Genomic DNA, 52236 nt, shown 5'->3' on the forward strand with positions numbered 1-52236 from the left:
CCAGATGTTTGACCCAATTATCTTCTACCTGAAGCCCCACCCTTTCTGTTGAAGGTGTTTGCTAATTGGCTGGCCTTACCTTTAAATCAGCAGACTCTCGTTTTCACACACCAATCTGCTATTCCTGGATGGTGCTGTATAAAGGTGTCATCACTGTCAAACACGTCTGGCCAAATTGGCTTGATCAGATCTTTGTCAAAAAAATGTCAGGTACACAATAAATGCTAGAATCGGCAAATGTCTAACTAAGCAGTTGTTTCCTCTCAGGGAAGTGAGGCGCTCAAACTCTCATATATCATATGTAAAGCAATGCTTCTTCGGCAAAAGCGACAACAAATACTGTACCCTATATGTTGTTGAAAGAGAGGAACAGGCACTGCACTGTAGATGGAGACTGTACTGTGTTGAATTTTATATTTTCGTAAATGGGATAACCTGTATTGGTGTCAGTCTAAGTAATTAGCTGGTTTTATTTCAGTGAAAAACCGAGCGTGTAATGGCTGAAAGCAAGGGAAATCGTGAAGAAGTTCTCACATGCCCGATATGTGTGCAAACATTCCGGAAACCAGTAACGTTACCTTGTCAGCACAGTTTTTGCAGGGAGTGTATTGGAGTGTATGCTGACAAGTCTAAACCTGGACAGACAGATGAGGTCACCTGTAGCACGGGGAGTGAGGGTGTTCACCAGCTGATCTCATGCCCTGTATGTCGGACACCAACTAGTCTGGGGAGAGAAGGTGTGGCTGGTTTGCCTCCCAACTTTCACCTGGCAGAAATAGTGGAGAGGTTCTCTTCTGCTGTGAATGTTGAGGAAGACATCCCATATTGTTCTCTGTGTGATGATGATAATCACCTGGCAGAAATAGTGGAGAGGTTCTCTTCTGCTGTGAAGGTTGAAGATGACATCCCATATTGTTCTCTGTGTGGTGAGGATAATCAGGCTAAAGCTGTCAAGTTTTGTACCGACTGTTGTTTACTGTATTGTAAAGACTGTCTGGCTTCTTGTCATCCCATGATGGGGGCTATGAAGTGTCACCGGCTGATTTCGTCTCTGGAGTACCTCTCACAGGAAACCTCACAGCGACAGACCAGTGGCAGGGATGAACAATCAACTCAGCAAGCGTCATGTCCAAGACATGGTGAGCCATTCTGCTTGTACTGTGTACGGTGCCGGCTGGTGATCTGTATGGGGTGTGTGGTTGACCATCCGGAACATGCTGTGCGGGATATCCCATCTGCAGCGCAGAATGCCAAGGTAATGCGAAAAAGACATTCGTATATTAGTCAACAACCACAGTGAATATTCTGAGTCATTAATCGTGAAGTCAATTCTAAACATAACGATTCATACGACATACGAAAAACTAAGAAATTGTGTAAGTTCAAAATTACTTTGAGATCATGTAAAGAGAAGTAGTAAACAGTTTTCAGTGATGTTAGAAAGACACAAGGATGTTCTAAGCGAATGACTTAAATCACAATTTAAATCGTGCACCGCGCTAGGATATAGGTCGATAATCAATATAAATGTCAAGATTTGGAACGGTATAATGACCTATAGTTTGTAATCTATAGTGAAGAATGGGGCTTTTTGTCCTGTACTGTAGTGAGTCGTTTTTAAAGACGAACTTTTTAATGTAGCATTTTTTCCATTACAGCCAGCAGTCTTGAACAAGACCAGTGAACTGGAGAAAGTGCAACAAGAAACTAAAGAATCACTGTCAGGAGTTACGAGGCTGTACAATAAGATACAGGCTGGTAGTTTTGATGACACTTGGTCAACTTGTGATTTATTGCATACTTGGTGACTTATTTTTCTTATGAAAATTATAGCTACTCTCAGTGACACAGACGCGATATGCCCACCTCAGGCAACTCCAGTAGATACATCATCGTCGATTATACGCTGTCATAATATCTATATTGTATATACGCACTCCACATATGTGAAGGGGACCGGCCCCGATAGCACAGTTGGTCGAACGTCCACTTCTTGAGCGGTAGGCCCTGGGTCAACTCACACCTAAGACTTTAAAAGAGGAAGTTGTAACTTCCTTTCTTGGGGTTCAGCATGAAGGTGATAGAGTAAGGACTGTTTGACCCGTATCAGTATAATGGCTCGGGCAGGGCAGTTTAATTGTCTTCGGAAAGGCGTCTCAGTGAAGCAGCATTAGATAAAAGAGCGGTGAAAATCCGTCCTGCAATAAGAAGGCACATTTCATGCACCCTAAGGACTCCTTGCTCATCATATGAATGAAAAATTGTTGAGTACGACGTTAAACCCCAAGCACTCACTCACTGATATGTGACGGGGCGACACCTGGGATTAATAGACGTCTCTTAATCCCAGGGTGACACTCTTGGTGTTTGAACCAACGCAGCATGAAGGCTGCACCAGCTCGCCCTGCTCAGAGCACCAATTGTGATATTGAACCAAGAACGTCTCTGAGTCGAAACATGTACACCGCTAGACTAAAGTGAAATCCCCTCCAGCCAGGAAGTGCATTGTAGATACAGTTGTGTGGTGCTTATATTCCACTCTGTTACACAGGCATGTATAATTTCTTGTACAGGCCTGTAATGGTGTGGATGAGATAATAAACGTTCTTTGTCTTTGTCAGGAAACCCAGGAACTTCACACTCAAGAGGTTGAAAGGGTTTATTGTGCAGCCTTGGAAGCCTTACAAGCCTGGAAACAACAGTCCTTAGATGGCATAAAAACCCGCTATTCACAGTGGAGTGTGGAGTGTAGCGCTATACTCAAACATTTCCAGCTACAGGCCCAGGAAATGGAGAGGATGGTACAGGCTTCCAAAGATTTATTAGCCTCAAAGGACGTCGAGTTTTTACAGGTAAGTCAAACATGTACAATCTCTACCATTGGTTCAGCTGCCTCAGCTCCAGTTAAATACTTCAACTCACCACACAGGACAACCTGACAATAATTTGTCACCTTCAGAGAATGTACAAAGTTTTCTTACATGTATGGGCTGTGGATGTCTTGGTTCTGACCGCTCATTTGTAAACAAATGTGATCTGTATGCTGTGTAAGTACTCAGAGGCGTCTTATTTACCATTGTGACATTTTGAACCTGTGACCGCCCTTTTACAATGACCATAATGAACAGTGATCAGGTGTTCAAATCCATCTCATGGTGCCAGATCTATTAAAGTTTAGGCCCAGAGTTCAACTGCTTCACTTTGTTCAGTGGTGGTCGCTGTCTGTTTTTCTACTCATAAGCGATAAGACTAATAAACAACTCCAGAATTCTATCTATGTAATATTCTATTACCCTTCGATTCCTTTTTATTACATACAACGCACTGCTTGGCAAGTGCACATTATCTTGATCGTTAGATACCCCCATCACGAGACAGAAGCGTTTGACGTCTGGACGGTTCTATTGTAGTTCTATGGGTGGATAGAGGTTGTTGTTTACATTGAATAAAGCAGACGACGAATATAAACAAAAAAAAACAATATGGCTATTTTTTCTGTCGGAGCGAACGTTTATTTTAAAGAAGAAAAGTATCAGGTTACAGATAATTTAAAGCCCATTGGGACGTTTGAATGCTACACAATAAGAGATAATAATGGTTTCACGAAATTTTTTTTTTTTTACATACGGACCTGATAATTCTTCTTGCGATTTTTCTTTCACCGGCCTCTCCCAAACGTCCCAGTTGACCACAAACCATGGTATGGCAATCAACCAATGGATCTAAAAAAGGTCAGATCCATGCTGTCTGATATATTTCCCGCGATGCAAAACTTAGCCGCCGGTACACGAATCACTGCGTCCGGGCTACGACAGCCACAGTTCTTGCTGATGCCGGGGTTTCTGTGATGGACGTTATGTCTCTGACAGGCCACCGCAATGAATGCAGTGTACGGAGTTATGTCACCAAACCGTACGTTTCAAAACGCCGTGAAATCAGCATTATCCAGCATGCTTCAAGTGTGTTATCAGAAAATGCTGAAAGTGAAAATGCCGTTGAGTGAAAATACTCCCATGTCAGTCACGCCACTTCCAGTGCAAATGCCCAACGCTGTCGACTATAATGTTACACGTAACAGTAGCAATACCATCCAAATGGCAAAATCCCAGTATTCAGTCACGTCTCAAAGTTTTGGAGGGCTGTTCAACAATGCAACAATAAATAACAACAGAGTTCACATCAACTTCACATCCTCTGGATAGCGGACTGGCTGCAGATCCCCCTTTTCAACTCCCAATCCTTGTTTGATGTTTATCCGAGTTAAACTATTGGTTTTTTTCCCCCACAATGTTCAGTCCGTTTACTCATGTTTTCTCTCCGCAAACGCTATTGTCTGACTGCCGCCAAAATATTGCCGTTGACCCAGATCTTCAAATGTGGTACATCATGTGACTTTTATGCATGAGTGTGACGTGTATATTTTATGTAACTGGTACGGCGCACTGAGTGAAACGTGCACAGGGCTGGTTTAATGTACTATAACTTTGTACAGATTGCGTCATTACAAATTTAAATTGTGATCCATCCATTGTATTTCACAATACAATAAAGGCAAATCATATTTATCTTCATGATACCTTCAACATATAAATTATAATATATTTATTTGCTTACTTATAATAAGCATAAACACGTACCTATGATGTTGTTATTGTTTTGTTATTTATCAACATATTTTGAGAAATTAATATTGAATTGAAAATGTGAACTGAAGTGTTCCATTATTTCAACATTCGTTACCCAGTGTTTATGAATTTGATACAGAACACAACACGACCGCAAAGCATTTAGCCTACACAGGTAAACCAAATAAAATTCAGTATCAAACTATTGTCAACCTAATTTTGTGTTTCAATTATTTTTTTTTTCGTACTTAATTCAAACTTTAATTACGTTTAAACAGTTGAGCTCCCCACTTTTGTTGTCGTTTTGCTGATGCCTTAGGTTTCCAGCTCCTTTAGCTCGTCAGACAGAGTTTGGGAAAACTTTTGGTCTCCCCGAACTCTCGCTTCCAGCAACGAGCGACCTTCCCGGCTCACTGTCAGTGTGGTCGCTGTTTGACACCGTGTCTTTCTCATCGAAGCCTACCCTGATAACATCGTCTTAGCTGAAATATGAAAGCAGCCCTGCAGATGTGTTATTCTATAGTGCTATATTTTATAGTCGGAATTGTTTTCGAGAAATAAACGTATTGTTTTTATTATTCTATCCTAGGCGTGAAGCACGTCCCTAATATTTAGCATCGCATTTTAACTCCCCCTGTAAAACACATTATGGTTTCGTCGAGAATTAGGTCACGCCCCTTTAGAACGTTCGTTTGGACGAAAACAACGTGACAGGGAAAGTGGGGGCGTTTTTTGCTGTTAATCTATACCACAATGGCGATTTTGTTATAATTACGAAAACATTTTGCTGCTACCAAGGTAATAGAATAGAAATAATGTTCGCGTCAGGGTAGTCTAACGGTAGTTTTACATCAAATCGATGTGGAAGAGTTTACAAATTTTAGGTCTCAGGCTTCGCCTCCGGCCTAAAATATAAACTCTTCCACATCGATTTGATGTAAAACTACCGTTAGACTACCCTGACGCGAACATTATTTTTTAATTAAGAAAGAGTACGTTGTCTGATGTTTTTCGAAATACGAATACGAGCAGTAATAAAGTCCTTATCAGTGTTTGAAAACATAAATTAGCCAATGTACAAAAGGTATATAGACAACCATGTCTCAGTTGATGTCCCTCGGGCTCTACCCAGTTTCCTCCAACCCCAATGCTGAACGCCATCATATAAGAGAAATATTTTGAACACCACGTAAAACACCAATCAAGCAAACCATCATGTTGTGGCTGTATATACTGTCCAGATTTTCAATCATCCAGATGCGTTTTTCAGCCCAAAACAGTTGATTTTAGGAAGTTCAGACCCATCGGCAATAAGCCATTAACACAATGGCTACTTTCACAAGCTTGTAACACACAAAATTTCACAGCGTTTACTGTGTTTGAGATATTTGTTTGCGATTTTAATCATCATCCTTGTTTTATGCACAAGTATACTTCATTGAAGGATAAATTTTACTATAGGCTATCATTTTCATAAACATTTTGTGAAAGGAACTACTAAGAGAAAGACCAGAATTAAGCCATTTCTTCATTTTCCTGATATCATTGGTTTATATCCCTCTCTTTAGAAGACTTTTACCCTGGTCTTCTGATTTATAGTCCACTATGTATCTTCTCCCTATAGCCGTTACGGTAAGGGGAGATAACTCTAGTGTATTTCACTATCATAAAACTTTTTGCCATTATACTTGTGAAATTGACAAAGGATTGCTTCTCTTACAGAAGTACCAAATTAAATCATTATCACAACTGAGTATTTATACAACAACTAACTTCAAGTTGGTTACTGTTTTACTTGTACTCGGTGGAACAAATCGTTTCATTTTCAACTAAGATTGGGTGATCGGGAAATCTTTGGAGGAAAAATTGCACTGTAACAAGCTCCATAGAATTTATTACACCGGAATTTAGAGCTGATTTTGACAATGTTATTGACTAGGGAGTGGTCTAATTGTTTAAGGGAAGAGCCAAGGGCCCCTGTGTACTATAGGGGAGCTAAGATATTTCATTTATACCTGCGTTTTTGTGACATGTTGTGGTGAAAGTATACCCCAATTCTTCCAAAATTTGGGACAGATATCAGTAGTGTTGAAAGTAGAATATTACATTTCTTTACCAGCGCTTTGGAAAAGTAAAGATATAAGTATGTTATTGATGAGATGGTCATGTAAGAAAAAAGAAACTCAATAATTCTGCCAGGATTACATATATATTGGCTAAAATGAGCAGACCAGGTGACCCAGATTTTAGAAGAAATAGTGTAGGTAAAGAATCTTTGTTTCTGTTATCATCTTTACATGAATTTATATGTGTTTTCAATTCTGTTTGTTGACAGGGTTCCACGGACTTCACCAAAACGTATGTATAAATGTGTTATACCTCTCTAGGTTTGTTATACATGTGCAAGTGACTATTGTCAGCAGATGTGTTTCTGTAACACTGAGTACCAACGCTGTACTTGTCCAAAACATGACCCAGGTGTATATCTAGTGTTCAAACAAACATTTGCTCAGACAAATGAGACCTACATCTGAGTACATCATGACATTTTCATAACTGTGTGATACACAGGTTTACCACACAACTGTGTCTCTTTGTTTCCTCTCCTCCTCTCACAGAATTGATGACCAGCTGAATGAGATAAGAGCAGATCTGGAGAAACATGAAGTTAGCAGACAGAAGCTTCTAGATTCTGTACAGCATGACCACGTTGTCCCTAGACAGGTGACTGTGAAAGAGACAGTGGAAGAACATCAGGTCTTAGAAGCAGCGGTCGGCGGGCAACCCATATGTGTTACAAGTAGGTTGTTACATGTATAAAAGGTATACATTAAGGTGTGCTCAGAGGACAAAAACGACTGTAGGGTTTACATTAGTATGTGCATCAAAGATACAGACATAAAGTGGAGAAGGTGCACAGCTGTGTGCGTTCAAAACACGTGGTGGAGTGTGAAGAAAACAAACCGACATGAGCTGTAATGCAGCAGGGCGCACCCAGAAAATGAACAGTATTCCAAGAGTAACAAAAGTGAGAAGAGTTTACAAAAAGCACAGATAGTGTGAGGTGTACATTAGGGTGTGAACAAAACACAAACTTAGGTCCGGCATTAATTACTGTGTCCACGTAAGACACAAACTAATCTGAGGTATGCATTAGGGTGAGCAAAAAAGATGCAAACTAATGTGAGGTATGCAATAGGGTGGGCAAAACAGATACAAACTAATGTGAGGTATGCATTAGTGTGGGCAAAAGAAAAATACAAACTAATGCGAGGTATACAGTAAGGTGTGCAGATAGGATATAAACTAATGCGAGTTATACAGTAGGGTGTGCACGGAAGACACAAACTAATATAGAGACATGAAATAAGGTATGGTACTTGTAAAGTGTACACTGGGCTCAGAAGTCGAAAGGAAATCAGTAGGCTGTCCTGAGAAATTAAAAGCCAATGCAAGCTACTTATAGCATGGTTTGCTCAGAAAGAAGAAAAAAAATAAAATAAATGTATTCAACAATATGTTGAACAGAGTGTACAGTTAGAACAGGACAGATGGTAGTGTATCCCTCGGTGTCTGGGTGATATTTACCTCGTGTTCAAATAAACAAGTGCACTGTTATAACAGGACACGTGGCAAGGCACGGCATGTTTGCAAATCAGTAGGTGTACTGTTAATACAGAGCAGATTACATATTGTACAACTGAGTGTCTGAGTGATGTTTACCTCATGATTGTGTACAAATCAGCCGGTGTACTGTTAATACAGAACAGATTACATATTATACAACTGAGTGTCTGAGTGATATTTACCTCATGATTGTGTACAAATAAGTAGGTGTACTGTTAATACAGAACAGATAACATATTGTACAACTGAGTGTCTGAGTGATATTTACCTCATGATTGTGTACAAATCAGCAGGTGTACTGTTAATACAGAACAGATTACATATTATACAACTGAGTGTCTGAGTGATATTTACCTCATGATTGTGTACAAATAAGTAGGTGTACTGTTAATACAGAACAGATAACATATTGTACAACTGAGTGTCTGAGTGATATTTACCTCATGATTGTGTACAAATCAGCAGGTGTACTGTTAATACAGAACAGATTACATATTGTACAACTGAGTGTCTGAGTGATGTTTACCTCATGACTGTGTACAAATCAGCAGGTGTACTGTTAATACAGAACAGATTACATATTGTACAACTGAGTGTCTGAATGATGTTTACCTCATGATTGTGTACAAATCAGTAGGTGTACTGTTAATACAGAACAGATAACATATTGTACAACTGAGTGTATGAGTGATATTTACCTCATGATTGTGTACAAATAAGTAGGTGTACTGTTAATACAGAACAGATAACATATTGTACAACTGAGTGTCTGAGTGATATTTACCTCATGATTGTGTACAAATCAGCAGGTGTACTGTTAATACAGAACAGATTACATATTATACAACTGAGTGTCTAAGTGATATTTACCTCATGATTGTGTACAAATAAGTAGGTGTACTGTTAATACAGAACAGATAACATATTGTACAACTGAGTGTCTGAGTGATATTTACCTCATGATTGTGTACAAATCAGTAGGTGTACTGTTAATACAGAACAGATAACATTGTGTACCCCTGATGTCTGAGTGATATTTACCTCATGATTGTGTACAAATCAGCCGGTGTACTGTTAATACAGAACAGATTACATATTGTACAACTGAGTGTCTGAATGATGTTTACCTCATGATTGTGTACAAATCAGCAGGTGTACTGTTAATACAGCACAGATTACATATTGTACAACTGAGTGTCTGAGTGATGTTTACCTCATGATTATGTACAAATCAGTAGGTGTACTGTTAGAAAAGGACAGATAACATAATGTAGCCCTCAGTGAAATAAAAAGAAAGTAACTCGGAATATTGAAGTCATAATATTAGTCTGTATTTCTGTAACCATGTTTGTGGCATCATCAGGAAATATATATAGTAAATAATACATAGGTTTGTATACATGCGGGTGCGAAGGTGTACAATGCATGCACGTATAAAGACAAAACACTGTATGGTAAGTTAGCAGAAAGACAGGAATGGTTGAGTGTGAGTGAGTGAGTGCTTGGGGTTTAACGTCGTACTCAGTGGTTGAGCGTGAATGACATAACATGAAGCTGGTATTGCATGAGAAAGTACTGAGGAAAAGGGAATAGAATGTACAGCTGAAGCCAGAGCTAAAAGATATATATATATATATATATATATATATATATATATATATGCAATGTCTCTTATACCAGCTTAATATTATGCAGTTCCTCGTATCTGTTTTTGTTTTTTATTATTATTATTATTATTATTATTATTATTAATATGAAAGGGTAGAGATTCCATGTATGTAAGCCCATATATTTATAATTGTTGATCTACATTTATTTCATCACTTAATATACGTTTTTCTTTCTTAGTCTTGAAATATTTAACTGCAGAAAATATTTACTGTGAATCCAGCAATTGATTACTACTAATAATTCTGATAGATTAAATAGTCTTTGCGGTTTTGTGGCAATGAAAGTCACTGGATAAGTTATTTGTGATGAGTTACCTCCCTTACTACACAAACGGCTTCGGTACTCCACGAACGACAACAGGCCTACTACAGCTTCAGAGTGAATTGTGTGTTCAAATGTGCCATAACTGACAACTAAAACCAATGACTGGATAGAGGAAGGTATTATTCTCGTTGTAGGTGATAAGTTTCGAACAAATTAGATCACTAAAAGTCTGTATTTTAACCCAGTATTTAGCCTATGTCTTAGGGCTACCCGTCATTTAGTGACGGATCCTTGTCGAAGCTCAACTCTTTCATACTGGCTGAAAATGACAGAGATCTGTGTATAAATTAAATTCGTGTCAGCAATATATGTCATTTTATTCCAAGAGATTGTGTTGAGAATTAAAAATACAGTATGTGTACAGGTATTTAAACCTCAGTCTTACAGCGTGTGTTTATGGTTTGCTGTTGTTTATGCTGCTTCTGTTGTGTTTTTGCAGAGCCGACGCTGAGATTCACAGAGACAGACGGCAGTGAGCTGAGAATCACTGACAGCGGCTGTGTGGTGAAGGCTGAGGGCTTGTTCTGGAGGAGGTGGTGGTGGAGAGCTGTGACAGACGGGCGTTACCAGACGGGCAGGTACTACTGGGAGATACACATCACCTGTTCACCTGGCTGTTCCTGTCGTGTAGGAGTCACACAGGAGAGCTGTGGTGTGAGTGAGGAGACAAAACCTGGCCGTAACTCCTGGTACATTAGGATGGCGTACCGTGGTGATGTGGTCAGCTGTTATAGTGACTGTGCTGGTGAGGTCAAACCTGACTTTCTACAGTACAGACGTTACACACGCCCTCATCACCTGGGTGTGTACCTGGACTGTGATGACCAAACACTGACAGTCCTGGACTGTGACAACAACCAGGTAATGTACACTGACAGTGATGTTATTGTCTCAGAGCCTCTCGTGTCATCGGTTGGGTTTTTCGGGTCTGGATCTGTGTCTGCTCGTCTGGTAACGGGTGACTCTGCAACTCTGCCTCCAGCTCTCTGTGATATGATAAGCACTTCCTGACCATCGGGAAATTATTCATTACATCGTTTCCATCATATTATAATTTGTTGAAATACACTGTTTTGTTAAGTCTTTTTTTAAAAAAATAAATGACCAGTTTGTAGATGTTTTAGTTTATGTGAGCAGTGTGGCTAATTCAGTATGTATAGCTTCTTCTGCAAAGTGATCAGTGATCTGTGACAAGCTTACAGCTTGGTGTAGTTATACACAGTCTGTCTGACTTGTCCTGAACATCAATGTCAGGTTTCTTTCAGACAAAATACATGTAGATAATGACTGGGTAGTTTTATTTTTAGTGATGGTGACTTGTAAATCAGCATAATCAGGAGTGTCACTGAGCAAAACAGGTCAGAGTTTGTACTTGACAATACATATTGTAAACATGTTACATGTAGTAGGATGTACATTTGTGACAAAAAACCTTGTAGAAATAAATAACCAATAGTCTGTATATATAGAATAGTGCACTTACCACGTAACTAACCACAAAATTGGGTTACACTTTGTCAAAACTGCTCTTTTTTGGTGCACTGGTCTCTTGTACCTAACTTCGTGGAAACTTGCCGCAGTATTTCGCCCCACTGAAAAAAAAATGTTTTGCCTCTCACAGAACGCGAGTACCTCAATATGGGATCTAACTACCAAAAACAGCCATTTTCCAAATAACTTTCTCAGAAAGTGGCTAAGGGTATAGAAAATTATTTTTCTTACCATGATGGGGCCAGTACGTCATAACCCATGAGTGGTTTCAGATTAAATCGTAAAAACGGACCAGATCAGATTGACGTTGTTGTTGCAGCGCTTTACACAAGATAATTCTGTTTTGAATTCCGGTCGACCCTATGTTGTCTGCATGATGAGGTTAATCCTATGCTGAACAAGAACTGTTTTAGGATGCCATTATCTTGAAAACATTGTCAGCTGTAAGTTTCTCCTTTCCTAAATGTTTCTCTATTTGTCAACTTTGCTTATTCAAACTTTGGCGTTCACAACAGTTTGTCATGATCTGGGCATAGTTTGAGTATGTGACATGTTTACAAGAGTAAATATTTGAAGCTGTTTATCAGATTTTTATCTTCAGTATAAACACATTGACATTTACTGGACTATCTGTGTTTATTGAATACCTCTACCATATTACTATGTAGACATCTAACATATTTTCTATAATAAACACTTATGTCTTAGTTACTAAACATTTTTTTATGAATAAATACCCGTTGGCATTAATCCAAACTGCAATGAAAATGTGTTTAGAAAACACTTTTTTTTGTGTGTGTACTGTACATCTTTAACCTTTTCAGCCGCTGAAATCTTTACCGGAATCTGTGCATACATTTATTAGGAAAATGATGCTAAAATGATTTGTTTGTGTCACTCAGTATGTAAACCTCATAAAAATGTTCCAATTATTTCTCTACACTCCGTAGTTCTCTAACAATATTTCAGATATATGTATTGTGGATGTAACCTTTTTTACTTTTTTACTGTAAATTGACATATATATTCTACACCCTGACATATCTACTTGCAAGTTTTTCACAGCTGGCTTGTACTGTGTGTGCTGTACAGAATGGATTGATAGTTTCATTTTAGGTTTAACCTCCAAGACCACCTTTCATCTCCAACTTGATGTGCAGATCAAATCATGTATCCAAAGTGCTTCTGTTGTCATTTGTGACTTTGTCTGGGTGTTTTTGAGTTCCCATACATGTATTTTCAGTAAAACACACAACAGTGTGTCAATGTAAAATCAGCTGGCAAATCATCTTTGATCTCTGAACTTTGCAAATGTGAAAGTCTGGCTTGTACCTGATTTACTTTAGGATGCAGCTTCATCCCCAGTACTGTTGCTATGACAACCTGTGGTCAAGATTATGAGGTCACTGCACCATTTCATCAGTTTTCTGTTGTTTTGATGTCAGATGTTGTTGCATTCGTGTATGATTCAGTGGCATTTTGCCATTCTCTGTCTTTTGTCTTTCAACTTCTGAAACATATGATAATAAAAAATAAGTGATTGTGTAAATTGTAATCGTCGTTTGAATGCTTAATTACGGTGTCAATGAAATGTAGTAATACACACTTAAATCATGCACAATATGTAGCATTTTTACACAGTTTTACGTACACCAATTTCACAATCAACATGCTCAAGTTACCTGATGTGTATCTTCTCAGTAGTGCTCGGTGGTTTCCTCTCTGTGATACCTTGTTCCTATGTTACCTGATGTGTATCTTTTGAGCTGTGATAGGTTTCCTGTCTCTCTGATACGTTGTACGAATATTATTTGATGTGTGTATCTTCTGCTGTGATGGGTTTCCTGTCTCTATGATACCTTGTGCGAATATTACCCGATGTGTGTCTTCTCAGGTGGGGTGGGCTTCCTGACACTTGGTCCACATATGACCTGATGAGTAACATCTCAGGAGAGTTGGTTTTCCCCTGTCAAGTAATACCGGGTCCATACATTATACATGATGTGTAACTTCTCAGGAGAGCTGGTTTTCCCCTCTCCCTAATACCGGGTCCACACATTACCTGATGTGTGACTTCTCAGGAGGATTGGTTTTCCTCTCTCTCTAATAACGGGTGGAAACATTATTTGATGTGTAACATCTCAGGAGAGATGGTTTTCACCTCTCAGGCTTTCAGCATATTGGAGGCTGAGTTTTATAGTCGCTAATATAAATAAGGCCAAGTCCAGCTCATGCTGGCTTCCTCTCCGTCGCACATGTACTGAGAACGGTCTAACAGCAACCTGCGGATGGTCGTATCAATGAAACATTATCGAGTGCAGTGTAAAACGGCAACCAAATAAATGTGTATAAAGAAGGCTCCTTATTACCTCTCTACCGGTGAGGTTCTAAAAGCACCAAGGCTGGGCTTCAAACTCTTGTGATTGGCAGGATCCAGCATTTTAACTCACACCGTGACTGATAGTGCATGTACTACCTCACTTTTGCGGGGAAGCGATGACGTAGTTAATCAACGACTCTTTCCTTGTGTAGGATGATATGATTTCTTGATGGAATGAAAACACAACGACGTGTGACGAGGTCTTGAGGTAAACAGCTACAAATCAGGGAAAACGATGTTCGCTAAGTATTAATGTTACATAGAAGCTGTGAATCAAGATATTAAGAGTTAAAGCGTGGGGAATGAAATGCATACAGCGCCCCTGGCGGTGGGTGTATGTATAACACAACACCGCAGCTCGTAAAAATCATTACTTTCAAAATTTTATCAATTAGCGCAGGGTGGGGCATAACGGACTAGCTATCTCTGGAGGATCAGGTGCGAGTCTCGGTAGTTCCATGGGTAGTGTACAAACCATCATGTTTTAATAACCTACGTAAAGTCTCATTATTAACATAGCCAGGAACTTCACAAGTCGACGATTGCGGCAGTAGGGGTAAAATGCTCCCCAGAGAAAGTCCGTTTTGCTCCAGACTTTCGTTTTGGTCCCATGAGATATTTTACACGTAACTATGCAACGGCATTACGCTTTTTACTGTTTTAGTTTAAATGAGGTAAACAAACGATTTGTAACACACATCGTGTAATATTTAGAGCCAAGAATGATATAAATAACTGCACAACAGCCATGGTAGACTTACACATACATACGGAAAAGGCACAAGTATCATTTTTTCACTTCTATATACAGTCTTTTCCATAATCTTTTTCAAATTTAATTAGCCGATGAATTTTAGCTAAAAAGCATACTTGATATTAACGTGTAAGACAAAGGTTGTTAGAGAGAATTAGAAAAAACTTCAACCGACAGTAAATTCAAATTGTTGGTTTACAAGAGTTGCCTTCATTTACATGTACGAAATCGTACAAGTGTGAGGAAGGACACCTGAACTCCACCCCAGGCTGGAGTGAAAAGCGTTTACTTGGTACTTAACACAGACATTAACTCAGAAGTGTAACTTTGATTTTAACCTTCTAATATGTAGGCCCAATATATAGTTTTAATTTTAATAATAAGCGCTTATATGAATTCCAATTGTGCCATGACATTCATATATGGTTCATTATCAATATGATGCATTCTGCTGAAAAGGTATATTTTCAACACTCATACATATATTAAATAAAAATAAAAAGTCGGGGCAAGATAATTTAAACATATCTGTAGATACTTAAAATATGTATATCTGTCTAAATAGCAATATGCAACTGTAAATGAATTATACAAGGACCACGTGATCAGCAAGGTCAGAGGTTGCAGTACCCTAGGTGGTTATGAACACCTTTGTTAACTGTGACAAATGCAGATATTTCAGAAACTTACCTTTTCTTTCTTTTCTTTTATCTGTACTCGTTTTTGTTAAATAAAATGTTTCTATACTGTGGTTAAGCAGCTTGCCATGCACTAATATAAAATAGAAGCGATAAATGAGGACTGTTCCATAGTTTATTAGGGTTCCAATGGTTGAATACATTACACTTGTTAAGTCTTTGTTGTTCGTTTTATTACATGCAGTGAATGTGGAAGAGTTTACATTTTAGAACCAGAGGTCAAATTAGAATATCTGCGTCCCACGTTTATAATATTCATGAAATGTTGTGTTCTCTTGTGGTCTTCTCGGTATCTTGGCGTATAGTTTATGACATGTTTTCAGCTTGGATAATTTTACAATTTTAACGAGGAAAATAATATATAAAGGGCTGGAAGTTTAATTTGTTATCGTAATCTACCATTTCAGGCTCCTGGAAAGTGTACATGATACACGCTTTATAACGTTTGAACCATCATACATATATACGTTTATATAAATAATGGGTTTTCTCCATGTTTCTTCTGATTTGCTATGATTGTTGTTTTAAAATTGGTATTTAGTCTTTAATAGGCCAGAGAGTGTTTACCTAAATTACGGCATTTAATTGATCATTTGAGGTAACGGGGCCAAATGGACGGTGACTGTGGTCCGTTTTGCCCCAGGTGGTTAATTTTCTTGTGCAACTTTGCAAGGAAAGACACCCACAAAATCTATGAGAACTAGGATAAAACCAGGCTTACCATAGATCACAGGTCATCAAAATTTTGCCCGGCCTCTTGGGAAACTATTTGTCGACATTTATCGTCCATTGTAACGTTTATGTGCTGCAAATAGCTATATCTATCATTAGAAATGACTATAAAAACGGTACGACAGAGGGCATTAAATTTGACATAAAAGTCGGTTTTGTCCCGTGGGTCCGTTATGTCCGAAACACATGCTTATAGAACTCACGTCACTTTTCCAAAACTGACGCTATCACAAACGATATATCATGATTAGATATTTACAGATTACAATTACAGATATATCAGAACGTTATTTAAATACACTGGTGCATAATAACGGAGAAAGCTATTGGACTCATTACAAATTTGACGAGAATACATTCACATTCGATTTCAACAACAACAACATCTACAGTTCTCATCAATAAATATCTCTCAAATAAATGTACACAGTTCCGTGTTATGAAGACGACGGAAGTTAGTTTCATTTATGTTTAAAGGGACCTCACATTGAAGGGGGAATCTGTCGAGATTCGAGCCTGTGACACGAGTCCTGTGTCGTCCGTCTTAAAGGATAAACGATTTTGCTGTCAACAAACTGCCTGCAGTGATAATGTTCACGTCAAGAATATGGTTCTATCTTCAATGCATTATAGCCATCTAATTGTTACAGCTGGGTGCCTTAACTCCTTGACTAGGGCATGCATGTTTGCTGTGTTCACATGAATGGGTTGGCAGCTGGTTAATGGGGATCTGCGGAGTTGCATGTTTTTGTAATGCTTGTTCAATTCCTGGCACAGGCTACTGTTCCTCGGTGTGAAGAATGTAGATATATATAAAGAGATTTGGTTGTTTTTCTGTCATGCTTTGAAACTATTTTGACCTTACATTTCATAGATTTGCACAGTGGGAGAGATCATAATGGAGACTTGCAACATGTGTGCACGCTCAATTTTTGAGTCGAGTCTTTTGCGTCTATACACACTTATTTCAGTGGAGTTCCTACTATGCCTATGTTGTTAGGATTGGTAGCTCCCAGTCTTGAGGTTATTGAACTGAAGTTACTACTTTGAGGATTGAAACGTTTCCCTTCGCCTTTTTCTCACGGTCAGAAAATCTAATTTGTTACCGGTTAGTTTGGTTAAGTTTGACCCTAGCAGGACACAGACACCCATTACAACTTCCGTTTTTCGGTAGGGATTGTAGTTCTGTGAATTTTAGGGTATAAAGTCTTTTTTTTGCTCCCAGGCGTCCATTTTTGGTGCACAGGTGCATGCTTGGTATTAAAATGCTGGAAACTGTCTAAACTTTGAGGAGGTATGAGCTTTATTGATGAAAGTTTGAAATTCTGGGCGAGAGGACACAAGGTGTGAGGTAGTGATGAGGCTGCGAGTGACGTCCCCTTGGCGTTGCTAGGCACGCCTCCCAGCTGCCGGCATGGAAAGGTCCAGATTTTGACGGTCAACCTATGTGAAGATTTTTATGGCTTCTTTCTCACAGGCTGGGCCAGGTATGCACCAAAGCTTATTGGCCACGGAATGTTTGGGACTGAGCTACAGCGCTAGACGTTAACATTGTCGCTTATGGAAAATTAATGGGGGTCCGAGGCCAGCAAAGAGTTAGCCTTGCAGAACGTGCATATGGGCCACGATTATGTAGTGTTTTTTTATGAAGAGGTCTAAAACTGTTCAGTTTTGTTAGCAGGAGTTAAAGTTTCCCCTGATTGCTTTATGTCTGGTAACTGCCTTCAAGACTATGACGTCTATGTGCAGTTGTGGCGATCTTGATACGACTCTATTTTCTCTGCCTCATAAGAATACAATTCGTCCTGTTACGCATATGTCGTGTCTGTGTGTTCTACGTCGGTGTTTGTCTGCAACTGGGTATAATGCTAGCCTATTTTCTGGGCGTAGTTTTCAGAAGAGTGGTGCGTCGTACGCATTTCGGGCTCAGGTTTCAGGTGAAGTCATACAGATGTCAGGAGACAGGGCTAGGAGACAGGGATAATAGGGGGTGGTTGGTGGAAGGCACTTTATCTGTCCTGAAAAGAGCATTGAAAGGGATGGAAGTCGCTTTGTTTGATCTGAGAAGAGCATTGATTGGTATGGAAGCCACTTTGTCTGACCTGGAAAGAGCATTGGGGGAATGGAAGCCGCTTTGTCTACCCTGGAAAAACCATTGGTATGCGTATTTGTATGTTTGTATTTACTGGCTTCTCTAACGTTTCCTTTCCAGTGTCAACTTTAGACATAAGGGTTCATATATGTGAAGAGATATCCGAGCCGTACCTATGTGTATGTGTGAGACGTCAACCGAGCGAGACAAGTATATTGACTTTAATGAATACATGTACTTCTTTTAAGTCCACCTAACAGAGCCTTGCGTTATGAAGTTTATTTTCGCTGTATTGTGAGTTACAATGGATGCCCACTATGAAAGAAAAATGTATATACATGTATATAATGGCAGTTTATTTGAAGAGTCTTCTAGGATGTCATGGCTTTCACGTTGTCCAGTCTGACCGCTTGTTATAAAGCTAGCAGGGTAAACAAAGCAAGAAATATTTTTTCTTTGGTTTGCCCAAAGGTGCCTATTTATCACAAAGATAGACTAATTTCCAACAGCTTTTCTCAAAGAGCTTGTACATTAGTTCGATGTTTCCATGGTAGTAACAATCAACATGACCGACACGTAGGCACATGTGGAATATTACCTTGGACTGCTGTTTTGTAACGATGGTTAAAAACGCGTCTCTGGATGACCGCTTATCTGGGTGAGTATCGCAACTTCAGCATTTTGTGTCATGATCATGGAGGGTTCTATTATTCCAGCTCCCTTGCTGGCTGATTTCTTCAATTCAATTCACTTCATTCATTCATTTTATTAGCTTACAAGGAATAAAATAGAAAAAGAAAGAAAAACAATGATACATCTGGATAATCAACAAGAAAAGGGACATTCCATCTACAACAAAATTTGCTAAATTACTCAGTTCTCCCTTAACGGTGGGTTGGAGACGGTATCTTACTTTATATACACCTGGCTAAAGACAAATATGTTTCCATGATTGGACGTAACTTTAATTGTTTTGAATTTGGGCATTCCATTATGAAATGTTACTCATTACCAACACTGCTAGTATCACACTTCGTAAATCAACGACCATTTCTGTTGTATTGTACCAACGACCTGCCTCTATGGGGAGTCTATTGTTACTTGTGGTAAATGAAGCAAGACCTTTCCAAGTCTTTGGATTTAACGCTGACATATATAGTTCATATGTAATATCCATACTTCTGATTCCATATGTAACCTAGTCCAGATTCATACAAGACATTTTCGACCAATGATAACGATATAAAATGACACACACTGGGTAAGGAGTACCTCACTTGATAGCTAAAGGTGGAGAAAATATAAACCCCACATAAAGTTCTCATGAAAGTGTGCCAAAAGTTAGTCGTAAATTCATATACTGGCAACATAAGTTCTTCACTAGTTCTAATGTACTGAGTTATTACAATCAAAAAATAATCTGTTCAATTTAACAAGAAGTCTGAGTGATGCTAGATTGCATTCTCTTATTATAGCACAGCATTGTGTAATATTTAACATAGTACTCGGTTTGTCTTATACAATCGTTATGTTGAATTAATAGACAATTTGTGTTATATTTAAAGGCAGAGAAAATAAAGAAAGTTCAGATGAAAGCGTGCCAAAACTTAGTCGTAAATGTGGTCTTCAATATTTTTTCGATCCTTTTTTTGAAGAGAAAGACACGTGAAAATGATTCTTGTATGGTGAGTATTTGGGGCCACTTTTTGGTAGATATAGTGTTTGTGTAATAATGCTATAAACCAGGAAGTAAGACATGTTTAATGATATATTTGCCCTAAAATTTGGTCTTTTCGGCGAATAAACGTGGTCAGAATGGATTTTGATCATATTTGTAAGTTAAATTTATTCATAAATATTATCATAATTCAAATTAAATACCTATGTTTGAATATGAACAACAAAATTTTAAAATTCCAAATCCTTCTTTATAATATCATTATGCAACAATGAATTAGGTATCATTTTTACATTTCGTTCTCCTTTGAAGGAAAATACCTCTATAAATCTAAGTAGTTTTCACTAAATAGACCACTTAAAAGAATGTAAAAATATATTTTCATTTCTTTTATATATTTTTGTGTAAAGAGTTAAAGGCGTTCAAACATTCGAATTCTGAGGGAAGCTTTTTGGACCATACTATCAGAGTTTAGGAACTCTTACGTCACAGGAAGTGAAAAAATCTGAAAGAATAAATGAAAGAATTTTTACGCATAATTTTCATTTGTCTTTGTGATGAACCATACTTCATATTTTAGTTTCTTTAAGTATGACATCTTACTTCCTCGTCCTTCCGCAGTTCGTAATTAAACAAGCAACCTTGCGCTCGTAAAGTCGGATATACGATGGAAAGACACCAAGTTTCCTATAAATACAGTAGTATAGTTTGCAGTTCAAGATTTTAAATTGATAATTTATTCAGAAAAACCTTCGATTAAGATTAAAGATTTCAATCCACAAACTTTACAGCCTTGAAAAAGATTAGTTAGATAGTCTTATTAAAGAGGTAATTTGTAGATCAATAAAAATCGATAAAGAAGTTTTCATGTAAGAGCGTTTGACACCTGGATAATTAGCTGTTTCCCGGTATTAATGTATCATCCAGTATTCTTAAATACAGCACCGGGATCCACAACATCTTTCCATATCTACATACATTCTTATGCCGAGCGTGACAAAATAAAATCTTCCAGATCTTCAGATATACAGAAAACAATATCGGTGACAATTTGTCACCTTGTCCGACGCCGACTTGGCAAATAAAATAATTGCTTCTGTTTTTTTTTTCATCTGATATGCAGCGTTTACTTGAGCAATACATGTTTGTGATCAGTCAAACATTTCGTATTTGCATAGTTTATCTCATAATCCATCTCTCTAAATTTCATCAAATGCTTCCGGAAAATCAATAAATGTACATGTAACTTTTCTTGTAACTAAGAAAAAAATTATCATAATGTTTAAAACAAAATATTGTCCAAAGTAGAGTATTTTTTTCTGAAGCTACACCGTGCCCCTGAAAATATTGTGAACCTTTTATAAAATAGACGGAGTATTTTAATAATAATTGCAGTAGACATATAACCTATACAGCTTAAAACTATCACAGGATGATAATTATGTGGATCAGCTAGGTCGCCCTTGTTTTTATAAATCGGTCTGACAATCCCAATTATCCAACTTTCAGATATAACACCGGTATCAAACATTTAATTAAATGACATAATTTCTTGACTAGTTCTAATGCAATGAGTTATTACAGTCAAAAAATAATGTGTTAATCTGAGTGATGCTAGAATGTATTCTATTATTATCGCACAGTATTCTGTGATATTTAACATAACATTTTGTTTGTCTGATAGAATCGTTATGTTGTGTTAATAGACCATTTATGTTATATTTAAAGCCGGGGAAAACAAAAAAGTTCGGATGAAAGCGTGCCAAAGGTTAGTCGAAAATGTCTTCTTCAATATATTTTTCTATTTCTTTTTCAAGAGAGACTGACATTTAAAAATATTTTTGTATGGTGGGTATTTGGGATCAACATTCGGTATATATAGTGTCAGTGTGATAATGTTATAAATGGGAATGTAACACATGTTTAGTAAAAATATATTTGCACCAGAATTTGGTATTTTGGTCTACCAAATGTGTTCAACCCGGATTTGATCATATTCATATGTTCAAAATATTCACAAATATTACCATAATTCAGATTTAATGCATATGTTTGTATAGAAAGAAAAGACATGCATCACATCATTATTCAGAACATTATTATACAACAACAATAAATACCAAAAGGTGGTACTAAATACCCACTAGATAATAAACATATTTGTATTGCAGAGTAAGTTTACAAATTTATAACCTCAGTTATTCCCTCTACCGAGCTGTAATTGAAAACATCAGCCTTTCGACACCTATACTGTTTAGGAACTGCGGCGCTAACACAAAAGATGCATTATTACTATCTAACTCAGTATTATCAGTCAACAAGTCCTCTGTCACTTATCATAGCAAATATATAGCGAAAGTTGGAATCTCCCATCAACCACATTCGTTTAAAGCTGGGTCCGGTGCGTGTGATGTCATCTTGTAGTTCTTTAAAACAATGTTCGGCATTGTCTGATCTCATAAGAACTCCAATGGCAGATTATCCACTTTTTTGGCATGATGGTTTTGGTAACATAACATAATCTGAGATAGATATTTTATCAGTGTCTCTTAATCGTGTTCCTAACATGGCGAAATGACCCCAGAACTTCTCAGCTATGCGGTCGCTGTGAGATCAATTCCAGCTCACGCTGGCTTCCTCTCTGATCGTACGTGGAAAGGTCTGGCAACAACATGCGAATCGCCCAGAGTTCTGCCTGGTTTCCTCCCACCATTATGCTGGCCGCCGTCGTATAAGTAAAAATTCATCAGTATGGCGTAAACATCACTGACGTGTCACTGACTGAAGGCAAATTTCGTACCGAGTATGACTGATTTTACAGACAGTGGATTGTAGGGACTCTCTAAAAGAAGTAAAATATAGTACTAGGCCAATCGTCGCAAAACTTTGAAAACTTAAAAGCCGTAAAATTTTGCGACAAAAGTTTGATCGAGGAATGTTGGTTGGATAACTATTTCAGCATTAATAAGCACTATCCGATGGAAATAATAAACTAACACCTCGACCCGATCATGAGACAGATCAAACAGCAAGGCCACTTAGCCTGCCTTTTATTGGATAGGCTTTATATTAACAACCATTCGCACGATGACGATCTCCTTCCACCAGGCCGCCCGGCACAGTTCCTCTTTCGCCGAGCAGTCCTTGTTCAGCAGAAACTCTTCAAAAATGCCTGTTCAGAAGTACCTCGGTGATATTTTCCCCAATTGCTAGTCCTTTGTGTTTGAACTTCTGAAACACAGGCTCATTAAATGATTGTGTAGTATTTCCTTATAGTGTCTTAAAACAATGCACCCTATATAGCAGTTTTACGTATACCAGTTTCACATTTAACTAGTTCACGTTACCTGATGGGTATCTTCTTAGTAGTGCTGGCTTTCCTCTCTGTCTGATACCTGATAATAATATTCCCTAGTGTATCTTCTCAAGTGTGGTGAGTTTCCTCTTTGTGTGATACTTGGTCCACATATTACCTAATGTGCCTTCTCAGGTGTGCCGTGTTTCTTCTTTGTCTGATGCTCGGTCGACAAATTACCTGATGTGTATCTTCTCAGGTGTGCGGTGTTTCATCTCTGTCATATAACTGGTGCACATATTAACTGATGTGTAACTTTTCAGGTGCGGTGGGTTTCCTCTGTCTGATTCCTCGTCCACACATTACCTCATGCGTGTCTTCTCAGTTCTAAAGGGTTTCCACTCTATCTGAAGCTTGGTCTACATATTCCCTTAAAGCAGTTTTACGTATACCAGTTTCACATTTAACTAGTTCACGTTACCTGATGGGTATCTTCTTAGTAGTGCTGGCTTTCCTCTCTGTCTGATACCTGATAATAATATTCCCTAGTGTATCTTCTCAAGTGTGGTGAGTTTCCTCTTTGTGTGATACTTGGTCCACATATTACCTAATGTGCCTTCTCAGGTGTGCCGTGTTTCTTCTTTGTCTGATGCTCGGTCGACAAATTACCTGATGTGTATCTTCTCAGGTGTGCGGTGTTTCATCTCTGTCATATAACTGGTGCACATATTAACTGATGTGTAACTTTTCAGGTGCGGTGGGTTTCCTCTGTCTGATTCCTCGTCCACACATTACCTCATGCGTGTCTTCTCAGTTCTAAAGGGTTTCCACTCTATCTGAAGCTTGGTCTACATATTCCCTTAAAGCAGTTTTACTTATACCAATTTCAGATTTAACTAGTTCAAGTTAGCTGGTGGGTATATACACGTATATTCACGGTATATTCCAGTGTGCTGTGTTTCCGCCTTGCCTGATACTTGGTCCACATATTCCCTTATGTGTAACTTTTAAGGTGTAGTTTATTTCTTCTCTGTGTTTGATACCTTGTCAATGTATAACCTGATGTGTATCTTCTCAGTTGTTATGGATTTCCTCCCTGCCTAATGCTCCGTCCACATATTACCTGATGTGTATCTTAGGTGTGCCGTGTTTTCTGATTGTCTGATACCTGTTTAAATATTCTATAATGCGTTTTTTCTCAGCTGTGGTGGGTTTCCTCTGTCTGATACTTGATCCACATATTCCGTAATATGTAACTTCTCAGCTGTGGTGGTTTCCTCTGTCTGATATTTGGTCCACCTATTCCGTAATATGTAACTTCTCAGCTGTGCTGTGTTTCCTCTGTGTCTAATACCTTGTCCATCCATTTCCTGATGTGTATCTTCTCACCTATGTGTGTTTTCTCTCTGGCACCTGGCATGCATATTCTCTAATGTGTATCTTCTCAGGTATAAAGTGTGTTTCCTACCTATCAGATAACTTGTCCATCTATTACCTGATGTGTACCTTCTCAGTTGTAGTGGGTCTCCTCTCTGTCTGATGCCTTGTCCATATATTCCCTGATGTTCTTGTTCTCACCTGTGGTGGGTTTCCTCTCTGTCTGACACTTGGTCCTCACAGTACATAATGTGCAACTTTTTTCCTGAAAACTGGTTTGGTCTCTCTCTAATACACGGCCCAGACATTACATGATGTGTGACATCTAACGAGAGCTGGTTTTCCTGTCTGTCTCTGATGCCTGGTTCTCACATTACCTAATGTTTAACCTATCAGGAGAGATGGTTTTCCTCTCAGAGGAGATCCACACATTACATGATGTGTAACTTCTCAGGAGAGTTTTTTTCCTCTATCTAATACGGGGTCCTCACATTACATTTTCTTCTTGTTATCTTCCAACGTGGGCTGTGTTTCCTCTCTGGCTGTCACCTATTACATCCACATATTACAGGGTATTCATCTTCTCTGGTGTGGTGCGTTTCCTCTCTGTCTGATACCTGGACTACATGTAACCTGATTTGTATCTTCTCAGGTGAGGACAGTTTCTGTTCTGTCTCTTTTCCGGCCCACATATTATACGATGTGTATCTTTTCGGGCGTGCTTTATTTCCACTTCGTCTCATTCCTCACATATTACTTTGTACATTTTCTCAAGTGTCTTGGTTTCCTCTCTGCCCATTGCGTGGTCCACATATTACCTGATGTGTACCGTCTGACGTGTGTTGGGTTTCCTCTGTGCCCGGGGCCTGATCTACAAACTACCATGTGTAATTTCTCAGGTGTGGTGGATATCCCCTGTGTATAATATTTATTTACTTATTTGATTGGTGTTTTACGCCGTACTCAAGAATATTTCACTTATTCGACGGCGACCAGCATTATGGTGGGTGGAAACCGGGCACAGCCCGGGGGAAACCCACGACCATCCGCAGATTGCTGACAGACCTTCCCACTTAAGGCCGGAGAGGAAGCCAGCATGCGCTGGACTTGAACTCACAGCGACCACATTGGTGAGAGACTTCTGGGTCATTACGCTGCACTAGCGCGCTAACCAAATGAGCCACGAGGGCCCCTCTGTGTTTAATACGTGGTACATGTCAACAATTCGTTGCATTATTCCGTATGTTAAACGTGAGGCAAGGAAGATATCACTTCCCCTTTTAATGTTCTGGGCGTGACCAGAACCAGGACTGACACTGTATCTATCGTCCCAAAAGGGAAGAAATCTGGCAACTGTCATCATTTTAGCACGAACACATATTGTAGTCTGAATTAAACACTACGGTAATGTGTAAATTGTTGGTCATCAACAACAAAATGATCTCCATAAAAAAGTAAAGACGTTTTCAGCTAATCAACCTAAACGCTGTCATCCATGTATTTGTGGTATGACTTACTGCCTTATGACTGCCAGCTTCCAAATGTCATTTAAACATGTTAATGTTTAGGTAAATGGTAAATTGCCTGAGATTTTCTTGGTGGCAGAAATCAAACAGACAATAACTGTGGGCCAATATGCGCCATGGGTCACAAAGAAGGAATAACAAATCTCATCAACTGTCAGAATCGTTCATTAACACACAATGTTCAGACACATAAAATATTTGGGGATTGTGCAGACTAGCCATTTTAACTGTCAAGTTAATGCCAAGTTTTGGGAGATTACTCACTTTCAAAAACCGGCACAGCCTTTATAATGGATTGATAAAGAATGTATGTCGTTTGTAGAAGATACGTAAGTTGGAAAATGTTACAAAGTAACTGAATATGATTGATTTTTATTATTTAGACCCCTCGGTCTACAAACTTTTATAACCTGTTTGTTAAAGAAAAAAACTACTGTAACACCGCAATACTGTATCATCATTAGAAAGGCGGTTTTATGACAGAAGATAAAAAAGCATCTATATGGGTGAAGAGAAACAAATTAATCTAAATCTAAGAGTAAACTTAAATATTAAAAAGGTTTAAAATCGAATATATCTTTCCTGCTTTGTCAGTGATTGATACTTCATATTTAAAGGCTTTATGTGATTAGTTCATAACAATAAGTACAAAATTATGTTTATTGGCGGAAGCCTATACTAGAGGAAACTGAGTAACTGCACACGTTAGACTGTTACAGATACGTGTATAACATCATGACTCCAACACCAATGACTATGTGTAAGTTGGATGTGTTTTGTGTTCACTGTGGGTTTCTTGAGCACAGGGTAACTGTCTCCCTGAAACAACAAATACACCACATTACCACTGACATCATATAAGACAAGGTCTGTCTATAGATCAATATACAGATCAGGTGAAGTAGATCTTACACCGACAGTAAATAATCTGCAGAAATCTCTGATATTACTAAATGAAATCCAACGTTCCCAATAACGTATAGCCTCTATCGTTATCACTGATGGTAAATAGCGATTTGTTATATTGTTTATCACCGTAGCCGTCTGACTTACAGGTATCGTTAAACTAGACTGGTAAATAAGTTACACAAGTATAAAATGATGTTATTACGGGAAACATTACACAGTCGGCTTACCAAAGCAATCTAAACGACATCACAACCATGTGTCTTATCCGACATGCTATTTCTCCAGTAAACACCTGCAGACACCCAGGTGAGAACTTCACACAGGTAAGTAACCAGCCTTCCGCATGACTGTAAATGATGTACAAAGTTCTGTGTATACCAGTCTTGTTTTTGTAATAACTCTAAAACCGTATATAACAAAACAATTATGAATAAGGTGAATTAAGCGACCAATAATTTTTTGTGTTTACTATGGGTTTCTGGTACATTCATGTAATATATTTTGAGCTTTTTGTGGGGATTTTGTGCGGCAGATTCATTTTACATTCTCTTTGTATCCGTTTTTCTTTTACATTTGATGCATCTTGGGTCGTCTATTTATATGGATTTGTTTTACATGTGATGTATTTTTCGTCCTCTTTGTATACAACTTTCTGTTACATATGGCGTATTTTGCGTCCTCTATAAGTTTGTTGTACATCTGGTGTGTTCTGCATGAGTGTGTTGTTCTGTATTAGATTGCTCTGCATGTAATGCATTTTGTGTTTGCAGCGGGTTTGTTCTTTCTCTGGTGTATTTTGTGTCAGCAGGTTTGGTGTTCGTCCGATGTATTTTGTGTTAGCAGGGGGTTTGTTGTTCGTCCGATGTATTTTGTGTTAGCAGCGGGTTTGTTGTTCCTTTGATGTATTTTGTGTATGTGGGCTTGATATTCGTCCGATGTATTTTGTGTTAGCAGCGGGTTTGTTGTTTTTCTAGTGTATTTTGTGTCGCGCGTCAATGGCACAGGTCTCGTGCCTGGTATCATTCGCGCGCAAAAGGGACCGTCCTCGTCCCCTCATTTCCTGCCAGCAGGCTGCGCTCCAGATAACTACTACTGATCTATAGCGTGTAGGTCTGCTTAATATGGTCGCGAACGGTGACCTGATCCCTTCACCCCGCTCCCGGCGGGACGAGGACGCAGATAATCTCGCGCGAATCGTACCATTTTCGTGCCTCGACCTATGGCTTATGTCCCGCTGGAAGAGACGACGACGGTCACCGTTCGAGACCACGTCCAGATCGTACTTATCAAGAGCGCAGCCCTATGACCGAAATTGACGTGTTTCCCTGGGTCATTCTTAAACTTATACATTAAACTTATGAAACGGACAAACTTGTGTAGGGTGCCAAAAAAATATAGATGAACAAGGTTCTTAAATATTGTCTGAACAGAAAATGCTCGGAAACTATGTATAAATGTCACCTAACACCACCAGTGGAATGTGTAGATATAGCTTGTGACAAAGAAAATAAATAAACTACAATAACCAACATATCAGCTTAACCCGCACAAAATCAGAACAACACACCATTAGAAAGTTTCCAAAAACAACAACTGTCACCGACTTTAGTAATTCTTTCTTTTCCACAAATTGTGCTGTGGAAGAGCCATAGAGTAATCAGGAATTTACCAACAATATAAAATAATTCTACAAAAATGTTTAATCCACCAGTGCCACCAGTATGGTGTAATTTAGGTAAGGAAAGTTCAAATATAATCTTCTGAAGAGTAAGAAATTGATGTAGTTTGGTAAACAACAATTTATTTAATATTTAGAATTATTTGCTCTCCCAAATGTATCAGTTTGGTTAGAGGGCTCCATTCATAATAGCTATACCAAAGATTCTAGCTCATGACCTTTTCCTTTAAATTTTCCATCCTCTTGCAGATTTTATCTTCATGATATATTACCACAGTTCTCGATGAGACAAGCCGAGTAATCAGCGTGTCAGCGCGGCACAATGACCCATGTAAGCGGGGATATAGTTCATGTAATGTGAAAGCCCGCTTCTCAGCGTTAATTTAATTCAAAATGATAGGACTGATACCGTGAACACGAGTCTATCCGTTGACCTGAAAATCGTGTTCTAAAGCGTGATTTCGAATTACATGAAGAACATGACTGATACGCCCTCAGGCTGATGGGATCGCGCCATATTTTCTAATTCCACAGGGTTGCACTAGTTTAAAGCAAGTCTTCGAGCCACATCATGCCAATAAGTCGTGCAGCCAGGGGTTTCCTGTGTCTCCATTACGTTAGATGATAGTTGTGCGCAGTGTTTGTGAACCAGCCTAAAACTAGACTTGATCATTTCTCGTATAGCTCGGAAGTGGGCCTGTGATGTGCATTGTAGGCTTACATTCTTACACAATGAAGTGATCATATTTCATTCCACACTGGAGAATAGCGAGAGAAAAACACCTTACCATTTGTTTGCAAACATTATGATGATGTGTTTGTCTCGTTATTAACATACATTGCAGCTGCTGGTGGAAAGATATCACATAGAACCATGGACAAGGATGGATAGATATTACACAGACACAGGAGGATATAGAAAGATGCAGGAAAACACTATATCAAGAGGGGAATCAGTGCGGAGAAGGGGGGGGGGGGGCATTCGATCAAAGTACGCGAAGACCTCAGATGAAAACTACTGACCACGAACCTCATGTGAACAATGCACACAAATACACACAAAGATTTATCACAGCTGTAGCTCAGTTGCCATCCGACGTTTTCTCATCAATATGTTTTATGTTTATTTATTCTATTGGTGTCTTACGCCGAACTCAAGAATATTTGACTTATACGACGGTGGTGATCATTATGTTGTGAGAAAACAGGACAGAGCCCGGGGGAAACCCACAACCATCCGCTGGTTGATGGCATATCTGCCCACGTGTATACAACGGGAGAGGAAGTTTGTCCATTTATGAGTGTAACGCGAATGTTACCGTCCTCGTGCGACCCGCGGGGAGAGATATCCTCATCCGGCTTCCATATCAATTCTTTACTCGTCTTGTGTACTTTCTTTTTCCGTATCAATTTGCTGTTCATTTAATGCCGCTTGAATTCTGTGTGTAACTGTTGTAGCTATAGCCTATTCTCATTATACCAGTGTTTTGAAGGTATTCTGTTTGAAAGTAAATGTGATAACAAATATAAATGACACTCTCGTTTGCCACTCAGCACTGGAAGGTTAGAGCAAGGAAACAGGGGGTGGTTGGCCCCGTGGCAGTATAATGTGTCTGGGTGGCGTATAACGTGACGTGTCATGTTTGGTGTCTTTAGCAGGATACTTCAATGGCTGCAGCCTTTGGTGGTATGAACACGCCCTGCCACAAAAACACCATGTATGTACACATAGCTAATGACTCTTCGTCGTCATATGGATGAAAAATTGTTCAGTTCGGCGTAAAACTCCAAGCATGAAACTCCAAGAAACTAATATAAATAATTTGCACCCAACTGCTGAAGTAATTTTAGGGAAACTGATAAATTTCTTAAAATAAGGCATTCGCATATATAGCCTAGAGTTAAAAGGTAACCCTGCTAATCATTGTAGAGTATAAATGTGTAAAAGCATATCGAGGGATTTACCTCCCCTCCTGAGATCACGTGCATTTCTCTGAACTAAGTGTTTTCTGTTTCAGACTGCGTAGTTTTGTGGGTGTTGTAAAGCACGGTGTATTTTTTGTGTTGACAGGTAAGTCATGTAAGATTGAGTACGTCTATTTTGATGGCTGGATGTTTCTATCAGGTGAGGATGTGATATCGACAGTATTTAATTGGTCGAGTTTTGCTCAGATGGATACAAAGTAGACATGCGACTGGGGCGTGTCTTTACATAGACTCTACCCTCAGCCTGTGGGTAAACCTCTAACACTGTCGATACGCAGTCAGAATATTTCCATCTCCCGGAAAACGACTAATTTTGGTTTATGTTGTTAATTGTGTCGATCTTGTCACTATAAATACAGGGCGATGGTACGTAAATTATTCATGTGAGTTTTTGAAGCTTTGACCTTAAAAGGCATTATGCAGAGTTATGTTTAAGGTCGATTACTGGCGGTGACGTGTCGCCCGTGGCACACAAAGCCAGGACAGCCCAACCAGGGATCGCTGTTTGTTTACTTGCTTTCTTGTTTTTTTTTTTTGTTTTTTGTTTTTCTTTACACGGCTTGCCTGCCTGAACCAAATATCAAAACTTGTATTTTATAAACACCCAGATGTATATATAAGCATGAAGTGACCACGTGTATTATGAACGCCACACACAGCACACATTACAGGCTCACTTAGTGATGTCGGACAATGGAGGGTGTAACTTGACACAGCTTAGCCCATCAGGACAGCCATATACCCACATATGCAGGACTGCTGATACATTAGCCAGTGCTGTCTGTGTGATGCTTTAGCAAACACTAACCTACTTCTACAGCCTACAGCTTACACGAGGGGCTTACACCAGGCTGATAGGTGTATGTGTCTAGACATGTATGTCACATTTCTGGTGTGCAGCGTCAACTTACGTCTTAAACATTGTATCTTTTATCATGGCCCGAGACCTCGATCTAAGGGTGGCTTACTGATACGCAGGGACCGCTAGCCACCCTTAGCCCAAGAGCTATGTGGACCAGATTCCGATATAATGCTTACGAAGAGCTACCCCCTCGTCCAATTCAGATGCATTCCGTCAGCGAGGCGCACATGTGCAGCAGCGGGTGACCTTTCCGTGATATCATATCCCTCCCCCCACCCCCTTACATGGTAATAAAAAATAATATGAAAGTTCCCGCATGTAGGGCTCTTCGCTGGCGTCGACAACATATTGGTTGTCTTTCTTTTTAATTCGACGTATCCCCTACATTCCATCCTTTCCAGAAATTAACATTCTGACGACTTACCATGCAAATGTTGCTTTCAACAGCAAATGGTAAAAGTCATGGCACCACATCGTCCTGCATGGTGTCGTTTCTGGACTTCTGGTGTACATGGCAATATTCTTCAGCAAAAAAAAACTATCGAGGCCTTCACGTACCGTAATGCCTGTGGTGCCCAATTTTAAATGGAGCGGATGTCGAAGGTAACCCCCCTTTTCCACTGCAAATTTAATCTGACAGTTTGCACAAACTGTGGGGTCGGTCATTTTGCGCCATGGCCTTCTGTCAAATTCGCGTCTCCTCGTCTCCTGTCAGAACTAACAGCCAGCTCATCAAAACATAATGACGTAATGAAAGGTTAACGACGGATGCGCATAGGCGGGCAGCAATAACACGGTTTAGTAGGTCAGAGTGTCGACACGGCATGTGACGTAAGTCACAACTGTGAATTATCTTGGATTTACTGGTCGTAAAGGCTACACAATGCGGAAAAACTTGGCAGAGATAGAGAGGATGACACGGTGAACATAGTTCCCAGGAGTTTTTCCCTGTTAATGTATGTATTGGTTCATTTTGCGCGGATTTTTGTTGCGCGTAGTTTCTCCGCGATAGGGTGTTTTTCCATGCCACTATTTTATCCTGGATGACTCCTCGGCTATGATCTACACCTAACCCCATATTAAAAGATTACAGCCAAGATCCTAGGCTAGTTTAATCAGCCTTGATTGCACGATATAGCAGCACTGTGGTAGTCTTTACTTCTGTGGTTCCTCACAATAACACAATAAAACACTGAAAGCTGGAAGAGTTGGACCTGTTACAATTTTAATTCATATCAATGTAGACATTCGCCCCGATTATCATATAACGTTCAGTTCTCTTTACGACCACTATAGTCCAGACGTTTGACCCCATTATCATGTAGGGTTAAGTTTCTTTCTGTGCCACTGTAGTTCAGACATTTGACTCCATTATCATATAGGGTCATGCCTCCTTCACTACCACCATAGTCCAGATGTTTGACCCAAATACATGTATCTTATGCCCCACCCTTTCTGTTGAAGGTGTTTGCGAATTGGCAGGTCTTACCTTTAAATCAACATACTCTTGTTTTCACACACCAATCTGCTATTTATGGATGGAGCTGTATAAAGGTGTCATCACCGTCAAACTCGTCTGGCCAAATTGGCTTGATCAGATCTTTGTCAAAAAAATGTCAGGTACATGATAAATGCAAGAATCGCCAAATGTCTAACTAAACAGTTATTTCCTGTCAGGGAAGCGAGGCGCTCAAACTCTCATATACCATATGTATAGTAATGCTTCTTCAGCAAAAGCGACAAAAATACTGTACCCTATATGTTGTTGAGAGAGACGAACAGGCACTTAACTGCAGATGGAGACAGTACTGTGTTGAAATTTTATACTTTCGTAAATGGGAGAACCTGTATTGGTGTCAGTCTAAGTAATTAGCTGGTTTTATTTCAGTGAAAAACCGAGCGTGTAATGGCTGAAAGCAAGGAAAATCGTGAAGAAGTTCCCACATGCCCGATATGTGTGGAAACATTCCGAAAACCAGTAACGTTACCTTGTCAGCACAGTTTTTGCAGGGAGTGTATCGGTGCGTATGCTGACGAGTCTAAACCTGGACAGACAGATGAGGTCACCTGTAGCACGGGGAGTGAGGGTGTTCACCAGCTGATCTCATGCCCTGTATGTCGGACACCAACCAGTCTGGGGAAAGAAGGTGTGGCTGGTCTGCCTCCCAACATTCACCTGGCAGAAATAGTGGAGAGGTTCTCTTCTGCTGTGAAGGTTGAGGATGACATCCCATATTGTTCTCTGTGTGGTGAGGATAATCAGGCTAAAGCTGTCAAGTTTTGTACTGACTGTTGTTTACTGTATTGTAAAGATTGTCTGGCTTCTTTTCATCCCATGATGGGTGCTATGAAGCGTCACCGGCTGATTTCGTCCCAGGAGTACCTCTCTCTGGAAACCTCACAGCGACAGACCAGTGGCAGGGATGAACAATCAACTCAGCAAGGGTCATGTGCAAGACATGGTCAGCCATTCGGCTTGTACTGTGTACGGTGCCGGCTGGTGATCTGTGTGGGGTGTGTGGTTGACCATCCGGAACATGCTGTGCGGGATATACCATCTGCAGCGGAGAATGCCAAGGTAATGCAAAAAAGACATTCGTATATTAGTCAACAACCACAGTGAATATTCCGAGTCATTAATCGTGAAGTCAATTCCAAACATAACAATTAATACGACATTACGAAAAACTAAGAAGTTGTGTAAGTTCAAAATTACTTTGAGATCATGCAAAGAGAAGTAGTAAACAGTTTTCAATGATGTTAGAAAGACGCAAGGATGTTCTAAGCGAATGACTTAAATCACAATTTAAATCGTGTACCGCGCTAGTATATAGGTCGATAATCAATATAAATGTCATGATTTGGAACGGTATAATGACCCATAGTTTGTAATCTATAGTGAAGAATGGGGCTTTTTGTTCTGTACTGTAGTGAGTTGTTTTAAAGACGATCTTTTTAATGTAGCAGTTTTTTTCATTACAGCCAGCGGTCTTGAACAAGACTAGTGAAGTGGAGAAAGTGCTACAAGAAACTAAAGAATCACTGTCAGGAGTTACGAGGCTGTACAATAAGATACAGGTTGGTAGTTTTGATGACACTTGGTCAACTTGTGATTTATTGCATACTTGGTGACTCATTTTTCTTATGAAAATTATAGCTACTCTCAGTGACACAGACGCGATATGCCCACCTCAGGCAACTCCATTAGGTACATCATCGTCGATTATACGCTGTCATAATATCTATATTGTATGTACGCACTCCACATATGTGATGGGGACCGGCCCCGATAGCACAGTTGGTCGAACGTCCACTTCTTGAGCGGTAGACCTGGGTCAACTCACACCTAAGACATTAAAAGAGGAAGTTGTAACTTCCTTTCTTGGGGTTCAGCATGAAGGCGATAGAGTAAGGACTGTTTGACCCGTATCAGTATAATGGCTTGGGTGGGGCTGCTTACTTGCCTTCGGTAAGGCGTCTTAGTGAAGCAGCAATAGATAAAAGAGTGGTGAAAATCCGTCCTGCAATAAGGAGGCACATTACATGCACCCTAAGGACTCCTTGGTCATCATATGTCTGAAAAATTGTGAAGTACGACGTTAAACCCCAAGCACTCACTCACTGATATGTGACGGGGCGAGTATGAATAATAGATGTGTCTTAATCCCAGGGTGACACTCTTGGTGTTTGAACCAACACAGCATGAAGGCTGCACCAGCTCACCCTGCTCAGAGCACCAGTTGTGATATTGAACCAAGAACGTCTCTGAGTCGAAACATGTACACCGCTAGACTAAAGTGAAATTCCCTTTAGCCAGGAAGTACATTGTAGATACAGTTGTGTGGTGCTTATATTCCACTCTGTTACACAGGCATGTATAATTTCTTGTACAGGCCTGTAATGGTGTGGATGAGATAATAAACGTTCTTTGTGTTTGTTAGGAAACCCAGAAACTTCACACTCAAGAGGTAGAAAGGGCTTATTGTGCAGCCTTGGAAGCCTTACAAGCCTGGAAACAACAGTCCTTAGATGGCATAAAAAACACGCTATTCACAGTGGAGTGTGGAGTGTAGCGCTATACTCAAACATTTCCAGCTACATTCCCAGGAAATGGAGAGGATGGTACAGGCTTCCAAAGATTTATTAGCCTCAATGGATGTCGAGTTTTTACAGGTAAGTCAAACATGTACGATCTCTACCATTGGTTCAGCTGCCTCAGCTCCAGTTAAATACTTCAACTAACCACACAGGACAACCTGACAATAATTTGTCACCTTCAGAGAACGTACAAAGTTTTCTTACATGTATGGGCTGTGGATATCTTGGTTCTGACCGCTCATTTGTAAACAAATGTGATCTGTATGCTGTGTAAGTACTCAGAGGCGTCTTATTTACCATTGTGACATTTTGAACCTGTGACCGCCCTTTTACAATGACCATAATGAACAGTTATCAGGTGTTCAAATCCATCTCATGGTGCCAGATCTATTAAAGTTTAGGCCCAGAGTTCAACTGCTTCACTTTGTTCAGTGGTTCTCTCCAGTCAGTGTCTGTTTTTCTACTCATAAGCGATAAGACTAATAAACAACTCCAGAATTCTATCTATGTAATATTCTATTACCCTTCGATTCCTTTTTATTACATACAACGCACTGCTTGGCAAGTGCACATTATCTTGATCGTTAGATACCCCCCATCACGAGACAGAAGCGTTTGACGTCTGGATGGTTCTATTGTAGTTCTATGGGTGGATAGAGGTTGTTGATTACATTGAATAAAGCAGACGACAAATATAAACAAAGAAACAAAATGGCTATTTTTTCTATCGGAGCGAACGTTTATTTTAAAGAAGAAAAGTATCAGGTTACAGATAATTTAAAGCCCATTGGGACGTTTGAATGCTACACAATAAGAGATAATAATGGTTTCACGAAAATTTGTTTTTTTTTAACATACGGACCTGATAATTCTTTTTGCAAGTTTTCTTTCACCGGCCTCTCCCAAACGTCCCAGTTGACCACAAACCATGGTATGGCAATCAACCAATGGATCTAAAAAAGATCAGATCCATGATGTCTGATATTTCCCGCGATGCAAAACTTAGCCGCCGGTACACGAATCACTGCGTCCGGGCTACGACAGCCACAGTTCCTGCTGATGACGGAGTTTCTGTGATGGACGTTATGTCTGTGACAGGCCACCGCAATGAATCCAGTGTACGGAGTTATGTCACCAAACCGTACGTTTCAAAACGCCATGAAATCAGCATTATCCTGCATGCTTCAAGTGTGTTATCAGAAAATGTTGAAAGTGAAAATGCCGTTGAGTGAAAATACTCCCATGTCAGTCACGCCACTTCCAGTGCAAATGCCCAACACTGTCGACTATAATGTTACACGTAACAGTGGCAATACCATCCAAATGGCAAAATCCCAGTTTTCAGTCACGTCTCAAAGTTTTGGAGGGCTGTTCAACAATGCATCAATAAATAACAGCAGAGTTCACATCAACTTCACATCCTCTGGATAACGGACTGGCTGCAGATCGCCCTTTTCAACTCCCAATCCTTGTTTGATGTTTATCCGAGTTAAACTGTGTGAAATGTGCACGAGGCTGGTTTAATTAACTATAACTTTGTACAGATTGCGTCATTGCAAATTTAAATTGTGATCCATCCATTGTATTTCACAATACAATAAAGGCAAATCATATTTATCTTCATGATACCTTCAACATATAAATTATATATATTTTTTTGCTTATTTATAATAAGTATAAACACATATCTATGATGTTGTTATTGTTTTGTTATTTATCAACATATTTTGAGAAATTAATATTGAATTGAAAATGTGAACTGAAGTGTTCCATTATTTCAACATTCGTTACCCAGTGTTTATGAATTTGATACAGAATACAACACGACCGCAAAGCATTTAGCCTACACAAGTAAACCAAATAAAATTCAGTATCAAACTATTGTTAACCTAGTTTTGTGTGTCAATTATTTTTTTTTTTCGTACGTAATTCAAACTTTAATTACGTTTAAACAGTTGAGCTTCCCACTTTTGTTGTCGTTTTGCTGATGCCTTAGGTTTCCAGCTCCTTTAGCTCGTCAGACAGAGTTTGGGAAAACTTTTGATCTCCCCGAACTCTCGCTTCCAGCAACGAGCGACCTTCCTGGCTCACTGTCAGTGTGGTCGCTGTTTGACACCGTGCCTTTCTCATCGAAGCCTACCCTGATAACATCGTCTTAGCTGAAATATGAAAGCAGCCCTGCAGATGTGTTATTTTATAGTGCTATATTTTATGGTCGGAATTGTTTTCGAGAAATAAACGTATTCTTTTTATTATTCTATCCTAGTCGTGAAGCACGTCCGTAATATTTAGCATCGCATTTTAACACCCCCTGTACGAGTTCCCTGTCGAGAATTAGGTCACGCCCCTTTAGAACGTTCGGTTGGACGAAAACAACGTGTCAGGGAAAGTGGGGGCGTTTTTTGTTGATAATCTATACCGCAATGGCGTTTTTGTTATAATTACGAAAACATTTTGCTGCTACCAAGGTAATAGAATAGAAATAATGTTCGCGTCAGGGTAGTCTAACGGTAGTTTTACATCAAATCGATGTGGAAGAGTTTGCAAATTTTAGGTCTCAGGCTTCGCCTCCGGCCTAAAATATAAACTCTTCCACACCGATTTGATGTAAAACTACCGTTAGACTACCCCGACGCGAACATTATTTTTTAATTAAAAAAGAGTACGTTGTTTGATGTTTTTCGAAATACGAATACGAACAGTAATAAAGTCCTTATCAGTGTTTGAAAAACATAAATTAGCCAATGTACAAAAGGTATATAGACAACCATGTCTCAGTTGATGTCCCTCGGGCTCTGCCCAGTTTCCTCCAACCCCAATGCCAAACACCAATGTAAAACACCAATCACGCAAACCATCATGTTATGGCTGTATATACTGTCCCGATTTTCATTCATCCAGATGCGTTTTTCAGCCCAAAACAGTTGATTTTAGAAAGTTTAGACCCATAGGCGATAAGCCATTAACACAATGGCTACTTTCACAAGCTTGTAACACACAAAATTTGTTAGCGTTTACTGTGTTTGAGGTATTTGTTTGTTTGCGATTTTAATCATCCTTGTTTTATGCATAAGTATACTTCATTGAAGGATAAATTTTACTATAGGCTATCATTTTCATAAACATGCCGTGAAAGGGAGTACTAAGAGAAAGACCAGAATTAAGCCATTTCTTCATTTTCCTGATATCATTGGTTTATATCCCTCTCTTTAGAAGACTTTTACCCTGGTCTTCTGATTTATAGTCCACTATGTATCTTCTGCCCGTAGCCGTTACGGTAAGGGGAGATAACTCTAGTGTATTTCACTATCATAAAATTTTTGCCGTTATACTTGTGAAATTGACAAAGGATTGCTTCTCTTACAGAAGTACAAAATTAAATCATTATCACAACTGAGTATTTATACAACAACTAACTTCAAGTTGTTTACTGTTTTACTTGTACTCGGTGGAACAAACCGTTTCATTTTCAACTAAGATTGGGTGATCGGGAAATCTTTGGAGGAAAAATTGCACTGTAACAAGCTCCATAGAATATATTACACCGGAATTTAGAGCTGATTTTGACTATGTTATTGACTAGGGAGTGGTCTAATTGTTTAAGGGAAGAGCCAAGGGCCCCTGTGTACTATAGGGGAGCTAAGACATTTCATTTAGTGCGTTTTTGTGACATGTTGTAGTGAAAGTATACCCCAATTCTTCCAAAATTTGGGACAGATATCAGTAGTGTTGAAAGTAGAATATTACAAGATATAACAAGATACAAGTATGTTGTTGAGGAGATGGTCATGTAAGAAAAAAGAAACTCAATAATTTTGCCAAGATTACATATATATTGGCTAAAATGAGCAGACCAGGTGACCCAGATTTTAGAAGAAATAGTGTAGGTAAAGAATCTTTGTTTCTGTTATCATCTTTACATGAATTTATATGTGTTTTCAATTCTGTTTGTTGACAGGGTTCCACGGACTTCACCAAAACGTATGTATAAATGTGTTATACCTGTCTAGGTTTGTTGTACATGTGCACGTGACTATTGTCAGCAGATGTGTTTCTGTAACACTAAGTACCAACACTGTACTTGTCCAAAATATGACCCAGGTGTATATCTAGTGTTCAAACAAACATTTGCTCAGACAAATCAGATCTACATCTGAGTACATCATGACATTTTCATAACTGTGTGATACACAGGTTTACCGCACAACTGTGTCTCTTTGTTTTCTCTCCTCCTCTCACAGAATTGATGACCAGCTGAATGAGATAAGAGCAGATCTGGAGAAACATGAGGTCAGCAGACAGAAGCTTCTAGATTATGTACAACATGACCACGTTGTCCCTAGACAGGTGATTGTAAAAGAGACAGTGGAAGAACGTCAGGACTTAGAAGCAGCGGTCGGCGGGCAACCCCTATGTGTTACAAGTAGGTTGTTATATGTATAAAAGGTATACATTAAGGTGTGCACAGAGGACAAAAACGACTGTAGAGTTTACATTAGTATGTGCATCAAAGATACAGACATAAAGTGGAGAAGGTGCACAGTTCTGTGCGTTCAAAACACGCGGTAGAGTGTGAAGAAAACAAACCGACATGAGCTGTAATGCAGCAGGGCGCACCCAGAAAATGAACAGTATTCCAAGAGTAACAAAAGTGAGAAGAGTTTACAAAAAGCACAGATAGTGTGAGGTGTACATTAGGGTGTGAACAAAACACAAACTTAGGTCCGGCATTAATTACTGTGTCCACGTAAGACACAAACTAATGTGAGGTATGCATTAGGGTGAGCAAAAAAGATGCAAACTAATGTGAGGTATGCAATAGGGTGGGCAAAACAGATGCAAATTAATGTGAGGTATGCAATAGGGTGGGCAAAACAGATACAAATTAATGTGAGGTATGCAATAGGGTGGGCAAAACAGATACAAACTAATGTGAGGTATGCATTGGTGTGGGCAAAACAGATACAAACTAATGTGAGGTATGCATTAGTGTGGGCAAAAGAAAAATACAAACTAATGTGAGGTATACAGTAAGGTGTGCAGATAGGATATAAACTAATGTGAGTTATACAGTAGGGTGTGCACGGAAGACACAAGCTAATATAGAGACATAAAATAAGGTATGGTACTTGTAAAGTGTACACTGGGCTCAGAAGTCGAAAGGAAATCAGTAGGCTGTCCTGAGAAATTAAAAGCCAATGCAAGCTACTTATAGCATGGTTTGCTCAGAAATAAGAAAAAAAAAATAAGTGTATTCAACAATATGTTATTTTCTTCAAAAAAGGAAAGCACATTGCAGAGTGTACAGTTGGAACAGGACAGATGGTAGTGTATCCCTCGGTGTCTGGGTGATATTTACCTCATGTTTAAATAAGCAAGTGCACTGTTATAACAGGACACGTGGCAAGGCATGTCATGTTTGCAAATCAGTAGGTGTACTGTTAATACAGAACAGATAACATATTGTACAACTGAGTGTCTGAGTGATGTTTACCTCATGATTGTGTACAAATCAGTAGGTGTACTGTTAATACAGAACAGATTACATATTGTGCAACTGAGTGTCTGAGTGATATTTACCTCATGATTGTGTACAAATCAGTAGGTGTACTGTTAATACAGAACAGATAACATGTGTACCCCTGAGTGTCTGAGTGATGTTTACCTCATGATTGTGTACAAATCAGTAGGTGCACTGTTAGAAAAGGACAGAGAACATAATGTAGCCCTCAGTGAAATAAAAAGAAAGTAACTCGGAATATTGAAGTCATAATATTAGTCTGTATTTCTGTTACTATGTTTGTGGCATCATCAGGAAATATATATAGGCCTAGTAAATAATACATAGGTTTGTAGACATGTAGGTGCGTAGGTGTACAATGCACGCACGTATAAAGATAAAACAAAGTATGGCAAGTTAGCAGAAAGACAGGAATGGTTGAGCGTGAGTGAGTGAGTGAGTGCTTGGAGTTTAACGTCGTACTCAATGGTTGAGCGTGAATGACATAATATGAAGCTGGTATTGCATGAGAAAGTACTGAGGAAAAGGGAATAGAATGTACAGTTGAAGAGCCAGAGCTATATATATATATATATATATATATATATATATATATATATATATATATATATATGCAATGTCTCTTATACCAGCTTGATATTATGCAGTTCCTCGTATCTGTTTTTGTTTATTATTATTATTATTATTATTATTATTAATATGAAAGGGTAGAGATTCCATGTATGTAAGCCCATATATTTATAATTGTTGATCTACATTTATTTCATCACTTAATATACGTTTTTCTTTCTTAGTCTTGAAATATTTAACTGCAGAAAATATTTACTGTGAATCCAGCAATTGATTACTACTAATAATTCTGATAGATTAGATAGTCTTTGCGGTTTTGTGGCAATGAAAGTCACTGGGTAAGTTATTTGTGATGAGTTACCTCCCTTACTACACAAACGGCTTCGGTACACCACGAACGACAACAGCCCTACTACAGTTTCATAGTGAATTGTGTGTTCAAGTGTGCCATAACTGACAACTAAAACCAATGACTGGATAGAGGAAGGTATTATTCTCGTTGTAGGTGATAAGTTTCGAACAAATTAGATCACTAAAAGTCTGTATTTTAACCCAGTATTTAGCCTATGTCTTAGGGCTACCCGTCATTTAGTGACGGATCCTTGTCGAAGCTCAACTCTTTCATACTGGCTGAAAATGACAGAGATCTGTGTATAAATTAAATTCGTGTCAGCAATATATGTCATTTTATTCCAAGAGATTGTGTTGAGAATTAAAAATAAAGTATGTGTACAGGTATTTAAACCTCAGTCTTACAGCGTGTGTTTATGGTTTGCTGTTGTTTATGCTGCTTCTGTTGTGTTTTTGCAGAGCCGACGCTGAGATTCACAGAGACAGACGACAGTGAGCTGAGAATCACTGACAGCGGCTGTGTGGTAAAGGGAGAGGGCTTGTCCCGGGAGTTGAGGTGGAGGAGAGCTGTGACAGACGGGCGTTACCAGACGGGCAGGTACTACTGGGAGATACACATCACCTGTTCACCTGGCTGTTCCTGTCTTGTAGGAGTGACACAGGAGAGCTGTGATGTGAGTGAGGAGACAAAACCTGGCCGTAACTCCTGGTACATTGTGATGGTGTACCGTGGTGATGAGGTCAGGTGTTGTAGTCACCGTGGTGGTGGTGAGATCAAACCTGGCTATCTACAGGTCAGACCTTACACACGCCCTCATCACCTGGGTGTGTACCTGGACTGTGATGACCACACACTGACAGTCCTGGACTGTGACAACAACCAGGTAATGTACACTGTCAGTGATGTTATCGTCACAGAGCCTCTCGTGCCATCGGTTGAGTTTTGTGTCTTGTCTGGACCTGTGTCTGTGTCTGCTCGTCTGGTAACGGGTGACTCTGCAACTCTGCCTCAAGTTCTCCGTGATATGATAAGCACTTCCTGACCATCGGGTAATTATTCATTACATCTTTTCCATCATATTATAATTTGTTGAAATACACTGTTTTGTTAAGTCTTTTTTGAAAAAAGAAAGAAAAAAAAATGACCAGTTTGTAGATGTTTTAGTTAATGTGAGCAGTGTAGCTAATTCAGTATGTATAGCTTCTTCGTCTGTCACAAGCTTACAGCTTGGTGTAGGCTAGTTATACACAGTCTGTTTCACTTGTCCTGAACATCAGTGTCAGGTTTCTTTCAGACAAAATACATGTAGATGATGACTGGGTAGTTTTATTTTTAGTGATGGTGACTTGTAAATCAGCATAATCAGGAGTGTCACTGAGCAAAACAGTTCAGAGTTTGTACTTGACAATACGTATAGTCAACATGTTACATGTAGTAGGATGTACATTTGTGACAAAAAACCTTGTAGAAATAAATAACCAATAGTCTGTATATATAGAATAGTGCACTTACCACGTAACTAACCACAAAATTGGGTTACACTTTGTCAAAACTGCTCTTTTGTGGTGCACTAGTCTCTTGTACCTAACTTCGTGGAAACTTGCCGCAGTATTTCGCCCCACTGAAAAAAAAAAATGTTTTGCCTCTCACAGAACGCGAGTACCTCAATATCGGATCTAACTACCAAAAACAGCCTTTTTCCAAATAACTTTCTCAGAAAGTGGCTAAGGGTATAGAAAATTCTTTTTCTTACCATGATCGGGCCAGTACGTCATAACCCATCAGTGGTTTCAGATTAAATCGTAAAAACGGACCAGATCAGATTGACGTTGTTGTTGCAGCGCGTTACACAAGATAATTCTGTTTTGAATTCCGGTCGACCCTATGTTGTCTGCATGATGAGGTTAATCCTATTCTGAACAAGAACTGTTTTAGGATGCCATTATCTTGAAAACATTGTCAGCTGTAAGTTTCTCCTTTCCTAAATGTTTCTCTATTTGTCAACTTTGCTTATTCAAACTTTGGCGTTCACAACAGTTTGTCATGATCTGGACATAGTTTGAGTATGTGACATGTTTACAAGAGTAAATATTTTAATCTGTTTATCAGATTTTTATCTTCAGTATAAACACATTGACATTTACTGGACTATTTGTGTTTATTGAATACCTCTACCACATTACTATGTAAACATCTAACATATTTTCTGTAATAAACAGTTACGTCTTAGTTACTAAACAATTTTTTATGAATAAATACCCGTTGGCATTAATCCAAACTGCAATGAAAATGTGTTTAGAAAACACTTTTTTTTTAGTGTGTACTGTACATCTTTAACCTTTTCAGCCGCTGAAATCTTTACTGGAATCTGTGCATACATTTGTTAGGAAAATGATGCTAAAATGATTTGTTTGTGTCACTCAGTATGTAAACTTCATAAAAATGTGCCAATTATTTCTCTACACTCCGTAGTTCTCTAACAGTATTTCAGATATATGTATTGTGGATGTAACCTTTTTTACTTTAAATGACTTCTACATGCAAGTGCTGTGATATGACCTGTGACATGTATTATTGTATTCACTGTCCTCTAAGCATTATGCCCACATCATGATATTTTCTAATTTCTAAATACATGTATATACATTGATTATGTTGCATTTTATTTAGAATATAGTTTTTTTGCTTGCATGTGCTTAGCTTGATGAAATAATGAAAGTATCATTGTTGCGAGTTTGATTACCAATCAAATAAATAAAAAGTAAATAAGTACTTGTCCGTAATATAAATTGAGATATATATTCTACACCCTGACATATCTACTTGCAAGTTTTTCACAGCTGGCTTGTACTGTGTGTGCTGTACAGAATGGATTGATAATTTCATTTTAGGTTTAACCTCGCAGACCACCTTTCATCTCCAACTTGATGTGCAGCTCAAATCATGTATCCAAAGTGCTTCTGTTGTCATATGTGACTTTGTCTGGGTGTTTTTGAGTTCCCATACATGTATTTTCAGTAAAACATTCAACGTGTTGATGTAAAATCAGCTGGCAAATCATCTTTGATCTCTGAACTTTGCAAATGTGAAAGTCTGGCTTGTACCTAGTTTACTTTAGGATGCAGCTTCATCCCCAGTACTGTTGCTATGACAACCTGCGGTCAAGATTATGAGGTCACTGCACCATTTTATCAGCTTTCTGTTATGTTGATGTCAGATGTTGTATTCATGTATGATTCAGTGATATTTTGCCATTCTCTGTCTTTTGTTTTCCAACTTCTGAAACATATGGTTAAAAATAAGTGATTGTATAATATTTAATCGTCGTTTGAATGTTTGAATTACAGTGTCAATAAAATGTAGTAATACATACTTAAATCATGCACAATATGTAACATTTTTACACAGTTTTACGTACACCAATTTCACAATCAACATGATTAAGTTACCTGATGTGTATCTTGTCAGTAGTGCTGGGTTTCCTCTCATTTTACCTGATGTGTATCTTGTCAGTAGTGCTGGGTTTCCTCTCATTTTACTAATACATCGTGCGAATGTTACCTGATGTGTATCTTCTCAGGTGTGGTGGATTTCCTGCCTCTCTGACACTAGGTCCACATATGACCTGATGTGTAACTTTGCAGGAAAGTTGGTTTTCCCCTTTCTCTAATACCGGGTCCATACATTATACATGATGTGTAACTTCTCAGGAGAGCTGGTTTCCCCTCTCACTAACACTGGGTCCACACATTACCCAATGTGTGACTTCTCAGGAGAGCTGGTTTTCCTCTCTCTCTAATGCCGGGTCCACACATTTCCTGATGTGTAACTTCTCAGGAGAGCTGGTTTTCCCCCTCTATTGACAGGTCCAAACATTATTTGATGTGTAACATCTCAGGAGAGATGGTTTTCCCCACTCATTAGGCTTGAAGCATATTGGAGGCTGGGTTTTATAGTCGCTTACTTAACATAAAGAAGGCCAAGTCCAGCTCATGTTGGCTTCCTCTCCGGTCCTACATGTGCGGGGAATGGTATACCAGCAAACTGCGAATGGTCGTATCAATGAAACATCATTGAGTGTGGCGTAAAACGCCAACAAATATATGTGTATAAAGAAGGCTCCTTATTAACTCTCCACCGGTGAGGGTCTGAAAGCATCAAGGCTGGGCTTCAAACTCTTGTGATGGACAGAATTCAACATTTTAACTCCCCATTTCCTGGCGGAATCGTAACTGATAGATAGTGCGTGCACTGCCTCACTTCTTATGTGCGGGGAGACGATGAATTTAGTTAACCCACGACTCTTTCCATGTGTAGGATGATATGATTTCTTGATGGAATAAAGACATGATGGGCGCCAGGTGACGAGGTGTTGAGGTAACAAGCTACAAAATCAGGAAAAACGAAGTTCGTTAAGTATTTATGTTACATAGAAGCTGTGAATCAAGATAAAAACATAGTGAATGCAATAAATACAGCCTACCTGGTGGTAGATGTATGTATATCATTACACATCACAGCAGCTCGTAAAAATCATTACTTTTAAAAGTTTATCAATTAGGGGAGTGGGTTCTAACGGACTAGCTAACTCTGGAGGATCAGGTGCGAGTCTCAGTAGATCCATGGATAATGTACAAATCATCATGTTATAATAGCCTTCGTAAATTCTCATTATAAATATAGTCAGGAACCTCACATGTAGACGGTTGTGCCAGTAGGTGTAAAATACTCTTTAGAGAAAAGTCCGTTTTAGTCCCATGAGATACTCTGCACCGGCATTACGCTTTTTACTCTTTTTGTTTAAATGAGGTTAACAAACGATTTCCAACACACATCATGTAATATTTAGAGCCAAGAATGATACAGATAACTGTGCAACAGCTATGGTAGACTCACACATGTATGCCGGTGTGAAAAAGGCACAAATATGAGTTTTTTCACTTCTATGTACAGTGTTTTTCATAAACTTTTTCAAATTTAATTAGCAGATGAATTTTAGCTAAAAAAGCATACTTGATATTAACGTGTAAGACAAAGGTTGTTGGAAAGAATTAGAAAGACTTCAACCAACAGTAAATTTAAACTGTTGTTTTACAAGAGTTGGGTGCATTTACATGTACGAAATCCTACAAGTGTGAGGAAGGACACCTATCCCAGGCTGGAGTTGAAAGCGTTTACTTGTCTCAAATGTGTAACTTTGGTTTTAACCTATTAATATATAGACCAATATAAAGGTTGAATTTTGATTACATTTTTTTTAGTTAAAAACTAAAATATATAATAAGCCCTTATATGAATTCCAATTGTGCCATGACATTCATATATGATTCATTATTAATATGATGCATTTTGCTGAAAAAGGTGTATTTTCAACACTCACATATATATTAAATAAAAATAAAAAGTCGGGGCAAGTAGATAATTTAAACATATGTGCAGATACTTAAAATATGTATATCTGTCTAAATAGCAATATGCAACTGTAAATGAATTATACAAGGACCACGTGATCAGCAAGGTCAGAGGTTGCAGTACCCTAGGTGGCTATGAACTCCTTTGTTAACTGTGACAGATGAAGATTTTTCAGATACTTACCTTTTCTTTTATTTTCTTTTATCTGTACTGGTTTTTGTTAAATAAAATGTTTCTATACTGTGGTTAAGCAGCTTGCCATGCACTAATATAAAATAGAAGCGATAAATGAGGACTGTTCCATAGTTTATTAGGGTTCCAATGGTTGAATACATTACACTTGTTAAGTCTTTGTTGTTCGTTTTACTACATGCAGTGAATGTGGAAGAGTTTAAATTTTAGAACCAGAAGTCAGATTAGAATATCTGTGTTCCACGTTTAAAATATTCATGAAATGTTGTGTTTTTCTGTGGTCTTCTCGGTATTTTGGCGTATAGTTTATGACATGTTTTCAGCTTGGATAATTTTACAACTTTAATGAGGAAAATAATATATAAAGGGCTGGAAATTTAATTTGTTATCGTAATCTACCATTTCAGGCTCCTGTGAAAGTGTACATGATACACGCTTTATACGTTTGAACCATCCTTCATCATATACGTTTATATAAATAATGGGTTTCTCCATGTTTCTTCTGATTTGCTATGATTGTTGTTTTCAAATTGGTATCTATTCTTTAATAGACTAGAGAGTGTTTGCCTAAATTACGATATTTAATTGATCATTTGAGGTAACGGGGCAAAATGGACTGTGACTGTGGTCCGTTTTACCCCAGGTGGTTAATTATCTTGTGCAACTTTGCAAGGAAAGACACCAACAAAATCTATGAGAACTAGGATAAAACCAGGCTTACCATAGATCACAGGTCATCAAAATTTTGCCCGGCCCCTTGGGAACCTATTTGTCGACATTTATCGTCCATAGTAACGTTTATGTGCTGCAAATAGCTATATCTATCATTAGAAATGACCATAAAAACGGTACGACAAATGGCATTAAATTTGACATAAAAGTCGGTTTTGTCCCGTGGGTCCGTTATGTCCGAAACACGTGCTTATAGAACTCACGTCACTTTTCCAAAACTGAAGCTATCACAAACAATATGTCATGATTAGATATTTACAGATTACAATTACAGATATATCAGAACGTTATTTAAATACACTGGTGCATAATAACGGAGAAAGCTATTGGACTCATTACAAATTTGACGAGAACACATTCACTTTCTATTTTAACAATAACATCTACAGCTCTCATCAATAAATATCTCTCAAATAAATGTACACAGTTCCGTGTTATGAAGACGACAGAAGTTAGTTTCATTTGTGTTTAAAGTCACCTCACATTGAAGGATGAATCTGTCGAGATTCGAGCCTGTGACACGAGTCCTGTGTCGTCCGTCTTAAAGGATAAACGTTTTTGCTGTCAACAAACTGCCTGCAGTGATAATGTTCACGTCAAGAATATGGTTCTATCTTCAATGCATTATAGCCATCTAATTGGTACAGCTTTGTGCCTTTACTCCTTGACTGGGGCATGCATGTTTGCTGTGTTCACATGAATGGGTTGGCAGCTGGTAAATGGGGATCTGCGGAGTTGTATGTTTTTGTAATGCTTGTTCAATTCTTGGCACAGGCTACTGTTCCTGGGTGTGAAGAATGTAGATATATATAAAGAGATTTGGTTGTTTTTCTGTCATGCTTTGAAACTATTTTGACCTGACATTTCATAGATTTGAACAGTGGGAGAGATCATAATGGAGACTTGCAATATGTGTGCACGCTCAATTTTTGAGTCGTACGTTCGAGTCTTTTGCGTCTATACACACTTATTTCAGTGGAGTTCCTACTATGCCTATTTTGTTAGGATTGGTAGCTCCCAGTCTTGAGGTTATTGAACTGAAGTTACTACTTTGAGGATTGAAACGTTTCCCTTCGCCTTTTTCTCACGGTCAGAAAATCTAATTTGTTACTGGTTAGTTTGGTTAAGTTTGACCCTAGCAAAGAGCTAGTCTTGCAGAACGTGCTTATGGGCGACGATTATATAGTGTTTTTTATGAAGAGGTCTAAAACTGTTCAGTTTTGTTAGCAGGAGTTAAAGTTTCCCCTGATTGCAATACCGGGATCTGCTTTATGTTTGGTAACTGCCTTCAAGACTATGACGTCTATGTGCAGTTGTGGCGATCTTGATACGACTCTATTTTCTCTTCCTCATAAGAATACAATTCGTCCTGTTAGGCATATGTCGTGTCTGTGTGTTCTACGTCGGTGTTTGTCTGCAACTGGGTATAATGCTGGTCTATTTTCTGGGCGTAGTTTTCAGAAGGGTGGTGCGTCGTACGCATTTCATGCTCAGGTTTCAGGTGAAGTCATACAGATGTCAGTAGACAGGGCTAGGAGACAGGGCTAATGGGGGGTGGTTGGTGAAAGTCACTTTATCTGTCCTGAAAAGAGCATTGATTGGTATGGAAGCCACTTTGTCTGTCCTAGAGAGAGCATTGGGGGAATTGAAGCCGCTTTGTCTAACCTGGAAAGCGTATTTGTATGTCTGTATTTATTGGCTTCTCTCACTTTTCATTTTCAGTGTTAACTTTAGAAAATAAAGGTTCATATATGTGAAGAGATATCCGAGCCGTACCTTATATAACATTCAATTGACTTGCGCGGGTCTAGTCTCAAGATTCAGAAAGGAGATAGAGTAGCTACCCCACGATCAATGTGTGAGACGTCAACCGAGCGAGACAAGTTGTTGACTTTAATGAATACATGTACTTCTTTTAAGTCCACCTAACAGAGCCTTGTGTTATGAAGTTTATTTTCGCTATATGGTGAGTTACAATGGATGCCCACTATGAAAGAAAAAATCTGCCAAACTGTGTGCCCAATACCACTATATGTAACGAATAATGTTATTAGTTTTAGAAGAAGCCTTCCGGTATAATATGCCTGTTTGTACATGTATATAATGGCAGTTTATTTGAAGAGTCTTCTAGGATGTTGTCGCTTTCACGTTGTCAAGTCTGACCGCTTGTTATAAAGCCAGGAGGGTAAACAAAGCAAGAAATATTTTTTCTTTGGTTTGCCCAAATGTGCTATTTATCAAAAAGATAGACTAATTACCAGCGGCTTTTCTCAAAGAGCTTGTACATTAGTTTGATGTTTCTATGGTAGTAACAATCAACATGGCCGACACGTAGGCACATGTGGAATATTACCTTGGACTGCTGTTTTGTAACGATGGTTAAAAACGCGTCTCTGGATGACCGCTTATCTGGGTGAGTGCCGCAACTTCAGCATTTTGTGTCATGATCATGGAGGGTTCTATTATTCCAGCTCCCTCGCTGGCTAATTTTTTCAATTCAATTCACTTCATTCATTCATTTTATTAGCTTACAAGGAATAAAATAGAAAAAGAAAGAAAAACAATGATACATCTGGATAATCAACAAGAAAAGGGACATTCCATCAACAATAAAACTTTCTAAAATACTCAGTTCTCCCTTAACGGTGGGTTGGAGACGGTATCTTAGTTTATATACACCTGGTTTTAGCCAAACATGTTTTGGGATTGGGCGTAACTTTAATTGTTTTGAATTTGGGCATTCCATTATGAAATGGTACTCATTACCAACACTGCTAGTATCACACTTCGTAAATCAACGACCATTTCTATTGTATTGTACCAACGACCTGCCTCTATGGGGAGTCTATTGTTACTTGTGGTAAATGTAGCAAGACCTTTCCAAGTCTTTGGATTTAACACTGACATATATAGTTCATATGTAATATCCATACTTCTGATTCCATTTGTAACGAAATCCAGATTCACACAAGATATTTTCGACCAATGATAACGATATAAAATGACACACACTGGGTAAGGAGTACCTCCCTTGATAGCTAAAGGTGGAGAAAATATAAACCCCACATAAAGTTCTCATGAAAGTGTGCCAAAAGCTAGTCGTAAATTCATATACTGGCAACATAAGTTCTTCACTAGTTCTAATGTACTAAGCTATTACAATCAAAAAATAATCTGTTCAATTTAACAAGAAGTCTGAGTGATGCTAGATTGCATTCTCTTATTATAGCACAGCATTGTGTAATATTTAACATAGTACTCGGTTTGTCTTATACAATCGTTATGTTGAATTAATAGACAATTTGTGTTATATTTAGAGGCAGAGAAAACAAAGAAAGTTCAGATGAAAGCGTGCCAAAACTTAGTCGTAAATGTGGTCTTCAATATTTTTTCGATTCTTTTTTTAAAGAGAAAGACACCTGAAAATGATTCTTGTGTGGTGAGTATTTGGAACCACTTTTTGGTAGATATAGTCTTTGTGTAATAATGCTATAAACCAGGAAGTAAGACATGTTTAATGATATATTTGCCCTAGAAATGGGTCTTTTCGGCGAATAAACGTGGTCAGAATGGATTTTGATCATATTTGTAAGTTAAATATATTCATAAATATTATCATAATTCAAATTAAATACCTATGTTTGAATATAAACA

At 38.7% G+C, this 52236-nt stretch overlaps 2 protein-coding genes across 2 annotated transcripts; both read left to right on the forward strand.

Moving 5' to 3' along the window:
- Positions 1–1015: 1015 nt before the first annotated feature.
- LOC135463009 (E3 ubiquitin-protein ligase TRIM39-like) lies at positions 1016–43417 on the forward strand. The gene is made up of 5 exons (XM_064740330.1): positions 1016–1255; positions 2622–2852; positions 6961–6983; positions 7244–7425; positions 42705–43417. The coding sequence occupies exons 1-5, from the start codon at positions 1016–1018 to the stop codon at positions 43286–43288; spliced, it is 1260 nt and encodes a 419-aa protein (XP_064596400.1). The 3' UTR covers positions 43289–43417.
- LOC135463115 (probable E3 ubiquitin-protein ligase MID2) lies at positions 30793–37286 on the forward strand. Its single transcript, XM_064740437.1, has 4 exons — positions 30793–30928; positions 33594–34283; positions 34688–34783; positions 35647–37286. The coding sequence occupies exons 2-4, from the start codon at positions 33612–33614 to the stop codon at positions 35776–35778; spliced, it is 900 nt and encodes a 299-aa protein (XP_064596507.1). The 5' UTR covers positions 30793–30928; positions 33594–33611; the 3' UTR covers positions 35779–37286.
- Positions 43418–52236: the final 8819 nt, after the last annotated feature.

Source organism: Liolophura sinensis, chromosome 2 (assembly GCF_032854445.1).
Source record: "Liolophura sinensis isolate JHLJ2023 chromosome 2, CUHK_Ljap_v2, whole genome shotgun sequence".
Taxonomy (NCBI): domain Eukaryota; kingdom Metazoa; phylum Mollusca; class Polyplacophora; order Chitonida; family Chitonidae; genus Liolophura; species Liolophura sinensis.

What these genes read in the sequence shown, in the direction of transcription:
- LOC135463115 (XM_064740437.1), top strand. Translation starts at nt 33,612, where the DNA reads ATGGCTGAAAGCAAGGAAAATCGTGAAGAAGTTCCCACATGCCCGATA. An exon ending in CTGCAGCGGAGAATGCCAAG is followed by an intron (nt 34,284 to 34,687) that starts GTAATGCAAAAA and finishes TTTTCATTACAG; the next exon opens with CCAGCGGTCTTGAACAAGAC. An exon ending in GGCTGTACAATAAGATACAG is followed by an intron (nt 34,784 to 35,646) that starts GTTGGTAGTTTT and finishes TGTGTTTGTTAG; the next exon opens with GAAACCCAGAAACTTCACAC.
- LOC135463009 (XM_064740330.1), top strand. Translation starts at nt 1,016, where the DNA reads ATGGGGGCTATGAAGTGTCACCGGCTGATTTCGTCTCTGGAGTACCTC. An exon ending in CTGCAGCGCAGAATGCCAAG is followed by an intron (nt 1,256 to 2,621) that starts GTAATGCGAAAA and finishes TGTCTTTGTCAG; the next exon opens with GAAACCCAGGAACTTCACAC. An exon ending in AGGACGTCGAGTTTTTACAG is followed by an intron (nt 2,853 to 6,960) that starts GTAAGTCAAACA and finishes GTTTGTTGACAG; the next exon opens with GGTTCCACGGACTTCACCAA.